At 31.8% G+C, this 72,089-nt stretch overlaps 3 protein-coding genes and 1 long non-coding RNA gene across 4 annotated transcripts; 3 read left to right on the forward strand and 1 right to left on the reverse strand.

Annotated features, from left to right (window-relative positions):
- Positions 1-14,720: 14,720 nt before the first annotated feature.
- On the forward strand, positions 14,721-16,578 carry LOC107934622 (linamarin synthase 2). The gene is made up of 2 exons (XM_016867096.2): positions 14,721-15,316; positions 15,404-16,578. The coding sequence occupies exons 1-2, from the start codon at positions 14,809-14,811 to the stop codon at positions 16,315-16,317; spliced, it is 1,422 nt and encodes a 473-aa protein (XP_016722585.1). The 5' UTR covers positions 14,721-14,808; the 3' UTR covers positions 16,318-16,578.
- Positions 16,579-19,429: 2,851 nt separating this feature from the next.
- Positions 19,430-20,730, forward strand: LOC107934624 (uncharacterized). Its single transcript, XR_001693967.2, has 2 exons — positions 19,430-20,088; positions 20,426-20,730. It is a non-coding gene; the product is annotated as an uncharacterized lncRNA (long non-coding RNA).
- A 2,154-nt stretch (positions 20,731-22,884) lies between these two features.
- On the reverse strand, positions 22,885-27,445 carry LOC107934623 (chaperone protein dnaJ A6, chloroplastic). The gene is made up of 8 exons (XM_016867097.2): positions 27,245-27,445; positions 26,297-26,460; positions 25,791-25,932; positions 25,523-25,580; positions 24,768-24,810; positions 24,317-24,365; positions 24,126-24,206; positions 22,885-24,018 (listed from the first exon to the last, which is right to left on the reverse strand). The coding sequence occupies exons 2-8, from the start codon at positions 26,401-26,403 to the stop codon at positions 23,167-23,169; spliced, it is 1,332 nt and encodes a 443-aa protein (XP_016722586.2). The 5' UTR covers positions 26,404-26,460; positions 27,245-27,445; the 3' UTR covers positions 22,885-23,166.
- A 32,942-nt stretch (positions 27,446-60,387) lies between these two features.
- LOC107937236 (probable LRR receptor-like serine/threonine-protein kinase At5g10290) lies at positions 60,388-68,163 on the forward strand. Its single transcript, XM_016870086.2, has 13 exons — positions 60,388-60,510; positions 61,535-61,605; positions 61,694-61,836; positions 62,540-62,672; positions 62,815-62,886; positions 63,540-63,683; positions 63,791-63,862; positions 63,987-64,052; positions 64,216-64,286; positions 64,968-65,111; positions 65,617-65,958; positions 66,343-66,737; positions 67,555-68,163. The coding sequence occupies exons 2-13, from the start codon at positions 61,583-61,585 to the stop codon at positions 67,867-67,869; spliced, it is 1,920 nt and encodes a 639-aa protein (XP_016725575.2). The 5' UTR covers positions 60,388-60,510; positions 61,535-61,582; the 3' UTR covers positions 67,870-68,163.
- Positions 68,164-72,089: the final 3,926 nt, after the last annotated feature.

Consider the following 72,089-nt stretch of genomic DNA (forward strand, 5'->3'; position numbering starts at 1 on the left):
GGTAGTAAATTGTAAACAAGAATATATTGTGCTAAAATGTCAGAATGGTGAGTTGCTCCGGGTTAAATCTGATCAGACAGAGGGGTTATCTGATATGATTTCAGTAATGGCAGCACAGAGGTATGTCAAAAAGGGGTATGATGCTTACTTGGCTTATGTACTCGACACCAAGGTATCTGAGCCAAAGATACAGGCAGTTCCAGTGGTATGTGAATTTTCCGATGTGTTTCCAGAAGAATTACCAGGATTGCCACCAGAAAGAGAAGTGGAATTTTCTATAGATTTGATTCCGGGAACTACTCTAATCTCCATAACTCCGTACCGGATGGCTCCTATAGAATTAAAAGAGTTAAAGACACAGTTGCAAGAGCTTGTTGACAGGGGTTTTGTCCGACCTAGTCATTCACCTTGGGGTGCTCCGGTTCTGTTTGTGAAAAAGAAAGATGGGTCTTTGAGATTGTGTATCGACTACTGGCAGCTTAATAAAGTAACCATAAAGAATAAGTACCCGTTACCCCGGATTGATGATTTATTTGATCAGCTGAAAGGTGCTACTATGTTTTCAAAGATTGATCTTCGATCAGGTTATTATCAATTACGGGTAAAGGAGTCAGATGTGCCAAAAATAGCCTTTAGAACCAGGTACGGGCATTATGAGTTTCTAGTTATGCCGTTTGGGTTAACTAATGCACCTGCAGTATTCATGGATTTGATGAACCAGATATTCAAACCGTACTTAGACAAATTTGTAGTAGTATTCATTGATGATATTTTGGTTTATTCTCGGGATGAAGAAGAACATGCAGAACATTTGAGAATTGTGTTGCAAATTCTACGAGAGAAGCAGTTGTATGCTAAATTCAGTAAATGTGAATTTTGGCTTCAAGAAGTGGGTTTTCTTGGACACATTGTATCTGCCGAAGGCATCAGGGTAGATTCAAGTAAAATCTCAGCTATTGTCAATTGGAGTCCACCGAAGAATGTATCTGAAGTTAGAAGTTTCTTGAGTTTAGCTGGTTATTATTGGAGATTTGTACAGGGATTCTCTATGATAGCTTATCCAATGACTCGATTATTGTAGAAAGATGTAAAGTTCGAGTGGACTGATGAATGTCAACAAAGTTTCAACCGATTGAAAGACCTATTAACGAAAGCACCTGTATTAGTGCAGCCTGAACCAGGTAAGGAATTTTTTATTTACAGTGATGCCTCATTAAATGGTTTAGGTTGTGTTTTGATGCAAGAAGGTAAAGTAATAGCCTATGCTTCAAGACAACTTAAACCACATGAAAGAAATTACCCAGTACATGATCTTGAATTAGCTGTTATTGTATTTGCGCTGAAGATATGGCGGCATTTGGCGACATTACTTGTACTGTGAGAAATGTCATATTTATACTGATCATAAAAGCTTGAAATATTTGATGACACAGAAAGATTTGAATTTGAGACAGCGCAGGTGGCTTGAACTGATAAAGGACTATGATTTGATTATTGATTACCATCCGGGTAAGGCTAATGTTGTAGCTGATGCTTTGAGCCGGAAATCTCTGTTTGCTTTACGAGCTATGAATACCCGGTTATCATTGACTGATGATGGTTCAATCCTAGCTGAATTGAGAGCTAAACCGACATTTTTATAGCAAATATGTGAAGCTCAGAAGAATGATGAGAAGTTACAGGTTAAACGGGCACAGTGTGAGTCAGGTAATGATTCTGAATTTCAGATTGGTTCTGATGATTGTTTATTATTCAGAGGTAGGGTATGTGTACCTCAGAATTCAGAGCTCATACAGAATATTCTACGCGAGGCCCACAGTAGTACATGTCTGTACACCCGGGGAGTAATAAAATGTATAATGATCTGAAAAAGATGTACTGGTGGTCGGGAATGAAACGTGATATCTCTGAGTTTGTATCAAGGTGTTTAATATGTCAACAAGTTAAAGCTGAACATCAGGTACCTTCGGGGTTACTTCAGCCAATTACTATACTGGAATGGAAATGGGAAAGAATCACTATGGATTTTGTATCGGGGCTACCTTTGTCTCCGAGGAAAAAAGATGCTATTTGGGTGATTATTGATCGATTAACAAAGTCAGCTCACTTTATTCCGGTACGTATGGATTATTCTTTAGATAAACTAGCTGAACTGTACATATCTGAGATTGTCAGGTTACATGAAGTGCCTGTCTCCATTATATCAGATAGAGATCCCCGATTTATGTCTCGTTTCTGGGACAAATTGCAAGAAGCCTTGGGTACTCAGTTGTATTTCAGTACTGCATTTCATCCTCAGACAGATGCTCAATCTGAACGTGTAATTCAAGTATTGGAAGATATGCTCCGATGTTGTATACTAGAGTTTGAAGGTACTTGGGAGAGGTATCTACCTTTGATTGAATTTGCTTACAATAACAGTTATCAATCTAGTATTAAAATGGCTCCGTATGAAGCTTTGTATGGTAGAAAATGTAGAACACCGTTATATTGGACAGAGCTCAGTGAAAGAAAGATACATGGGGTTGATTTGATCCGGGAAACAGAAGAAAAAGTAAAGGTTATTCGAGATAGTCTAAAAGCAGCTTCCGATCGTCAAAAATCATATGCCGACCTTAAGCGAAAAGAGATTGAATTTCAAGTCAGTGACAAGGTATTTCTGAAAGTGTCTCCTTGGAAGAAAGTTCTTCGATTCGGTCGAAAGGGTAAATTGAGTCCAAGATTTATCGGGCCCTATGAAATCATAGAAAGAATTGGACCAGTCGCTTATCGATTGGCATTACCACCGGAACTTGATAGAATCCATAATGTTTTTCATGTATCTATGTTACGACAATATCAATCAGATCCTTCACATGTTATTTCTCCGATAGAAGTAGAGATTCAACCGGATATGACTTACAGTGAAGAACCGGTCAAGATATTGGCACGGGAGACAAAAGAGCTTAGAAATAAAAAGATAAATTTGGTGAAAGTATTGTGGCAAAAGCACGGGATTGAGGAAGAAACATGGGAACCGGAGGAGGCAATGAGGAAACAATACCCAAACCTCTTTACTGGTAAGATTTTCGAGGACGAAAATCATTAAAAGGGGAGGAGAGTTATAATGGCCTAAATTCAAGGTAATCGGAACAATGGTTTCATAACCATAGATCCGATTTAAAGAGAAATTTATTTCAATATTTTTGCTTGAAAATTGATATGATAGGAAAATCGTATGAAAATATTGATAGGAAAATTTTATCGATTTAGTGATTAGTTAGAACAAGAAATTATTGAAGAAATTGGGTAAAATAAGGTATCGGGACCTCTATCTCGTAAAACCCAGTTGAAAATAATTTTATAAATATTTATGAAATGTTATTAATGTGGTATTAAAATTTCGTTAGGAAATTTTAATGTTTGGGTAGTCAATTAAATGAAAAGGACTAAATTGTAATAGGTGTAAAAGTTGCTAGAGTGATTAAATAGCTTAAGAGTCTAATGAGAAAGGATTTAAAAGGAAATTAGACCCAAACGTTATTTGGGCTGGACGGCAAGGGTATGAAATCAGCAGAAAAATTGATAAATTAAGGGTAAAATTGGAATATTGCAAATTAACTAAATAAAACTAGGACTAAATAGGAAATATCTAGATTTCTCTTCATTTCTCTTCAATTCCAGTAGCTAAAAATGCCATAGGAGGGTTCTCTAAGCTGGTATTTCATAATTTTTGCACCAAGTGAGTTAATCCTTGCCTTTTTCTTGTAATTTTTGTGTTTCTAAGACTTTTACAACTAGGTCCTACTATTAAATTCATTAGTTTTTGATTTCATGGATGAAATTGAAAGTCACCATGGTTGATTTTTGTAATTTTATGGTGAAATAGAATGAAATTAAAGCTTTAATTTGTTTATGAGATGATTTTATTAGGCAATTTCAATGGAAATTGATTTTTAGGACCTAATTGTGAAAATGTTTGGAATTAAAGTCTATTGCTGAAATTCTGATTCCTAAAGGTTGTAAACTAGTTTAAGGTGATAGAATAAAATGTTAATTTAGAAAAATCAGCTCAATTGAGAGGCTAATTGAGTAGGGACGAAATTATCATTTATTAAAAGCTTAGGGGAAAAATGGTAATAAACAGCTTGCACTAAAACAGTTTGGACAGCAGCAGTAGACTAACTTTGAAAAATCACAAAAAATTTTAGGAATCGAATTAGAAGATGAACAAAATATGGAATTAAATCTTATTGAGTCTAGTTTCTCATAGAAGAAATATTGTAAGCAATGGATTTGTAAATTTTGAGATATAATGAATTTTGTGAGACAAGGTCAGAATGAATTCGGGTTCCCCTGTTCTGACTTTGAAAAATTATAAAAAAATTGAATAAAAATAATTAGGGACTTAAATTTATATGCATAGAATTTTGAATGAGTCTATTTTTAATAGAAACAAACGAGAACATCATTTGAATTCTGTATAAAGAGATAATTTATTTTTAGTGAAGAAGGGTCAGAACTGTTAGACAACAGAACAGGGGTGACTTTGAAGAATAAACTGTACTGATTGGCTAAACCAAAAATTCTGAAAATTTTATGGGAAAAATATATATGAGTCTAGTTTCAGGGAAAATTAACGGATCTTAATTTGGAGTTCCGTAGCTCAAGTTATAAATAATTTAGTGACTATGACTCAAGTAGAGAGCTTTGAATGAACTATAAATAATAATTGAATTATAGAGAATGTTGCATATGAACATGAAATGTATTAAATTGATAATTAAATTTATTTATTTAGATCTATAAGATTCAAATACGAAGCTAGATCGAGGAAAGGAAAAAGTTCGGGATTAGTAGATTTTTACTGTTTACAAACAAGTATCAAGGTAAATTCGTGTAACTTGAATTATATTCTTAAATGCTTGAAATGCATGTTTTTGATATGAATATGATTTGAATGTTCATTATATGGAAATTTATGAAACATTGATATATTTGATAAAATGGGAAGAAATCCCGTTTGAATGAAAGGAAAATTCGATGGATCTGTGAAAAGGAATTGACGGTAAAAAGCATCTAGCCCGAACGGGCGATCCTATCCTGATATAGCCCTCCCGAAGAATATGTGTAAAATGGATTTAGCCCGGACGGGTAATCCGAATTAGGGTCTGAATTTAGCCTGGACTGGTAATTCAGATCCAAGCTCATTAGAGTAATTGTCGTTGCAGGGGATTTAGCCTGGACTGGTAATCCCGACAATACTCTATGAGTTTATATTGCAGGGGATTTAGCCTGGACTGGTAATCCCGCTGCAAGGTTGAGGTTCGCGGGAGTGTGCTCTCTGAAATGGAAATGTACGCACATGGATATGAATTGACGGACCCGGAATTGTACACTAAATGTTTACCTCTGAAAATCCATCGAAATTCCGATAAATTCAACGGGATAAGTATAAAAAAATAACAAGGAAATGGAAATTATGATATTGATGAGCTCATCAATCATGGTATATATTATTGGTACATGGAAATTATTGTACTAACTTGAATGTTGAGTTTGTGCATATTAGGGTAATAATGCATTGAATGGATATCTGGATGTTTATTGTATTGTATTGAAAATATTAGGTAAGTATAATTCTTGTTACATGAGCTTACTAAGCACAAAGTGCTTACCCCGTTTCCTTTTTCCCTATTTTGTAGTGTTAAGAGCTCGGAGGTCGGATTTGGTCGGAGACACATCACACTGTCAACCTCAGGATTTCGGTATATAAAGAAACTTTATTTTGGAAATCAATGGCATGTATAAGCTAACAAAGTAAATGTTAACGTGAAATGAATGTAAAGTTAGCCATTAGTGTGGTTAACAAACTTGGTTATAGATATGTGATGACGTTATCTTATATAAATGCATGAATCTATCATGAAAATATGTTGAATTGATTTGGTTGATGTGGATTGGTCTCGATTTAATATTACAGGGAAGGTTAGATATTTATAAAAGGGCTATATTGAATATAAAAAAAAATTAATTCGTAAACTCCGATAATGCCTCGTACCCTATTCCGGCAATGAATACGGGTAGGGGTATTACACTACTAGCTACTCGGTGTACGGAGGCTTGCGCATTACTCTTAACCTCATCGAAATCAACTCAGTTGGATGACATTTTATCTATATAAAAACATAACTCAATTTGAGTCAGGAGATATCAGATATCACACTATCATAGGTTATATAATGGCATGTATTTTTAAACTCCATCATGCTACGTTTAGTCTGAGAACCGACTAAACTATAGCTCTGATACCACAAAATATAACACCCCTAACCCGTCTCTATCGTCAGATTAGGGTTATAAAGCATTACCGTATAATCAAAAAACATTTATCAATATAACTTTAAACAAATAAATCACATTCAAAACATATCAAACATAAGCATTTTGTCCTTAAATTGAGCCTCCAAGGCCCTAAAAATAGCTTTGAGCCAATTCGAGACAAATTTGAAACAAAACAGAAGTTTCAAGAAAAATCTGTAAAATTTAGAAAATAAGGGTCACACGGCCGTATGGCCAGGCTGAGTAACATTCAAACAAGGAACACACGACCGTGTCTCAGCTCATTTCCTCACTCTTGTAACTCATTAAGATCGCCCAAACGCCCATGTGCGAGGCCGTGTAACTCTTTAAGTTGCCACAAATGCCCATGTGCCAGGTCATGTAACTATTTAAGTTGCCATACACGCCCGTGTGTCAAGCCATGTGCTAGGCCATATAACTCATTGACTTGGAACACAAAGAAATCTCAAATGACACACAATCATTTCGCTAGACCGTGTGATAGCCCGTGTCCCAGGCCGTGTAAACCCAAAATTTACCTAAAATCAAGCAATTTCAAAACTAATTCATACCTAATCATTCATACCATTTGGGCATACATCCAAGGGACTTAAACATCATCCATACACACATAAACATGCCATTTTAAACACCTTAATCCATCTAATCAATATGTCATTCAAAAGTACCACAATTGTCTTAAAACATCATTTACCAAATCAAGTTAACTTTGCCACATTCCAAGTATAAAACCTACTTCGAATATCTACCAAAACATGTCACACAAGACCATTTTTCTCATCAAAAAAATACCAAAAGACTATGCACTTTAATTACCTAAAGGTGATCAAGAGGACCTAACTTAACAAGCATTACAAGTCCATCAACCATGCATAAACTTCAAAGCACAAACATACCAAATTACCATTTACATATTTACTAAATACCATTCAAAATGACCTATACATACCATTATTAACTTTGGCAAAAACACACAACTACCAAAATTCCTGTTGGATAGTGTGATAGGTCTCTGACGAGCTTCCAACCGATCGAGCTTCTGATAATCTATAAAACAAAAGAAAGAAACTACATAAGCAATTAATGCTTAGTAAGCTCGTATAAACCAAAACATAACTTACCATTTCATTCATACAATTCAAAGATTAAACATAAATCATCACCAATGTCATAACTTAGTAAAAGCCTATACAACATTACCAACTCACAAGTTAGTATACTTTTCCATGATACAAATGAAATCAACCATAAGATATGTAAATTTCCATATGAAATATCATTTAATTCATAAATCATTTCATAAGATAATGATTCAATCCATTTGTGTACTTACCATTTCAATTCCTTTTCTTACCCGTTAAACCATCTAGAATCACATCGGATACTTAATAAAGCTTACACATAGTGTGCCTTTACATATAACCGTGACATTTCTTTTACATCAATGCTCACATGAGCTGTGAAATGAGCCTGCTCACATGAGCTGTGAAATGAGCCTGCTCACACGAGCTGTGGGTCAGAATGTAAGCTACACGATGCTGCTCACACAAGCTATGAAAAATCTGCAACAAATGCAGGACCTCAGCCATCGGTAGGACATTCAAGACCAGCACCTGAAACATGAAATCCCTAATGACGTGTCATTTGTCTTCTAAGAGGCTCGATATCCGTCAATTCATCATAGCATGAATGCATTCATATTTTGATTCATTTATATTAAAACAACTTAGTAAACATTCAATCTGGATAACATTAATACAATCACAATTCTTACGAACTTACCTCGATAACTATGGCGTATAAGTATAGTCGAATTAATTCGAAGCTTTAGCTTTTATTTGATTTAGGTCCGATTGTAATTTATCTTGATCTAAATAAATAATTTCATTCAATTAAGTACTTCTAGAATTCAATTTAATCCATAATTCATATTTATGTAAAATTATGAATTTGCCCCTAACATTTTAACTTTTTACGATTTAGTCCCTAAGCTTATAACTTGAATATAACACATTTTAACCTAAATCCATATTAACCAAGGTTACAAGGGACCTTGATTTATGCTTTTAACAATTTAATCCTTTTTTTCAAAATTCAACAAAAATCACTTAACAAAATATGTTTATTATATAACAAAGATAAATAATCCATCAACTAACATCAAAACCTATTCAAAATCATCCATGAAAAGTCCCTCAATCTTTAAAAAATTTTCAAATTAACCCCGAGGCTAGCTAAATTAAGCTAAAACGAATTCAAAAACATAAAAATTATTAAAAACGAGGCATGAAATCACTTACATGCAAGATTGGAAGCTTGACCAAATGCTCTAGCCTATTTCAATGGTGATTTTTGGTTGAATTTTGAAATGGTGAAGAAGATGAACATTATTTCTTTAGTCATTTTAGCTTTTTTTTACCAAATTACTATTTTAACCTTTAAAAACTATCAAATTTTCAATAAAGCCTTGCCCATGCATATCCACTAGCACTTTAATGGTATATTTACCATTCAAGTCCCTTAGTTTAAAATTTCATAGCCATTGGGCCCCTTTAACTAATAGAACTTAACTTTTACACCTTTTACAATTTAGTCTATTTCACCTAATTAACCATTTAAACATCAAAATTTCTTAACGAAATTTTAATACGACCTTAATATAATACTATAGATATTAAATAAATATTAAAATAATAACTCACTCGTCAGAATTGTGGTCCCAAAACTATTGTTACTGACACCACTAAAAACGGGCTGTTACAAAGTTTCTTCCAAGCAACGGGTCAGTCTTATCAGGCCAAATGACCCCCAATGAACAAGAGGGAACATTAGAGTGTGCCTTGGTCGCTAGCTTATTTGCACGTCCTGTGACACTAGTATCTTGTCAGTTGATGGGTCATGATAACTAATTAATCAAGTTAGATCGTGGAATAGAAATATTATTTTAAAGGATATTAGTTTTCAAAATGGTCTTGCTAAGTCACAACTTTAAAGCTAAATGTATCTAGCAGGTCCCTCTATTATAGGGGTTGTATCGAATTAGTCCCCCTACTATTAAATGGATCAATTTAGTCTTTGTACTATTAAAAAAATCGAATAAGGCCAAATTGGAACATAATTAACATTTATTGTTTAAAAGATGTCATTTGCTATTTAACAAAGTTATATTTTGAAAGCTTTTTATGATTTTATAGATAAATATTTTTGTTTGAAGATGAACTATAAATGAAAAAATTTTATTTTTATGTCAATTTTTAGACAATAAATTATAAATTTGTTCCAATTTGGCCTTATTTGATTCTTTTTAATAGTGCAATAATTGAATTGATCCATTTAATCATAAAAAGGCTTAATTTGATCCATACTCTATAATATAGGGACTTCAAAGGTACTTTCACCCAATTTTAAACATAATATAAAATTATAAATAAAATACATTTAATAAACTTTAAAATATAATAAATAAGACACAATATATTTAAATACGATTATAATATACTAGAACACGTATGTGCATAGAAACTATGTATTTAGAACACGTGTATGTGTTAAAAAAATAATGTATAATAAATAATGAAATGCAATATTTAAACCTAATAGCAACATGTACAAAGTTAAAATAAAAAATAGTTTAAATTGAAAGTAAAAGGAAATTTAAATAGGTAATTACATCATATTAAGAATATTAAACGTAAGTTTTGAAACTAATAATAATACCCCATATGTAATATCTACGAAATTAAAATAAAAAATAGTTTAAATCTTGAGTAAAAAAATTAAATAATTAAATATACTTCAATTGTTTTAGAAGGTTAATACATTTAAGAGTTAATTTTACCATATATTCTCAAACTAGAACCTTTGTTCTAAATTGGTCCCCAAACTTTAAAACATCCAATACATCTTCAAACTATTGTGGTTATATCAATAAGGTCCTTTTACTAAAATTGTTAATTTAACCATTAAATCAATTATCAAATATTATATGGCATAGATTAAATTGAAATTTTTAAAGAAAAATGAATATTGTAAAAATGGATGTTGTAAAAATCTTGATTTTGAGGTTTTTGAAACTTTTATCAAAGCTTTATTGTTCACTATCTCTTTTTTCCGGTTTACTTTGTTTTTAGTTTTAACTTTTAAAAGTTATGTGATAATGTTTTACTTTTCTTTAAAACTTCCATTTTAAATTATGTCACATAAGATTTGATGTGTCATTTAACGATTAAATTAATGATTTTAATAATATAAGGGCGTGGTTGATATAACATTAATAGTTTAAATATGTAATTAGAAGCGTTTTGAAGTTTAGAAACCAATTTAAAATGAGAATATAGTTCGGGGATACTCGATGCAACTACCTCTACATTTAATTATTATTATTTGAAAGAAAAAATTCATTAATTTATTCCATAAAAGGGACCATACAATTTGAGGGAAAAAAATCTATTGTCGACAATGAAGGACAAGCTCCATCAATACGATAGAGGGCTTCAGCCTTAACATTAATAGAACATTACAACACACTAACAGCCGATTTTGTCACAACTCAAGCATGGCATATTTGAAATGATTGCAAGCAACTATCAGGATAAGGAAATCAACCCCCAATAATCCAAAGCGAGGTGCAGAACCAACAAAAAAACCGAGCATCCACCAAATAGGAGAGGACGACGAAAAAATCATTCCTAAAATTACTTGCAAAAGCAAGATTAAAAAGCTTGTACAAGACAAGACAAAAATTTTCAAAAGTAAAGACTTAAAAGATAACAAAGTCTAATTCGATTCGTGAAATTATTTATTATTTTGCAAAACTCTTAAAATAAAAACAGATTAAAAAGTCGATAAAAAACCACTAATTAAGTATCTACTATCAACCCATTTTCAAAAAAAAAAATTACTCAGTGATGACAAATACCATCATTATTTAACCATCATAACTTCTGAATAATTATGATTTATATTCAAATTGATAAATTAAAAAGACATAACATAGTGGTAATGGTCTGATGTAATGGTAAAGAGTCGCAACCTGTTGTTTTCTATCTTCCGTTTACGTACGTATTTCCTAACTGGCACGTGTTATGTTGGAAGCCAACCAAATTGGCAGAAACGTTTTATTTGCTCTAACTCACATGCATATGGATGCCCCTTGCTACCTTATTCACACCAAATTCATTGAGCTTCAATAATTGAGTATGCTTTTTATATCATTTTAAATTTCATAAATGGAAATAAAAATCTTTATGTATATTAATTAGATTTTATATTTATATTATTTATAAAAAATTTATTTAAGTTGGTGTAACTCTTTAATTGTGTCTCAATTCAATTACTAAATTACTAAAAAATCATTATTTTAACAAAATAATAAATAATATTTTAAAGATTTTATCTTTTTCCTATAGAATCTAAGAAAATATATATGATGGGATTTGAACTCAAATTCTCATAAAATTTACTCCAACCAATATTGTATTTTCATATCAATTTTAATAAATTTATTATATAATAGTTTTCACCTGACTTAATTTAGTATAAATAATTGTAAATTCTATAATAAAAAATAGGTACAAAAATTAGCTAAGAAAGAAGATATTATAGCTTTTTCTTTCTTTCTTTTTTTTAATTCCAATTAAAAATAAAATAATTCATCAATTAATTCTTGGAAATATTAAAATTTATTAAACTATTTTTTAAAAATAAAATCTTAAATTTAAACAATAACTTCAAATATATAATGGAGTTGGAATATCAATACATAAATTTATTATATCAACAACAGTTTAATTATAAACTATTATATAATAACAATAATATTTGAATATTCAAAAGTGGGGCCGAATCTCCCACATAATGGAAGAAAAATATTGATAAAAAAATTAAAATGTTTGTTAAAAAGTTGAAAAGTTTGTATAAAAAATAAAAAAATTACATATATTGAATTTAAATTATAAAATTTATTTGATATATTGCTTAAAATTAATTATTAAAAATAAATAGATTGTCTCATATATGTAAATTTTAAATTACAAAAATTTTATGTTTTATATTTTTATTTTTATTTTTATTTTTTCCTTAAACATTTTATGAAAAAAACCCAAAAGTTAAATGATTTTGAGTATAAATATGAAATATTTGAAATAAAATATACTATTTAGTGTAAAATATTATAAATCTAAAATTAAAAAAATTTTATATGGAGAATAATGTGACATTCTAGTTCAAGCTTAATTTAAATATGAAGTCTTTAAAGCAGTGACGGAATTAGAAAATTTTTTTGGGATGGAATTAAATTGTATATTTTTATTATAGTAAAAATGTAATTTCATCATTTTAATAGTCTATATCTTTATAATTTTTAAAAAATTTATCAATTTTTTATCATTTTTAAGGGGGCTAAAGTACAATTTTACCATTACTAATTTAATTTTTTATCAATTATAAAGAGGCTAAATATTTTTTTTTTCCATTTTAAGGACAGAGCCTTTCGGTATAATCTTAAAAGAATAAAATAAAAGTAATTCAATAAATTTTCTATTAATAAGTAACTATTGTGTATTTATCATTTTCAATGGAATGAATATTTCTACCATTTATCAAATGAATCCACGACAGAGATTACATTGAAGGCAAGTCAATGTTATCATTCTCAAATAAAGAAATAACTAAACAAATAATCTTAATACCAAAAAGAAGTTATCTTTTTTTAACATTTTTGCCATAAAAAAAAGAAGAAGAAATAATCTTAGTACCTACTTAAAAGGGTAAAACCTCTGTTTTTCATTAATCCCCTCCCCCCCCCCCCAAAAACCCCAAATTATTTAATTAATACTAACTAATTTGGAATTATATACTATTGTATAAGATAAAAAAATTGTGATAATTATTTATTTATATGTGCTAGTATTTGGTATAATGGTAGTGTTTTTTTTTTTATTCCACAAACAACCTTAAAAATTTGTCATGTTTTTTTTTAATATTTTACGATACTTTTATAAAACACTTGTCGACTCCTTAAGAGTCTAGAAGCTCCATTAATGACAGTATACCAAATATTTTCTCTATTTACATTAATAAAACTTTCTTCCAAGAGAGATGGGTATGAATACTAAATCATTAAGCAAGTTGTACACTTTTTTAAAAACTAATATATGTTAAACTTAGGGAACCACCCATTAGATATATTATTTAAAAATTAAAAAAATTTATCAATTTAGTCTTAATTCAATTGATACTATCATTATTGAAATAATTAATAAAAAACGTGAAATTCAACATATTTTTATTCCTGAATAGAGATTTTGTTTAAAAGTCCACACTTTATCAAAACAATTAAAAGATTATCCTTCTTTTCTTTTTAAAACGGATAGAGGTTGTCCAAAAGATTCAAACTCTAAGACTAATGTACTTTTGACAGTCCATAAATGATAAAATAATAATTTAAATTTTAAAAATATTTATTTTTTTATTATAGCAGTTAGATTACATCTATCATATATATAATATATATAAAAGTAGAGTTTAAAAAAATTGTTGAACTAATGGATATCTTTTATTTTTTTTTATCATATTACTAAATTCATATTTAAAATTAAATAATATTTAATTTAGAATTATTTGTTAAAAATTTGAAATAAAATATAAATTTTAATAATTATACATTTAAAAATAATTATAATTTAATAAAAATGGTTACTTGAAAATAAGTCTAAGCATAAAATATAGCGCAAAAAGTTGAGGTAATTATAAATATGCTAATATTATTTTTTAAAAATTGTGCTAATTTTCTTGATGTAAAATAGAGTTATTATTTGAATAGAATTCTAAACTTATTAATTATCACTTAATCAATAATAGAGTTAATTATATTAATTATCACTTTAAAATACTTTAATTATAATTTGACAATTTTCTATTATAATATATGAATTGATAAGTTAATATATTTTAGCTATATTCAATAATTCATATAAGAAATATTATTTTATGCTAATTGTTGCAATTAAGTACAATATTTAAAAATATTAATTAAACATTAAATGCGTAAAATTATATGCATCGCATGTGACATTAAAAACTAATACCTTAAAAAAAAACTTGAGTAAAACGAGTCTTTTTAAATATCTCATTTAAAAATAAAATATATACAAAAAATAAATAAAATTCTCGAATAGATATATATTGATTTGAGAATAAAATATAAAATTATTTATTAATATATGGTTTAAATTGAAAGTAAAAATCTAAAATTTAAAAATAAAACAAAAAATTTAAGAATAAGGAATTTTTTTTTCCACAATTTCGCTATTGAAAAAGGATACAAATCACTGGGATGAATCTTTCATACAATCCTTTTCCTATATATTGCATGTTGTTACTCGTCAAGCTTTAGAGAAGCTAGAAAGCAAGGAAAGCTTCTCTGCAAACAACTTAATTTTACAACTTTGTTATTGCTTTTCAAAGATGGGTTCACTTGAAACCAATAAACCTCACATTGTAATCGTCCCATTTCCAGCACAAGGTCATGTTAACCCCATGATGCTACTTGCTAAGCTCTTACACTCTAGAGGCTTCTTCATAACCTTTGTTAACACTGAGTTCAACCATAGGCGTTTGATCAGGTCCAAAGGCCCTGACTTCGTTAAAGGTCTGCCTGATTTCCAGTTCAAAACAATTCCGGAAGGGCTGCCATCGTCCGATCGAAATGCAACACAGGATCTTCGAGTTCTGTGTGATTCGATACGAAAGCATTGCTTGGCACCATTTGTAGAGCTACTAGCTAAGTTAAACTCCTCGCCCCAAGTGCCCACTGTTACTTGCATAATTTCTGATGGACTTATGAGCTTTGCTATTAAGGCTGCTGAGCAACTTGGCATACCAGAAGTTCAGTTTTGGACTGCCTCAGCATGTAGTTTCATGGGATATCTTCACTTCAGTGAACTGGTTAAACGAGGCATTATTCCATTCCAAAGTAAGTACTTTCTTATTTCAACTTTATAACTTCATAGCTAATAAAATTATCTAAAAAGAACTCAAGCTTGACTCTTTGTTGTGTCAGGTGAAACATTTCTCAATGAACCTATTGACTGGGTCCCTGGAATGAGTAACATTCGCCTCAGAGACTTTCCAAGCTTCGTCAAAGCCAACGATCCGAATGATATTTTGTTTGATTATTTCGGATCCGAAGCTCAAAATTGCCTAAAAGCTTCAGCAATAATCTTCAACGCATTTGAAGATTTCGAACATGAAGTGTTCGAAGCCATCGCTGCCAAATTTCCTCAAATTTATACAATTGGACCCCTTCATTTGCTTGCCAGGCACCTACATGTCGATCCCTCCAAGTCAATGAACTCAAGCCTATGGAAGGAAGATACAAGCTGCATTGAATGGCTTAACAAAAGGGAACCCAATTCAGTTGTGTATGTGAACTATGGAAGCATTACTGTCATGTCGGAGAAGCATCTCAAAGAATTTGCATGGGGGTTGGCTAACTCTAAGCACCCATTTTTATGGATCGTTAGACCAGATGTCGTGATGGGTGATTCTGCAATTCTGGATCTAGAGTTCCTTAAGGAGATTAAGGAAAGAGGGCTGATAATAAGCTGGTGCAACCAATATGAGGTCCTTTCACATCCTTCAGTCGGTGTTTTTTTGACACACTGTGGGTGGAATTCTACCGTGGAAACCATATCAGGAGGTGTGCCAGTAATTTGTTGGCCATTTTTTGCTGATCAACAAACCAATTGTCGATATGCTTGCACTCATTGGGGCATTGGCATGGAGGTGGATCATGATGTGAAGCGAGAGAACATAGAGTTTTTAGTCAAGGAAATGATGGAAGGTGAGGAAGGAAAGAAAAAGAAAGAGAAGGCATTGGAATGGAAGAAGAAAGCCGAAGAAGCAGTTGAAGTTGGGGGATCATCTTATATTGATTTCGACAGATTTGTTAAGGAAGCTCTCAAACATGGTTAACTGGAAATACTATTGTCAGAGGGGAATTACTTAAATAATGAATGGGGATCATTCAATGTCTCTATTTCTGTTTTTTTTCCTTTATAAGTGAATGCAGTTGTGTGAGGTATGCATGTGAAGCTCATATTAGTATGCTTTTGTATTTTGCTTTGGTGAGTTGGAACAGTTAAAAAGAGAGCTGGTTATTATATATTATTAGACCAATTGCTCTTTACTGATTCTAACACTTGCTTGTATAAATAAGCTTGGTTTTTTATTTCAGAGATTATTAGAGCCATATTAATAGAAACTAGATTATGGTAGTTTGTGAAGAAATGAAGATTTAGTTGAAACGTTAAAATTGGGGTTGGAGATTATAGTGGCCTAAAATAAGTTTAGGGTATTAGTGCTCACAAGTTATTTTAGCTCGATTCAAAAAAAAATACAAACTCGATTTAATAATTATCGAGTCAAGTTCGAGTTTGAACAACTTGAACTATCAGTCGAATCGAATTTAAGCTTAATAATATTTTGGTCTAATAGCCCACAAACCTTGTTGACCTTTTTATTTTTGATAAATTTTAAATATTTGTATATTATTAAATTATATTATTACCCTTAATATATATATTATTAATTCCCCAAAGTCATTGTCAAGTCAAGCTTGAATATGTTTAGTTTAATCGAGTTCAAGTTCAAATAGTTTGATTATATCTTGAACTGCATTCAAATTTAAAAATAAATGTTAATTCGAGCTCATCCTAAGTACCCATTTAATGGGTACCCACATATTGTGGGTCCAAACAATGACTATTGTCGAAACCATCTTTCAAATTTAAAGAAAAACGGGGAATTGACTTTTTGAAAAACGAAAATATGGAGTTGTCACCAATCCTTTTATTTTGGTGTGATCGGATCACCTAAGGATGAGGTTATTTTAATAAAGCATTTTTGGTTTACTAAAACAACGATTTTGGTCTACGAATTTTTGAGAAAACGGGTTCAGGAATCGGTTACGCGTGAGGAAAGATTAGCACCCTCACTACGCCCAAAATTGGTACCAAATCGATTAAATACTGTCCTTATGTCTAAGATTTAAAAATATTTTTGAAATGTGGTTCCCTTTTGATAATATTTGAATAACCCGAGTTGGTTATTAAAGTTCTCTTGCTTAAGAGGAATAGAGTGCCACATCCAGCACGATAGGACATGATCCTTTATGCCCTCGAAAACATGACAAATTTTGACTTCCAAAAATTTATACGTTGAAAACCGCAAAAAGATGCCCAATTTTTTAGTCCAACGAGAAAATCGAAACCCAGCACAGTAGGGCATAACTCCTCGAATTTCTAGATATCAGACATTGCCTTATTTTAGAATTTAGAAAGTATGAGTGAAATTCTAAAGGAATCTTCGATCATTTTGGACAAACAGGAAATCGCAACCCAGCACGATAGGGTACGTTTCCCCGAATTGCCAAACATCGAATATTTCCTTTGTTTCGAAGAGTTTTTAGAAAACATGAGTGAAATTCAAAAGGGACCTTCGATTATTTTGAACAAACGAGAAATTGCAACCCAACATGATAGGGCACGATTCTGCGAATTGCCCAATATCGATCATCGCCTTTGTTTAAAGAATTTTTAAAAGACATGGGTGAAACTCTAAAGGGATCTTCGATTACTTTGAGCAAACGAGAAATTGCAACCCAACACGTTAGGGCACGATTCTGCGAATTGTCAAATATCGAACATCGCCCTCGTTTTAAAGGATTTTTAGAAGACATAAGTGAAATTTTGAAGGGATATTCGATTACTTTGAGCAAACGCGAAATTGCAACCCAACACGTTAGGGCACGATTCCGCGAATTGCCAAATATCAAATCTCGTCTTTGTTTTAAAGAATTTTTAAATGAATAGTTATAAAACTAGCTTAAAACGTATTAATGCATTTTGAAACCAAATAAATTAATCATAAATATTTGAATTTTATAAAAAAAAATTTCGCAAACCAAGTGAAAAATGATGATATGGGATAACGGAGATGTATGAGATACGATCCATTAATAAACTAATAATTAAGCAGGGCTAATCTAAAAAAGTAACTCGATTACAATAACGCTTGGAGAATAATTGATGTGGTAACGTATAAAATGAGCAAGCATGATGTAGCAAATATACAATAAATATCGGGAAGATAATTAACACATGAGATATCAAACGATATAGGATCAACAAGATACAAGAATAATAGACTAAAAAAGATGGACTAATAATCAAATAATATATGCTAGGGTTTGAAATAACTTATAAAAGAAAAATTAAGAGTATATACATACAAAAAATAAAAATTTAATAGGTGTTTCAAAAACATTTGGATCAACCAAAATACTAGATATTTAGCCATAAAAAAATTATTTAAAGTTGGTAATATCCCTACAATAAGAATAATCTATATAATACATAAGATGTGAAAGGATAATGGGTATAAAGCATGTAGCTATATGTACATATACACGTGTGAGTGAATTTTAAAGAAATTATATATAAAAATAAAATGGAATTAAAATATAAAAAAATAGATTGATTTTATCATAAAATATATATATGCATATAAATAAACTAGAAATGATTGCTTTTTAAAAAAAATACCATAGAAACGTACTCAAAATTGAATTGATTTTATTAAAAACTATTATGGACCTAAAAGCGTGCTTATGTACAAAGGAAACTATGTATATAAAATGCAAGTTTAATAATGCATGTAAATCAAAATATGTACGAATATAAATGGATATAAAATAACTCAAATTTTATGTAAAACGTATATGCGAAGCATGTTTGAATAACAAAATATATATTAGAATACATGGGTTTAATAATATATAGATCAAATATAGGTATCGATGAATATATATACATATATAATAATAATTTAAAAGATGTATTTCGTAGGATTATATAATAAAATACAAGAAGAAAATAATTTAAGGAGTCACATGTATAAAAATAATATAAGGTTGATAGTAGTATATACATATATATGAAATAAAACCAACTTTGATATGAAGTAGATATGTACATATATGTATTAATGTATATAAGAAACTTTTATGGAATATACAAAGCGTGAAGATGACATTACCAAAACAAATTTACAATGATATGGTAACAATCACCAAAGTTATTTAAAATGCACGAATAAATAGTCAAGAATAAAAGGGTACAAAAAAAATAAGGAAAACTTAACTGGAATTAAACTAAAACAGCAGGGACAATTCGAAAATAAAACAATAACAATAAGAGGACCAATAATCAATGCACGAAAACAGCTAAGGACTAAAACTGGCAATATACCAGATCCCAAATGCTACGTTTAAGCGCCGATCCATTTGCAAACGAGTGTAAATCACAAAGCTAAATTAATAAAAAAAAACGAAACAAGAATACGGGCTGATTTGAATACTGCGCAAAAGGGAAGAACTGATATGGAAAATAACCCTTCACTGCAAAGGCGCGCGCTGGCCTAGACGGTGTCGTTTAAGACCGTTATCATTGGTCTAAACGGTGTCGTTTCTTACTCCCTTAAAATCCCCAACAAAACACCCCGTTCAGCTGAACCCCCATCCATTTTCTTCTTTTCCAAACCCTAAATCCCCTTTGAAAATGCCGATTCTCCTTCCCCTAGCAGCAGCCAACAGATTTAGACTGGAGAGAACACCTTTCAGCCTTTCAATCTCCTCTTAACTTCGATTTTAACTAAGCAAGAGGAGATCCACGGCGTGCTTTCAAGGTAAACTCCCACTTTTCCCTTTTTTATCCATGCCTTCGAGTAAAAACAACAAATAAACAAAAGATCAAGCCGAAAAAAAAAGAACGCCCCGAGATTTCAGTCGGAAAATCACCTTTAAGAATCGGTTGTTTTTTATTGCTTCTGTTTTTGTATGCGTATTTCTATGTTTATGTGGCGTTCGAGTGTGTAATATGCGTGTGTATATTGCATTCGTAAAGAAGAAGAATTTACAATCGAAAATAAAAGGCTTTATAGCCGAATAACACCAAAAAAAACAACAATTTTTGTTCTCCTATTGGCTGCTATTCTGCTATTCTTTTCTTGTTCTCTTTCGCAGGTACAGGTGCGTTGGCGCTCGGGTACGGGTCTGGGCTGGCGTACGGAGGCGCGTGTGCGTGGCTGCTGGAGGGTACGGAGGCCAGGGCCGAGGCTTGGCTGCGGCGCGAGAGAGAGAGAGAGAACCCTAAGGTTCCATTTGTTCTAAATTTTTTTGGGCCATCGGGCCTGTATTTGGGTCTTGGTTTTAAATTTGGGTCTAGGTTTAGTTATTGGGCTTGGGTTATGTAGCTGGGTTTGGGTCTGTTATAAAACTGGACTGTTGTATTGGTTTGGTTTAATTTAATTTATTTATATTTTATATTTTATCTTGGGTTACTAATGGGCCGAGCAAAATGGGCCTCTTACAGCTATTATGGCTACTTCTTTGTTGTTACCTAAGATTCAGTGATTTCATGACACTGTAAAATTAACGGTAAATTATTCAAATTGTCACTCTAAAATTATTTTATTCCTATTTTGATCACTCTATTTTTTTTTGTCAAATATAACGTTGTCGTTAGTAAGTGATGATAAATGGGGTTTAGGGTTTAATGATTTTGAGATTTAGAATTTGATTTCGAAGTCAGTGATGGTAATAGAGTTCAGAGTTCAATGAATTTGAGGGTTAAGGATTGATTTCAAATTCAGGAATGATAATGGGATTTATAATTAATTTTTGAAATATTTAATTATATACACAATTGGTAGAACAATCAACAATACATGACATCTTAATTAACTTTCGTTGATAAAAAAATTAATAGACAATTTTTTAAAATAAACAAAAAAAATAGAATAGTTTTAGAGTGACTATATGAATAATTTACCTAAAATTAATTTAGGCTCCTTGGGATCACTAGTGAGCTAAGATTAAAAATTTTCATTTGCCCATCCTCCGTCCGATTAAAATTTTCATCTCCATTGCAGCCTCCGTTTTCCAATCACGTCCTTTCAGGTTTTTATCATTTTATCATTTTTATTTTTTTAAGAAATTATTTTAAGACAAAAGATGGGCCGGGCTGGGCTTAACTAAAAATGCAGGCCCATTTTCTATGTTCTGGCCTGGCCCGAAAATAGGTCTAGAATTTTACCCAAACTTGACCAGGGTAAAAATGCTAAAATTCGGGCCCAATTTGGCCCGCCTGTATTAATTTTTATATAATTTTTAAATATATATAATACATCAAAAATATTAAAAACATCAAAATAAATATTTCCCAACAAATTGAAAATAAATTTTAAAAAATATGTAGACTTAAATAACACTAAGATAAATACAACTTAACAAGCAAATACTTCTAAAATAATAACAAAATTAACTAATGCCTTTAAAATAATAACAAAATTAATAATAAAATAAGTTTTATATAATATCCAAATAATAACAATAAAATAGTAGCAACATAATAGTAAAATGGTAGCAAAATAGGGAGAAAACAACAAGAAAATAACATTCAAAAAAAAAAGAGCAGATATTTTTTTGTCTTTTAGCTGCCGGGCCTGAACCAAAAATACCTTACTCGAGGATCGGCCCGTTTTTTAAACAGACCTTATTTTTTGTCTAAGCCCATTTTTCGAGCCTATATTTTTGCCCAAACCCTCCCACATTTTGAGTAGGCCTTCGGGTCGGGCCAAGTGGCCCAACCCATAATTCGGTCTAGTATTTATATATCCTGTAATATTAATTTTTTTTTCATTACTTTATTTTAGTTAATAATTATTTAATAAGTAAATATTTAACAATGCATAAACAAATTTACTTTTATAAGATAGATTAACAAAACTATATTTATTATATAATTAATATAAGTTAATTAAATTAAATAACTATATAAAAATGATGAAAAATATTATTTGAAACAATACCATCCATCTTAATATTTTTTATTCATTAAAATATTTATATAAAAAACTTAATAATTTATAATTATTAACTTTACAAATATCAAATTGTTTCAGAATTTCCATTATATATAAATTTTAATATTATGTCTTTAATAATCATTTTTTCTTCTTATTATATTTTACCCCACTTTCACCATTATGATTAAATCCAAACTTATATATCATCACCATTATAATAACTAATATTACTGTTACAATAGTTAATAACACTACTACTGTTATTTTTAATCTCATCAAAATCAATCTTATAACCCATCCAAATGCACTCTCTAAATTATTAATTTAAAAAATAATTTTTAAGAATAAATATATATATTCATTTCTTTAAATATATAAATATGTGCAATTCAAGTTTCAAAATTCATGAATTCAATTACACATTTGACCAAAATCCATACATAAATTTGATATTCATCCCTATTTTTTATAATAAAAAATTCAATTTCGGAAGAGCTAATCCACAAATGAATTTGAGAAGTTTTAGCATGCAGTTGAATCATCATTCACTCATAATAATAAAAGCAAACACAAAACTAACATTGTTGCCCAAATTATAGTTCAATCTCAAAAGAATGGCTGCAATCAAAGAGGGATTTTATAACATCCATCTCCTCTTCCATCGAAAATTCATTTATATGGGACAAAGCTATCACAATTTAATCTTTACCTTACCTACGACTCCAAATTTTAGCCACTTTCAGATTTCGTAGTTCAACAATTTCAGAACTGCAAAATTTGTTTTCGCATGCAGTGTAGTAGTTCCAACTTCAGAAGCTGCACACACTAGACAGTGAATATAGTTTCTGGGGCTAACAGTGTGCTATATTGGTCCTATACATACAAAAGACCCAAAAACTATCTCCTACTGCTTGCTGTCTTGCCCTTGCTCAAGTCTGCAAGCTCCTCAATAAGCTTCTTCTCTTCACTGCTCAATCTTTTCGGAATTTCAACTTGGACGCGGACCAACTGATCGCCCCTCATGTTGGTTTTATTTAGAACAGGAACACCTTTCTTGGCCATTACTAGGGTGGTGTTTGGCTGGGTTCCGGCTGGAATCTTCAAATCAACCATACCATCAACAGTCGGAACCTTGATTGTTGTTCCCAGAATTGCGTCTATATACGACACCTTGCAGGTGTACAATATGTTGGTATCATCACGTTTGAGGACAGGGTCTGGGATAACTTCAATGACGACAAAGAGATCACCAGCAGACCCACCTCTCCTTCCTGCATTTCCTTCAGACCGGACCCTTAAACGACTACCGGAATCCACACCAGCTGGCACTTTCAAACTAATCCTCTTCGTTCTCCTTACCCGCCCATCACCAGAACAAGTATTGCATGGGGTAGAAATTTCCCCCGTCCCCCCACAAGAAGAACATGTCATTACCTGCTGGAAGACACCCAATGGAGTCCTTGCAGATGAGATAACCTGTCCTTGGCCACCACATGTGGTACATTTGGATGGTGTTGTTCCAGGTTTTGCACCTGAACCATTGCATGTTCCACAGCTTTCTAGTCGGGTTATCTCAATTTCTTTCTCAACTCCAAAAACTGCTTCCTTGAAATTCAATACAAGACTGTAATATTCATCCTGCCCATCAACAGCTCTATTCCTGGAACTTCGTCCACCCATGCCCATGCCGCCCATACCCCCCATGCCCTCGAATAGCGACTCAAACAGATCAAAAGGATTGCTAAAATCCTGGCAAAGCAACCATGCCATCAATGTCAAAATGAAATGTTGAGAAAATATAGGGAAAACAATTTTGAAATGAATGATCTTATTCAGCATCAGTAGAATTAACTTACCCCCACTCCCATACCAGCGCCTTTAAGTCCAGCCTCCCCATATTTGTCATACAGAGATCGCTTCTCATCATCTGACAAGACCTAAGCAACATAAAGCACCTCAAAGATCAGATATAACCATGGGAACTAGGGACTGATGCATTTCAGACATATAAATGAAAACCATAGTAAGCACAATGTAGAACTCTTACCTCATATGCATTGCTAATTTCCTTGAACTTCGTCTCTGCCCCAGGATCTCTGCAGAATAATATATGATCAGAGGGGGCGGGGGAAAAAGGCAATACAATTCAAAGATATGTGGGTTAAAGAAGATATTTTAACTAGCAACATACACTGAAAACATCAAACTTTTCAGAGAAAATATTCAGTGAGAATCAGAAATCTTCAAAATACTGTTCTATATTCTCTCCCTTTAAGCAATTACATTTATAAATACATGAAACATATGAAAAAAACTCAACAAACACCTGACTTGGGAAATCTATGACTACTATTCCATTTTCTCATTCTTTCAGCAACAACATTCTCATTCTAAACATTATTTAAGATCTCATTTTGGACAAAGGTACCACATGAAACTAATTTACTAGAAGACACAACCATAACTAAAAGGCAAGAGGTACAAGGTTATCAACTGACTTGTTCACATCTGGATGATAACTTCGAGCAAGCTTACGATAAGCTGAAAAAAACAACAGATTTAAAATCAGTAAGATAATATTATGAAAGATAAAAGCAGAAAGTAGCCACTAAAGAATAAAATAAAATAAGTTTCCTTTTGTGGAACTCATAACAACAAAAGAATCTAATTTACATAATGATCAATCACTTCTACATGTACATAAGTACAGTTCTGCAATTTTGAATCTCCAAGAAAAGTAGGATAACCATAGACTTTCCTTCAAATAGTTGAAACAACTAAAAGAAACTTCCTTTTCATTGGCAGGGACCTTAAATGTGCATAACACCACACTTTCTTACATTTCTCTCTAAATCTTGCAAGAAGGTACCTTGATTTTGCTATGGAGTGACTTTTTCAACTTTTATACATGCTCACTGTGTCTACCTATTATCCTTGAATGAGTATTAACCTCACTTCAGATTAATCCATCCTCTCTAGATTCTATTTGATTTATGTTATTTCCATCCTCTCTAGATTCTCTTTGATTTATGTTATCAACACCTACCCTCCCTTAAAATTGAAGTTTGTGCATCAGTGTTCTAGAACTTTCCAGATAGAAGCCATTAAAGCTGGGTAAACTTACTGTCAATAAGTTGAAAATTCATAAATAAAAAAGTAGATTAGCAAACTAAATAAGCACATAAATGCAGTAAACAATCATATAAGGAATAAATAGAATAGTTGCCGAACAAGGTTTTGTAAGTCAGCATACCACTTTTAATTTCAGATTTACTTGCATTTCTTGACACCCCAAGGACAGTATAATAATCCTGCCCATTATACAACATCATCAGGTTAGATTCAGATTGGAACAGCGATCCAAATTCCAAAATACAGCAATAAACATATGAAATGCATACTCGAATTTTCAAATTATATGATTAAATGATTAAACAACCATTAAAGCCTCCTTTTTTACCAAAAAAACATAAGACAAAACAAAAGAAAATCAAAAGAAAGTGGAAGTAGTTTATACTCACAGTTTCAGCTCTAACAATGAACCGTGCTCCCCTACGATGATGTGATGTTTGAGATGGCCCCACAAAGGATAATAACGGTAAGGAATCACGTGCAAATAAGCCTGAATTTGAGGCTCTCAAATAACTCATTGTACTTGTGACTCTGCATAATGGCAATAAATACCTAAATTATTCTTCCATAATTACCAATAAATAGACTATCATGATTAGAGGTAATACATAAGACATTTTTCCATCGGTCTCTCTCTTAATCAACCAGAAGAAATATAGCCTTACAAAAGCGTGACTACAAAGGGGAAAATTTTGTGCATCTAATCATTATGTTCACCAATGCGTCAAATTCACAAATGCAATGAATGCTCATGCAGAAACCATAACTAGCAAGTAGCAATGACATTGCAAAATCAGCAATTCTAAATCTATACAAAGCTGTAGAAGAAAATAATTGTTGATAACCAAATTCAACAATACTCTTCCTATATACAAGAGTTAAGTGGAAAACTTACCCCAATCTGGCTGTCATTATTCGGTTTGGGACATAAGATCGTGTAGTCAACTGAGGACGAATATGCCACTGGGCAACAAATGTACTTCCACATGGTATAATGGCCATCCAATATGAGGGTAGAGAACCTGAATTATAACTTTATGCTGAATGGCCTTTAGCACGCTGAAACATATAAAACATAAGTGAAAAATATACACACTCAAAACTGATTGACAACACCATAAAATTAACTAATTTATAAAAGGGAATTCCAAAAAGTAAACAAAAAGAAAAAATTATGACTACCATTTCATACATCAATGATTTAATACAAAAAGTATTCCAATCAAAATAATGCCACCAACTCAAATAATTATCATACATGACTAAATGTGATAAAAGCAAATAAGATAAAATAAACTGGTAACTAGCTTAGGCGAAACTTTACTGGCCATGTTCTGACCCTAGAAACAAAGGTTCGACTACCAACTTTCAAGCCTTCAAGAGTTGATTTTCATTTATGCATAACCTTCCTTTCCTTATGGATTTCAACTACCAACCCTTTCTGAAACACATTTCTTGCCAAGTTATTCCAGTTAGCTAATCCAAAACCCATTTTTCTTCCTTTTGTAGCAAAAAGGAGGGCTCTTTTAAAAAGAAAATGTTTCCAAAAAGAATACTCATCTAAAGCTAAGCCAAAAACTCCAAAATTCTCTATCCACTAGGGTTAACTATCCACCACCCAGAAACCATATTTTTTCAAAAAAAAAAAAAAGAAAAGTAATAATCAATCTAACAAACACACACATATGAAATTACAGTAAGTAGCAACCAGAAACTTGATACAAGATTAAGATTTTCGACATGTATGCCATATTTCTAGAGATAAAGGAAAGCGGCCTATATTTATTTTAATAAAAATGGAGAAATTAAATACAAAATTAGGGCAAAGAAAAGAAGAGCGAACCTTGTTTGGCTCCAAAGCGATTTGCTCTCACTGAGAAGGAACAAAGGATGAGGTTAGCTTAGCGCCTCTAAATAGAGAGTTCTTATTCCCTGATTTTCTTGGTAGGTTGTTCTCAACTTGCAACCTACATTTTCCGCCGTTGGATTGATCTGAAAATTGAAAATTTTCTAAGTCTTGCTACTTCTTTTCGTCCAATTCGATAAAGTAATTATACTTTTGTTTGGATTTATTCACAATTTGGTCCTTAAAGCATATATATTTTCTAACTTTAGTACTCAAATTCTTTTACCTGAATTATTTATTATTATTTTTATTCCATTTTAATCAAAATTACTTACAGCCAATAAGAATATGAAATGTGTCATGTTTTCATTGTCAATTTTTTTTCTTTTAAGTGAACTTGTACTATAATGATAGTCTAGGGATAACAAAATTTTGTATCAAACAATGGTGAAATCAGGGGTTAATAGGGGTCTAGCTCGCAAGGAAAATTTTCTACTTAGACCTTTTTATAATTTATATAATTTTAAATTAATAATGGTAAAAATATATTTTGGTCTTTAAAAATAATAAAAATTTGTTTTTATCCTTTAAAATTATAAAGATATAGGCCATTGAATAGTAAAATTATATTTTTATTATCATAAAAATATAAAATTTAATTTTGACCCCAAAAAAATTTATGACTTAACCTCTAATACTGAAGTTGAAAAGAATATATAATTTAGGGGTTAATCATAAATTAAGTCTGTTTTGACTAAAATAATTTCTCAAACTTTTAGTATCTGTTTTGACTAAAATAATTTCTCAAACTTTTAGTATCATTTTATTAAAATATTGTTATAAAATAAAGAGAGATGGGAAGAATAAAGAATAAAGAAAATATGAAAGCAACAGAGAATGTGCTTTATTAATCAAAAGGGTGATTACAATGCTTCATTAGAGTCTTTATTTATAGGTATAAGAAGTATAAAAGAAGTAGAGATTTAAAGTACATTAAAACTTTATCTTGATCATGATAGACATCCACTTAATAAGATATTCATAATACTCCCCCTTGAATGTCCATTGGTAGATAATGTGCCTCGTTAAAACCTTATTAGGAAAAACCCTGTGGGATAAAAACCTAATGAAGGAAAAAGAGTACACAATCTATAATACGCATAATATATTGCCTCATTAAAAACCTTACCAGGAAAACCCAATCGGACAAAAACTCGGTTAAGGGAAAAAGAGTACAACGCATATTTACTCCCCCTCACGAAAATATTACATACTTTCTCAGATTCTACATATTCAATCTTGAATACTAGTTTTTCAAATGACTATTAGAATGTATTGCTAACCATTTATATCACTATTCTTTTAAAAGTCATGAGTGAGGAAAATTTGGGAAAATGTATTTTGATCTCTTCAAGAGATTCAACAATAATCATAACAAGCTTTAATCATGATTCTTTTATAAAAATACAAATAGGTATTTTGGATCATTTTATAATCCTCCTTCAACTATTATTCACTAAGACAAATTTACCACATATGTTCAATTATTTCAATTCATATAAATAAATAATTTCCCGAGAATTTCAATATGCTTCTAGCATCCTAAATCCTTCAAGGATTTTAATACAAACTTTACTATATAGTGTTTCATAAAAGGTTGTAAAAATAACCATTAGATGCAAGTTAAATATTTTATAAATTGTCAATTTAATAATATATCTAAAGGTTTATTACATCCACAACAAAAGTATATTATATCTTTTCATAATCAATGCCAAGACTTAGCAAAAAACTTCATATTTTTATTCCTCTTTTGCAAAACTACTTCATTTGCACCCTCACTGGTTTTATACCTTTAGATATTTGGACTACTGGTCCAAAAACTCCACAAATTTAATTATACTTGAGTTGCGTCTTTCTATTTTGATTAGTTTATTCCATATCTATATTTCTCAATAGATTTATTCAAGATCCTCCTTTTATTTAACTATTTCAATAATAATAATATTGCATGCAAAATCATTGTCGACCACTTTTATTGTTCGGTTCTATATTTTCTCGAATTGACATAACTTATCGAGATCTCTTAAGTTCACTATTTTAAAATTCAATTTCAGGTAACTGAATCTCTTCTGAATTTTTACTTATTAGTTATGTCTTGGGTCTCTTCTGGAGCACCCGCCTCCACTATATAACCATCTAGAAGAATTTTTTTCATCTTTGGAACCAATCAATCTATGTAACACTTGGTTATTCGCATTAAGTTTGTAAATATATTTAACAATTAACTTGTAATGAGTTATCCTTATTGAACTTCTGGTTCAATTACTCTCCCCCTAACTCATTACAAGTTATTGTTTCTCTCCCCCTAATGTTGGAAAAACTGACAACTCATGTCACAATTAAATCTAAAATTAATTGCTCAAAAATATTACAAGGAGACTCATATAAATATACATTCTCAATCTCTTATTATGACCTGTGTGTTGTGGTGGAGCAGTTGGAACATATATCGTACATCCAAAAATTGTAAGATGGGAAATATTTGGCTCTTAACCAAAAATCAATTGTAATGGGGAGTATTTATAATTTATTGGCTTGATGTGTACAACATGTAAATCAATACAAGCATGAATCTCATGCTAAAATAGAATGTTTTGTTCTCATAAGTAATGGTTTAGTTATTAGTTGGAGGCATTTGATAAACAATTCAGCTAAATCATTTTGTCTGTGAACATGAGCTACATGATGTTCAACTTTTATCCCAATTGACATGAATAATCATTGAAAACTTGGGATGTAAACTCACCAACATTAGCAAGATGAATTGTTTTAATTGCATAATCTAAAATTAATCATTTAAACAAGTAATCTCGCAAGCGACAGGTTGCGAGTTGATAACACATGTGATTATTTTATAGATGCATCTACCAAAATCATATAATATCAAAACCATCCACATGGCGGATAAATGGGCCCATATTCATTTTAGAAATGCAAAACATTAAATCTCAATTTTAACTAGTGAGTTACTAATAATCAATTTTTATTGAGAATAAACAACAAATGAGAATTCTTTAAATTAAAGAATCTTTTGGTTCTTTAATTGAATGTCCATATCAATTCTCAATTAATTTTCACATCATATACGATCCATGATGGTCTAACTGATCACGCCAAATAGTAAACACATTTGTATTAGTAAACTTCTGGCATGTGTTTCAATTGTACTAAATTGTAACAATTGATAATTTTATTATTATTCCTTTTAATTTGTACCCACATATAAGTACTATTGTGACACTTACTGTAACGCCCCCATGCCCGAGACCATCAACGGAGTCGAGCTTGAGGGGTTACCGAACATAATTTATTAATTTAAGAACTTCAAATCATTTGTTTCTACATTCACAGCTTTCTAGCTACTCGCGTCACAGTTATAAGAAAAATCATATCTTGAGTTATGAAACTCGAAATCAAGATCCGTAAATTTTCCCTAAATCTAGAATCATATATCTATTTACTAATTTTTTTCTAGAATTTTTGGTTGGGCCAATTAGTACAGTTTATTAGTTAAAGTCTCCCCTGTTTCAGGGTTCGACTGCTCTGACATATGTGTATTACGAATCAGATATCTCTCTATACAGAATTTCAATGACTATAAGGTTTGTTTTTCTTAAAACTAGACTCAATAAGGAATCTGTAAATATAAACAACAACTTCTAATTATTTTTTTTAAAATTTATTATGAATTTTTAAAGTCAGAATAGGGGATCCAGAAATCACTCTGGCTCTGTTTCACAAAAGTTTAAATATCTCATAAAATATAATTTATATGCCCGTTTTGTTCAATCCACATGAAAATAGACTCATTAAGTTTCAATTTAATAACTTACTCATTATTTAGTTCCATTTATACTATTTTTAGTGATTTTTCAAATTCATGTCATTGCTGCAACAATATTCTGTTTTAAGGCAAGTTTCATCTTTCCATGAATTTTTATGAACTAGATAACCTATTAAACTTCCATAATATCAAACATGATCTAAATTAGCCATCACTATGACTTATCAATATCAAACATTTTCTCAACCAAACATGGCCATATCATAAAATTATTTACACAAAATAGGTATATTGCTATACATGCCATACTTAAGTAGTTGTACAAGCCATTTACCAAGATAAAAGTCCTTTGGATAGTGTGATCGAACTTTCGACCTGTCCCGATTCCTGAGCCGGCTTGTTCAAAACTACAGTGAATGAAAAGGAAGGAGTAAGCATAAATGCTTAGTAAGTTCATATGTAAATAACAAGTAACATAACAATACAAATATACCAAACAACTTTGGCATGGTATCACCAAAACATATATCACATTTCTAAACATCATTCATCATCTTACCACCTTATCGTTGTTGTATCTATTTTCAACCCGAGGGTTAAGAACATACCTGTCCAAAGTGTCCATTTCACAACACTTACCAAAACGTCGCTTGCATCTTAAGTGTTCTTCCATTTCACTAGAAATTTCACCCGTTGAACACATCGGAATACAACTCGGATACACGGATAATTTGCACATAAGTGCCTCATATGTAATCAAGAAATCATGTAACCCGCCCCTAAATGAACTCGGACTCAACTCAACGAGCTCGGGCGTTCGCATCCATAAGTGAACTCGGACTCAACTCAACGAGTTCGGACATTCGCATCCATAGGTGAACTCGGACTCAACTCAACGAGTTCGGATGCTCAACCATCCTAGTGACATGTCACTTGTATCCTAATCTATTCCTAAGGTTCAAACGGGCTTTTTCCCTCGATCTCATATTTTTCGTCTTCCATGGAATATCGGAACCGATACTTGGTAGCAATTCATATTTATCAAGTAGTAAACATAATTTGCATATTACTCAACATTAACCACAAAGCATAATATTTCACGATTAAAAATCAGCGTATCATATAATTAACATCAATAACTTAAAAATAACAATTATGCTACATTATTTACACATGAACTTACCTTGGTACCAAAATATAAAGATTTTGCAATTTAGTCCACAATCTTTTCTTTTCCTCGATCGCGACTTGAATCTCATTTCTCTTGATCTATAATGCCAAATTAATCTTATTTAATACATACATTCATCAAAACAGCATTTAATACGAACTTTGGAAAAATTACACTTTTGCCCCTAAACTTTTGCATAATTACACTTTTGCCCCTAGGCTCGAGAATAAAACTTTATTCCTTATTCTTATGTTTTATAACATGCTGATCACTTTTCCCTTCTATGGCAACATCAAATTCTCTCTCTAACATATACTTGTGACTATTAGGTATTTTTGCCGATTAAGCCCTTTTACTCGTTTTCACTCAAAACCGAGTAGCATAAGTTGTCTAACATAATTTAAAACCTCATATTCTATCATAAAACATCAAAATACACAAATTTCACCTATGGGTATTTTTCCAAATATAAACCCTAGGTTGAATTATTGCTAACATAAGCTTAATCGAGCTACCGAGATTCCAAAAACGTAAAGAACATTAAAAACGGGGCTTGGAATCACTTACTATGGAGCTTGGAAGCTTGAAACAAACCCTAGCTATGGAGAACCCTTGAAATTTCGGCCTAATGAAGAAGATGGACAAAAATTGGCTTTTAATTTTGTTTTTAATTCATTTTAATAACTAAATGACCAAAATACCCTTACTACTAAACTTTCCAAAAATTCCTTCCATGTCCTAATTTTGTCCATGAACTTAAAATTGGTCAAATTTCTATTTAAGACCTCCTCATTAATATTCCAAAACAATTTCATACTAAAAACTTCTAGAATGCAAGTTTTGCAACTTATTCAATTTAGTCCCTACTTTCAATTTAAGCACTTTAGGCATAGAATTTCATCACGAAGTTTTCACACAATCATGCAATCATATCATAATCATCAAAATAATTATAAAATAATTATTTCTACCTTGGATTTGTGGTCACGAAACCACTATTCCGATTAAGCCCTAATTCAGGATATTTCAACTCTCCCCCCTTTTAAGGATTTTCGTCCTCGAAAATCTTACCGGTAAACAGGTGTGGATATTGGTTTCTCATAGTTTCTTCAGGTTCCCATGTAGTCTCTTCTACCCCATGCTTTTGCCACAACACTTTCACAAGTGCAACACTTTTATTTCTTAGTTGTTTGACTTCTCGAGCTAAAATCTTAATCGGTTCTTCTTCATAAGTCATATCCGGTCGCAGTTCAATTTGTCAGTGAAATTATATGTGAAGGATCCGAATGATACTGGCGTAACATAGATACGTGAAACACATCATGAATCTTTTCTAATTCGGGTGGTAACGCTAGCCGATATGCTACCGGTCCAACTTTTTCAATTATTTCATACGGTCTAATAAAACGCGGACTTAACTTGCCCTTTCGTCCAAATCTAAGGACTTTCTTCCATGGAGACACTTTCAAAAATACCTTATCACCAACTTGAAACTCCATTTCTTTTCGTTTCAAATCCGCATAAGATTTCTGTCTATTTGAAGCAGCTTTCAAACAATCTCGAATCACTTTCACCTTTTCTTCGGTTTCTTTTATTAAATCAACTCCATAAATCTGATTTTCCTTGAGTTCAGTCCAATACAATGGCGTCCGACATTTACGACCATATAATGCTTCATAAGGTGCCATCTTCAAACTTGTCCGATAACTATTATTATAAGCAAATTCTACCAATGGTAAGTACCTTTCCCAACTATCTTGAAATTCCAATACGCAACATCTGAGCATGTCTTCAAGAATCTGAATTACTCTCTCTGATTGTCCATCAGTTTGTGGATGAAAGGCAGTGCTGAAATTTAACTTTGTACCTAATGCCTCTTACAACTTTTGCCAAAACCGTGAGGTAAACCTCGGATCTCTATCCGAAATGATTGACAAAGGTATCCCATGAAGTCTAACAATCTCTGGGATATACAATTCAGCCAACTTATTAAGAGAATAATTTATACGTACCGGAATAAAATGAGTCGATTTAGTCAGTCTGTCAACTATTGCCCAGATGGCATTTTTCTTCCCTGGAGTTAACGGCAACCCTGATATAAAATCCATAGTAATCCTATCCCATTTCCATTCAGGAACCATAATAGGCTGAAGTAATCCCGAAGGTACCTGGTGTTCAGCTTTCACTTGTTGACAAACTAAGCACTTTGATACAAACTCGGAAATATCTCTTTTCATTCCACTCCACCAGTACATTTTCTTTAAGTCATTATACATCTTCGTACTGCCCGGATGAACTGCCAAACAACTATTATGTGCTTCATGCAAAATCTTTTGAATAAACTCATCATTTTTCGGTACACAAATCTGATTTTTAAACATCAAACAACCATTAGAACCGATTCTGAAATCTGATCCCGTATCAGCTTCACACTGTTTTCTTTTGGCTAGCAAATCTTGATCATTTTTGTTGAGCTTCAGAAATCTCTTGTAAAAACATCGGTCTTGCTCTTAACTCTGCTAGAATCGAACCGTCATCTGAAATTTTCAACTGAGCATTCATAACTCTCAAAGCAAACAACAACTTTCTGCTTAAAGCATCGGCAACCACATTCGCTTTTCCCGGATGATAATCAATAACAAGCTCGTAATCTTTCAATAACTCTAACCATCTTCGCTGTCTCAAATTCAAGTCTTTTTGTGACATCAAGTATTTAAGACTTTTGTGATCGGTATATACTCGGCACTTTTCACCATACAAATAATGTCGCCAAATCTTCAAAGCAAACACCACTGCAGCCAATTCCAAATCGTGAGTAAGATAATTCCTCTCATGAGGTTTTAACTACCTCGAAGCATAAGCGACCAATTTTCCTTCTTGCATGAGTACACACCCCAAACCATTTAGAGAAGCATCACTATACACCACAAATTCTTTACCTGATTCGGGTTGTATCAACACTGGTGCTTCAGTTAATAACTTTTTCAATTCTTCGAAACTCTGTTGACATTCTTCCGTCCATTCAAATTCTCGGCAATGGATACTTGTTTTTGATTGTCACCTTGTTTAACTGCCGATAATCAACACATAATCTCATAGAACCATCCTTCTTTTTCACAAATAACACGGGAGCACCCCAAGGTGAAAAATTTGGTCTTACAAAGCCTTTATCAGTCAACTCTTGCAACTGCGACTTTAATTCTTTCAACTCTATTGGTGCCATTCTATATGGAGCAATCGAGATCGGAGCTGTTCCCGGTATCAAATCTATACCAAATTCTACTTCCCTGACTGGAGGCAAACCCGGCAATTCTTCTGGAAATACGTCCGCAAATTCACACACAATCGGCACTGATTCAACTTTCTTTTCAACTTCTTTTGTATTAATTACATACGCCAAATAAGCTTCATAACCCTTTCTCAAATATCTCTGAGCCGACATCGAAGAAATCATACTAAATATTGCCTCTGATTTGTCTGGTTCAACCCGCAAGATTTCACCACTTTCACATTTTAATTCTATAACCTTTTCTTTGCAATTTACTATAGCATCATGCAATGTCAACCAATCCAGACCCAAAATAACATCAAATTCAACAAACGGCAACAACATCAAGTCGGCCGGAAAGTAATGACCCCGAATCATTAAAGGGCGTTTCTTGCATACTTTATCAACTATCATGCATTTGCCTAACGGGTTCGACACTCTAATCATAAATTCTGTGTTCTCAACAGGTATATTCATACTAGACACCAGTTTCATGCATACATATGAATGATTAGAACCGGGATCAATCAAAGCAATAACATTAGTATCATAAAGAGAAAATGTACCGGTAATCACATCGGGTAAGGAAGCATCTTCACGCGCTTTAATAGCATAGGTTCTAGTCGGAGCTCTTCCTTCAGATCTAACTGCTGCATCTCTGGCTACATTCTTACTGCTTGTTTCACTTCCAGCTTTTCTCGGATACCTTTCCCTCGAGTCTGCACCACTAGATTTTACATTCTGAAATTTTTCTTTCTCAGCTCTCTCTGGGCAGTCTCTAATAAAATGATCTGGAGAACCACATCGAAAACATTCATTTGCTCTGCACTGACCAAAATGATTTCTACCACACCGCTGGCACTTGGGTTTAACAAATCTCGTATTTCCCACACTAGCCGCAGAAGTAGTCTGAGATTTAGGACCCACATTTCGCTGCTTAAAATTTCCATATGATTGCCCAGCTGAAACTTGGGAACGAGGATTCATATTTCTTGACTTTCCGGTTTGCTGTGAGGGTGCATTACTCATTGGTCTTTTCTTCCAATTTCGTGTTTCAGATTCTACCTTTTTCTTTTCCTTCAGTAATTCTTCAGCCTTGCAAGCTCAATCGACAAGTACCACCATTTCTTTTAGTTCAAGGATCCCAACAAATACCTTAATGTCTTCGTTAAGCCCGTCTTCAAATCGTCGGCACATCTTGGCTTCTGTAGGAACATATTCCCTGGCATACTTACTTAATCGAACAAACTCTCTTTCATATTCTGAGACTGTCATATTACCTTGCTTCAGCTCAAGAAACTCTTTACATTTCTGATCAATAAATCTTTCACTAATATATTTCTTTCGAAACTCTTCTTGAAAGAATTCCCAGGTTACCCTCTCTTTCGGTACCACTGAAATCAAAGTCTTCCACCAATTATAGGCTGAATCTCTCAACAAAGATGTAGCACATTTCAAACATTCTTCAGGTGTACAAGATAATTCATCAAATACCCGGATAGAATTTTTAAGCCAGAACTTTGCTTTCTCTGCATCATCATCAATATTTGCTCTAAATTCTTCAGCCCCTTGTTTACGAATTCTATCAACGGGGGTTCTGTGAAATTTTATCATATCCACTCCTTGAGGCATTGGAGGCATAGGTTGAGGAATTGGGGGAGGTGGGGGAGGTCGTACATTTGGGTTCGTACGAACGAACTCAGTGTACCATGCACTCATAATTTGGAGAAAGGCTTCCCGATCCCTTTCTCCTCCTCCCTGACCAACAGTAGGAGGTGGGTTTTCAGTCGGCGCTGCCCCTTCAGCCGGAGCTGGCGCATTACTCTCTACTTCATCTGCCACAGCTGGATCGGGATCCATTTACTATGTAAAAATTCATTTAAAAAGGTTAGAAGTCGTCACACTATCACAATTCATACATATGGCATGTATAGAAAAATCCGTACATACAACACGTAGTTCGAGAACCGACTAAACCTGTTCTGATACCACCAAATGTAACGCCCCCACGCCCGAGACCATCACTGGAGTCGAGCTTGAGGGGTTACCGAACATAATTTATTAATTTAAGAACTTCAAATCATTTGTTTCTACATTCACAGCTTTCTAGCTACTCGCGTCACAGTTATAAGAAAAATCATATCTCGAGTTATGAAACTCAAAATCAAGATCCATAAATTTTCCCTAAATCTAGACTCATATATCTATTTATTAATTTTTTTCTAGAATTTTTGGTTGGGCCAATTAGTACAGTTTATTAGTTAAAGTCTCCCCTGTTTCAGGGTTCGACTGCTCTGACATATGTGTATTACGAATCAGATATCTCTCTATAAAGAATTTCAATGACTATAAGGTTTGTTTTTCTTAAAACTAGACTCAATAAGGAATCTGTAAATATAAATAACAACTTCTAATTATTTTGTTAAAATTTATTATGAATTTTTAAAGTCAGAACAGGGGATCCAAAAATCACTCTGGCCCTGTTTCACAAAAGTTTAAATATCTCATAAAATATAATTTATATGCCTGTTTTGTTCAATCCACATGAAAATAGACTCATTAAGCTTCAATTTAATAACTTACTCATTATTTAGTTCCATTTATACTATTTTTAGTGATTTTTCAGATTCATGTCATTGCTGCAGCAATATTCTGTTTTAAGGTAAGTTTCATCTTTCCATGAATTTTTATGAACTAGATAACCTATTAAACTTCCATAATATCAAACATGATCTAAATTAGCCATCACTATGACTTATCAATATCAAACATTTTCTCAACCAAACATGGCCATATCATAAAATTATTTACACAAAATAGGTATATTGCTATACATGCCATACTTAAGTAGTTGTACAAGCCATTTACCAAGATAAAAGTCCTTTGGATAGTGTGATCGAACTTTCGACCTGTCCCGATTCCTGAGCCGGCTTGTTCAAAACTACATTGAATGAAAAGGAAGGAGTAAGCATAAATGCTTAGTAATTCATATGTAAATAACAAGTAACATAACAATACAAATATACCAAACAACTTTAGCATGGTATCACCAAAACATATATCACATTTCTAAACATCATTCATCATCTTACCACCTTATCGTTGTTGTATCTATTTTCAACCCGAGGGTTAAGAACATACCTGTCCAAAGTGTCCATTTCACAACACTTACCAAAACGTCGCTTGTATCTTAAGTGTTCTCCCATTTCACTAGAAATTTCACCCGTTGAACACATCGGAATACAACTAGGATACACAGATAATTTGCACATAAGTGCCTCATATGTAATCAAGAAATCATGTAACCCGCCCCTAAGTGAACTCAGACTCAACTCAACGAGCTCGGGCGTTCGCATCCATAAGTGAACTCGGACTCAACTCAACGAGTTCGGATGCCTAGTTACATCTCACGAACTCGGACTCAACTCAACGAGTTCGGACATTCGCATCCATAAGTGAACTCGGACTCAACTCAACGAGTTCGGATGCTCAACCATCCTAGTGACATGTCACTTGTATCCTAATCTATTCCTAAGGTTCAAACGGGCTTTTTCCCTCGATCTCATATTTGTCGTCTTCCATGGAATATCGGAACCGATACTTGGTAGCAATTCATATTTATCAAGTAGTAAACATAATTTGCATATTACTCAACATTAACCACAAAGCATAATATTTCACGATTAAAAATCAGCGTATCATATAATTAACATCAATAACTTAAAAATAACAATTATACTACATTATTTACACATGAACTTACCTTGGTACCAAAATATAAAGATTTTGCAATTTAGTCCACAATCTTTTCTTTTCCTCGATCGCGACTTGAATCTCGTTTCTCTTGATCTATAATGCCAAATTAATCTTATTTAATACATACATTCATCAAAACAGCATTTAATATGAACTTTGGAAAAATTACACTTTTGCCCCTAAACTTTTGCATAATTACACTTTTGCCCCTAGGCTCGGGAATTAAACTTTATTCCTTATTCTTATGTTTTATAACATGCTGATCACTTTTCCCTTCTATGGAAACATCAAATTCTCTCTCTAACATATACTTGTGACTATTAGGTATTTTTGCCGATTAAGCCCTTTTACTCGTTTTCACTCAAAACCGAGTAGCACAAGTTGTCTAACATAATTTAAAACATCATATTCTATCATAAATCTTCAAAATACACAAATTTCACCTATGGTTATTTTTCCAAATATAAACCCTAGGTTGAATTATTGCTAACATAAGCTTAATCGAGCTATCGGGATTCTAAAAACATAAAGAACATTAAAAACGGGGCTTGGAATCACTTACTATGGAGCTTGGAAGCTTGAAACAAACCCTAGCTATGGAGAACCCTTGAAATTTCGGCCTAATGAAGAAGATGGACAAAAATTGGCTTTTAATTTTGTTTTTAATTCATTTTAATAACTAAATGACCAAAAAACCCTTACTACTAAACTTTCCAAAAATTCCTTCCATGTCCTAATTTTGTCCATGAACTTAAAATTGGTCAAATTTCTATTTAAGACCTCCTCATTAATATTCCAAAACAATTTCATACTAAAAACTTCTAGAATGCAAGTTTTGCAACTTATTCGATTTAGTCCATACTTTCAATTTAAGCACTTTAGGCATAGAATTTCATCACGAAATTTTCACACAATCATGCAATCATATCATAATCATCAAAATAATTATAAAATAATTATTTCTATCTCGGATTTGTGGTCACGAAACCACTATTCCGATTAAGCCCTAATTCAGGATATTACACTTACTACTGGAAATGTCTAAATCAATGTGAAGTCTATAATGCCACTAATTCAATAAATATAATTTCCAAATAATTATATGCAATATTCGCTTGAGGGAATATGCCAAAATCTTAAAATGTCCAAAAATCTATTAATAGCAAACTTTGAGAGTGAATCTTATTTTCCATATGTATAACATGTACATAACCAATGACTTTTCATACATAAGTTTTCTCTCTTGCAAGTTCTCATCAGTAATATTTTGCCATGTAATTTTAATTGAGAACCTATTCTGAATACTATAGAGTTATATTCACAGTTTTAAAAAAATACTTGCAACTTTAGATGCATCCAACCATAATAAGCTTTAGATAGTATTACCATATTCTATTACTCATGAGTAGATCTTTCACAGTCAAATATTTTGTTTTCAACCATTTAATAGGGATGATGGCAAAAGAATATCGTAAATATTATAAATTAATAATTCAATCCTCTTTTTTTATTCATATGAAATATAATCTTTTCCTCATTCACAATCTCAATATGAGATCCATTACAAATAGCTTTCAAAAGTAATGCATTAACCATCACAAATTTTGTGCTTTTTAGATAGTGATATATTAGCTCTTCTAGAGCTTTCAACTAATTTTGTATTATCAAATATTGGAATAATATTTATTTGTTTCAGTACCAAATAAGATAAATATTTTCTATCTGTAATAATAAAATTCATTACTACATTCTCATATCATTCCTCAAAAAATATTAACAGAAACAAATATTTGGGCATACGCCACATATGTGGCCAATAATTTTTCGTATCATATTAATAACATAAGTTATCTTTACCCTTTAAAAAGTTATCTTGAGAACTCTCATTGTTCTCTTATTCATTACTATGTTCCCGGTTTTAGTGGTCCATGAGTATATGTTTTACTTTTTAAATGTTTACATTCACTTCGGGGAATGCAACAAATCTAGTAGGACAGACTTATAAGCATCCCAATAGATTCTTTATTTCATTATTATCATTGCAAACATGCGTGAGTTTTCAAATTAAAATCTATCTATGCATGTTGTCATGATTAGTCTCCAATTATAATAAACAATAAATAAAACATAGTAAAATATACTTGAAGATCTTTAACATCATCGTCATAACTAGAAAGTATGAGATAGTTCCAAAATATTCTTGATTTCATATAGATAACGATATCAAATCTTTTGATAAACCGTAATTTATACATATTTTTATCCTATGCTTAGCACATTTATGGATGATTTCTCCTTAGATTTGGTGAATTCGATGCTTCTAATCCTTTAATTTCATGTTTTATACTTAGGTGAACATAGGAGAATGAAAAGAGTGAGAAACAGGCCGAAAACGGAGAAAATGGACCAACATGAGAAATTAACAGGCCTAGGCTTCCTCACACGAGTAGTTCACACGGGCGTGTCCATTTGGCAGAATCAAAGCACGACTTACACGGGTAGACCACACGCTTGTGCCTATTTAACAGCCTTGACCACGGTCTGAAGCAATCACACACGGGCGTGTCACACGTGTATGTCCCTGTCGAGCCCAAGTATAGTCCTATTCGAAAAATGCCACTTTTAAGGGCTCTTATGCATTCTAAAGCCTATTTAAACATCTGATGAGGCACTAGAAGGGGGACACGAAGTAGGAGGCAAGGAATTACTGAAGGAAAGCAGATTGATCCATCTCAGAAGCCGAATTCATCGTCAAGACTGAAGTTCTCCCTTCAATTTCCTTCAGGAGTGTTGGGTTTTCTTTATGTTTTGTTATATTTACTCTTTTGAGATGTTTTATTTCATAATTATGAACTAAACCCCCTAAATACCTAAGGGGAATGAAACTTAAGACGGATCTTGTTATTATTATCTGAATTGTATGATAAATATTTGACTTGTTCTTAATTATATGTTCTTAATTCTTGTTTTAATATTCCAGGATACTGATTCAAGTTAATGCGCTTATTCAGGGAGTAAAAGTCCATGTCTAAAAGTAAATTTTTCATAATTAAGCGGAGTTGATTGCATGCCTAGAGATAGGGTGACAAGATTTTACCGGATTAAGGTAAAACCTAATAAGGGAGTCCATAGATTGAGTTAATGCAACACTAGGGTGTTAATTAGAAAGAGATTTCAATTAATTAACTTAGAGTTAGACGTCATTAGTCTCGCGAGAGATAATAATATAACTTAGGGATTTCTACGGATCAAGTCAAATGAATAAATCGTCTGATTCAGAGTTAAATAACAAGTGAAGTTTAAGTGGATTTTTCCTTGGGTATTGTCTTAATCAATCGAGTTTTCCCAAAAGTTTTCCCAAATCCCACGCTTTGATTAGCTCAATATTCCACCAAATCAACTTAAGGTTGGAGACAAAGTACTACTGGATGCAGCAGATCCTCATATTGCCACTTCTGAATCTAATGGAGAAATTCCTCTCACGGTATTCAATATTTTTCATACGGTACAGTCGAGGTAATTCATCCTAAATTCGGCACTTTCAAGGTAAATAATACTCGTCTAAAACCTTATTTTGATAAAATTGATAGCAAGGATGAGGAGTGTAAACTCCTCGAACCACCATGACAATGCGAGATAGAAGTAAGTCGAGCTTAGACTATAAATAAGCGCTTCTCGAGAGGCAACACGAGCACTAACAGTATTGATTTCTTTAAAATTTTAGTTTTTAACTTCTAATCACTAATTGAGTCATTGAAACACAGGGTGTTCTAATCCACACGGCATAAGGCACACGCCAGGCACACGGGTGTGCCTTATGCCGTGTTCACACCACGGGAGGAGACATGGCCGTGCGATACGGCCGTGTGCAAATAGGGCAAAATTTTTACCCAACACGGGATGCGATAAGTTGCCATGGCCGTGCGATGTTGCCGTGGGTGAGCATGTTAAAACAACACGGGCATGCGACACACCCGTGTCTAGAAACCGTGGTTGAAACTGAGAAAACAGCACTAGCGCGCGACACGTCCGTGCCCACCACCCATGCTCAAGATTGATAAAACAACACGGGCGTACACATTTAAACACGAGCGTGAGAGTAGCGAACGAAGAATGACACGGCCGTGCAACATGGCCGTGTGCACCAATGCGCCCAATTTCGAAAACCATGAAATACAGGGCTAAAATGAAGGTACAAGGGCGTGCCCTACGACCGTGTACCCCAATTTCTTTATAAACACCTATTTTTTATTTTTTTATTTTTATCATTATTTATATGTTGAAATTATTTTTTATTTTCCTTTAATACTATTTTTATTTTATCTTAAGATTTTATAATTTTTATTTGGCTATTTCTTTACGAGTAATTATGTTTCTTTATATTTCCTAAGAGAAGTTCCTGATTCTATCACAGTTATAAAAAGCTCCAAAGCTGGAAAAGGTTCTCCACGACTACCATGTCCTGCCCGACTACCACGATAACTTCATCGCTGGACATTGTGGTTGTGAAACCAACCTCTACCACCACCGGAGTATCCTCCTCCAATCTCATCATTGCCTTGGCCGATTATTCTTCATAACTCCAAATCAATGAGTCCATTTATCATTCAGGAAGTTTCAATTCTCTCCATATCTTATGATCTTATATCTATACCGTCGTAAATCTAACTTTGTACATTTAGGGCAATGTACATCTTAAGTGTGGGGGGTCTTTTATATCATTATCAGAAAAATAAATCCCTAAATTTTGTCTTATTCTCATTTGATCATCTCATATCATTATTAGAATGAATTTTGATTGATTTATGATTTTCTATTAATATGTCTTGAATTAAAACATAGGCATTTATGTATTAACTATTCAAACTTTAAGGAATTAGAGAATCAAGCATGATAAAGTTGATTTTTGAGAATTAAAAATTTTTAGGTTGTTTCCCCAAGTTTTGGTATTATCTTGAGTTAAAATTCACAGGTTTAAACATCAAAAAGCAATAACTTTTGTGAGATCTTGAACCTGTAGAGCATCTATTATTTCTTTCATGCTCACTTTTATTATTGCTTTGAGTGCGTCAATATTGAATTGTCATTCTAGAACTTGTTTGATTATGCATGTCAAGACCACACCATTTGATTTGATATGTCGAGATGATAAAGACACTTAGGTTTAACCCACTCACTCCATAAAAGTCTACCTTCACAATTAACCCTTAGTGAACCCCCTTGAGCCTAACAACCCAATCATTGATTTACCCTCAACATTAACCCTTAACCCATTATTGTTGAAATCCCCTAAATTAATTTGATCCCTATTTTTGTCGAGATTTGATTTGAATAAATTGCTTAGCTATGTTTTATTTTTATAGATTGCCTATGTTATTTGACTTGTCTTAAAAAAATACAATACATACATATATATTAGTAGTTATTCATCGTTTTTTTAGCTTAAGTGTTAATTGAAGCTCACTTGTATTTAATTAATGATTAGTTATTTTTCTAGTTAGGTAATTTTTCAATTCAATCTCGATTCTAACCTTTTCTTTTAGTTTTGGCCACACCCCCTAACCAAAGCCATGTTACAACCCTCTAAAGACCTTTTGATTGACATATCATCTCAATATATAGTGGTAGAGATTTGATTTTCATGCAAGCCTATGGTAATAACGTTTCATATTGACTAATGAGTGCTTCATTTATTGTCCTTAAACACCTTGAGTGATTTGAGTGAATCTTTAGTGAGGATGTTAAACTTTGTGATATTTTGAATCAAAGGTAATCACTTAAATGAGGGGAGACACCTATGCTTTCGTGATAAAATGCTCAACTTGGAATGTTTAAAACTTTGATGTTCTTCTAGTTGAATTCTTAATGTATGACTACTTATGGTTTATTTTGAGATATTATCGATAGGGATTATAAGTTGAGAAAAGTTTATTTTGATTGTGAGTTGAGAATTTTGCATGAGGACAAGCAAACGCTTAAGTGTGGGGGTATTTGATAAACCGTAATTTATAGATATTTTTATCCCATGTTTAGCACATTTATGGATGATTTCTCCTTAGATTTGGTGAATTCAATGCTCCTAATCCTTTAATTTCATTTTTTATACTTAGGTGAGCATAGGAGAATAAAAAGAGTGAGAAACAGGCTGAAAACGGAGAAAATGGACCAACATGAGAAATTAACACGGCCTGGACTTCCTCACACGGGTAGTCCACACGGTCGTGTCCATTTGGCAGAATCGAAGCACGACTTACACGTGTAGACCACACGTCCGTGCCTATTTAACAGCCTTGACCACTGTCTGAAGCAATCACACACGGGCATGTCCCTGTCGAGCCCAAGTATAGTCCTATTTGGAAAAGGCCACTTTTGAGGGCTCTTAGGCATTCTAAAGCCTATTTAAACACCTGATGAGGCATTAGAAGGGGGACACGAAGTAGGAGGCAAGGAATTACTAAATGAAAGTCGATTGATCCATCTCAGAAGCCAGATTCATCGTCAAGACTGAAGATCTCCCTTCAATTTCCTTCAAGAGTTTTGGGTTTTCTTTTTGTTTTGTTATCTTTACTCTTTTGAGATGTTTTCTTTCATAATTATGAACTAAACCCCCTAAATACCTAAGGGGAATGAAACCTGAGACGGATCTTGTTATTATTATCTGAATTGTATGATAAATATTTGACTTGTTCTTAATTATGTGTTCTTAATTCTTGTTTTAATATTCCAGGATATTGATTCAAGTTAATGCGCTTATTCAGAGGAGCAAAAGTCCATGTCTAAGAGTAAATTTGTCGTAATTAAGCGGAGTTGATTGCACGCCTAAAGATAGGGTGACAAGATTTTGCTGGATTAGGGTAAAACCTAATAAGGGAGTCCATAGATCGAGTTAATGCAACACTAGGGTGTTAATTAGAAAGAGATTTCAATTAATTAACCTAGGGTTAGACGTTATTAGTCTTGAGAGAGATAATAATATAACTTAGGGATTTCTACGGATCAAGTCAAATGAATAAATTGTCTGATTCAGAGTTAAATAACAAGTGAAGTCTAGGTGGATTTTTCCTTGGGTATTGTCTTAATCAATCGAGTTTTCCTAAAAGTTTTCCCAATCTTCTCTCTGTGTACCCTTAGTTTAATTAATTAGTTTAGATAAACAAATCCCTTAATTTTTTTATGCTAGATAATAAAAAAAAGTAATTACTAGTACTCTTGGTTCCTTTGGGTTTGACAATCCGGTCTTGCTAAAGCTATACTACTGTTCGATAGGTACACTTGCCTTCATCGTGATAATAGTTAGTTTCAAGAATGATTAATTATAAATTTTTAAAACTTGTCACGAATATCATGTATCATCTTTCACCATCCTTAAGAACAAAAAGTAAAATAAGTTAATCAAAATAATGATAACATATAATGAAAGAAGAATGAAAAATAGTAATCAGATATGAAACATTAAATAAAAGAAACTTCCTGTAAAAACTTTACATCTTGCGGTCAAAGATATTGAAAATCATAAAGGATAAATTTGATCGTTGATAAAGGAACTATCACTTTGATTAAGATCTTGCTGATAACGTGTTATAAAATAAAGAGAGATGGGGAGAATAAATGTAACACCCCTAACCCCGCCCCGTTGCCGGAATAGGACTACGGAATATTACTGGTTATTATAGTACATTTACACATAAAACAGGAATAAATGCAATAATATACGTCTTAATATACCTTTAATGGGCCCTCAGTACTTAATAAGTATATTTAAAACAAACTGGGGCGCGATCGGAAGCTTAGAAATTTTTTTTGTGAAATTTCAAAATTTCTTCCTTTGAATAGTACCACACGCCCGTGTGGCTTATGTGACACGCCCGTGTGTCTGATATGACACGCCCGTGTCATCAACTCGTGGAGCTCTCTGACTTTTGCCTAAAAACAGTTTAATTTCACACGGCCAAGGCACACGCCCGTGTGCTCAGCCCGTGTGGCAATCTGTTTGTAACATTTTAGGTGCAGGGGACACACGGCCTAACAACATGCCCGTGTGCAAGCCGCGTATCTCACACGGTTTGGTCATACGCCCGTGTGACAAGTTGTGTGGACTCAAAATGAACCTTATAATTCAAATTTACCAACCCTGCAAACCTTAAATATCAAGCAATTTAAGATTCAATCTTTTAACCAATCCAAAGTATGATAAAAACATACTTAATACTCATTAAAACCATCACACAATAATCTAGCACATATATTCAATATTCATTAACAAAACAACTTCAAAATTTGCACTTAATTACCATTTAAAGCAATTCATAGTGGATTATATTATAGCACTCACATTACATTTATTAACTATCTATTAACATTCTTCACTAACATCAAAAACAACCTAGGTACATGTCATTTTTTAAGACAAGAAATTTCACCAAGTATTTGAGTTCGGGAGTTGGCTCGAATGCTGAGACACTAGCTACTTTGCACCTAACTTGCGCACGGAAACAAACTGTATACTGAGTATATACTCAGTGGTATTTCTATAAACTAGCACATAAAACGTTAATAAATAATTCATACATTTAAATCCTAAGTCTTTACTTTCATGATCTTAACGGTTTGTTTACTCAACTTTAACTCTTAGCTCTTTAAATGTAGTTAAACAATTTTTTTACATATTTCATATCATTTGACATCTTTCATCAATCGTACATCAGTCATAGTTACATAATCAATAGCAATCAGTCTTTAATACCTCATTTGTAACAATCTGGTTTTGACCCTAGTCAGAATAGTGGTTTTGGGACCACAAATTCAAGTCTGAAAAATATTTTAATATTATTTTCTGTGTCTATGATACGTAAATTGATATGTGTGAAAGTTTCGTGCAAAAATTTAACTGTTTGTGTGCTTAATTTGTAAAAATGACCTAATCGCATAAAATGTAAAAGCTGTGTGCTAGATGTTAAAGTGCCTATTGGAGTTGGCTTTATATTTGAAAGGTCCTTATGTGGTTATTAGACTATTGGAAGTTTGAATGGACATATAAGGGCATGTGTTAGGTGAATTTATAATTGTTTATAAATGGGCAAAACGGGAAAATGTTTATTAAAGTAATTTATATGAAAACAAATTAGAAAATCATGTCATATATGTGTTCATCCACCGAAATTGAAGAACAAAAAGAAAGAATAAAGGCTTTTAGGTTTCAGCACATTGGAAGCTTAATTTGGGTACATTTTTACTTCGGTTTTTGATAATTTTTACGTTTTTGTGATCGTTGCTAAGTGTACTATAAAGCCCATGTCTCAATTTCTGATTTTGTTGATGATTTGAAAATGTGTCATGGATGAATTCATGAGTTTTGTGTTGTTAAATGGTGAAATATGAAAGATTGATGTTGAGTTTACATGTTTTGTCTTTGGATTTTAGTTGAATTTGAGCAAATTTGGGCTAATTTGTGAAAATGTTATTTTGAGGGACTAAAATGTGAAATAAATGAAATGTGTGGACTAGTATGAGTACTAGGAGAATTCGGCCAAGCATAAATATATGCAAATTATGTGTATTTTGTGATTTTGTGAATTAGGGACTAAAGTGTCAAAATGTGAAAACATGAGGGTTAAATTGTAAAATTCCCTAAATATGTGTTTATAGATTGAATTGAATTAATTGGTGAATAAAAGGGTTAATTTTGAAAACCTATAGATCAAGAAAAGAGGAATTCGGACTTAGATCGAGGAAAGTCAAAGGTTATCGAGTAGATAGTCCGAGTTGACAAATTCTGAGTACGAGGTAAGTTCGTACTTAAAATGTGATGTTAAGTATGTTTTGATATCTTTATTATACATGGGTTGTATATAATTGAATTGGATAATATGGTGATGAAACGGAAGTTTTGGCACTAAGTGTGCGATTTAAACTAGCTTTGGCACTGAGTGTGCGATTTAACTAACTTCGGCTACTTGAGGCACTAAGTGTGCAATACCGACTTAGTCTCGGTTATTTGATATGGCACTAAGTGTGCAAAAATATTTAGCTTCGGCAAACCTTATAGCACTAAGTGTGCTGATGTATAAAATACGAATAACTTATGAAAAGTCTTATAACAATCAACTTGAGGTAAGTACAAAAGTGAATAAGTACGGGAAGCTTCAGGTATGTATAATGCCTAAGTGGTAGATGATGTTATGTATATGGATTAAAATTGTGCAAATACTCATAGGTTATCATTTTATGTTCTTATACTATGAATGTTTTGAGTACGAGCTTACTAAGCTTTTGAAAGCTTACTCCGTGTAATTACTGTCTGTTTTACAGTTATCATAGCTACTGAAGGCTCAGGGATAGTCGAAGATCATCACCACACTATCGATCTCATTTTGGTACTTTTGAAAATGTAAATATTTGAAGTATGGCATGTATAGGCTAGTAGTTGTGAAGTATGTTTTGTGATGAATATAGTTAGCCATGAGATTTGGCTAATTTGTGTTTGAACTCATATTTGATAATGGCTTATGATATGTGATGTTAATTTGTAATTATGGCATGTCTTAATTGGATAAAGTAGAAGGTAAGTTTGATGAGTTCATGGTATGAGAATGAATGATGTATGTTTTAGCATAAAGAATGGTTGATTGGGTTGTACACATATGCTTGATTCCTTGTTTATAGGTTGACCCATAATGAGGTGGCAAGTTGGCTTAAACCAAGCCTGCATTGTGCCATACGGTCAGGGGACACGGGCGTGCCTTGTAGCCGTGTAAAAAAAACAGTATTCTATTAAGAATCACACGGCCTTGACACACGGGCGTGTCATATGGCCGTGGGCTAAAGTCAGTAGCTAGCTAAGTATCACATGGCCATAGAACACGGGCGTGCCTATTGGCCGTGGGAGAAAGTCAGTATGGTTACTCTGATTTGGCACGGCTGGTTTACATGGGTGTGTCTGATGCCAGTGTGAGGTACACGGCCCGGACGCACGAGCTTGTGACCTCAATAGAATTGAAAATTTTCTAAGTTCTGAAATTTTACGAGTGTGTTCGGTTTAGTCCCTACCTCATCTTAATGCATGTTTATGGTCTCATTAACCTAAGTAAAGGTTTTTATGCTTATGTTTGACTTTGATTGTAAAGTGATTACGAAATGTTCCAATATGTTCGGTAATGCCTCGCAACCCTAGTCCGGCGATGGATACGGGTTAGGGGTGTTACATCATTTACCCTTATTAACATAACTCAGACCTGGACGAATACACGGATCCAACCCACACACCGGGATATCATACAGTGTTCCATCGGCCGAAGTCGGAATACACCGAAGCCGGAATACACCGTAAGGGTAACAGTAACAGTAACAATCAAGTACAGAGTACTTCTTTGGAACGAATTCGGAACAGTAACAGTAGTTGACACATATTGTGTCTCATCGACACACAGTCAGAATATCCCTAAACACTTCCAATCCTATGGCATGCCAACTATATCCGACTAGCCCGACACTGTTAATAGGGTATTCAAATCATTTCATTTTGATACTGAAACCATAACAATTTCCATCACATCATTTATCATACATACCAACCAATTAAAAATAACAATTACATTTATTAAATTATTAAGCATAGTTTATAGAAATACAAACCGTAATTCTCGAGTTTACTCGATATTCTCGTTCACTTCCTCCTTTCCCTTTTTCGATGACGTTTCATGGTGCTACGTTAGCTACATAAAATTTAACATTTATCATTATTAATGTATGTTATTTAATAACACACTCTTCTATTTTCCATGCAACTTTTGCATAAATTCCAATTTAGTCCTCCCACCATAACCATTCTTTTTCTTCAAATAAATCTCATATTTTCATTTAATATCTACTTTAAACAAGTTTCAACTCTTCATTTTCAATATAAAACATCAATTCTATAATTTAAAAGATTTAGTCCCTACTATAACAAAACTTATATCTCTCTTTACAATTCAATCATTCTCCCACTTCTAACTTGAATTTCTATCACTTAATATCACAATTCATCTATTTATTTAACATCTAAAAATTCACTAATTTTCTAAATTTTAACATAATTCAAGTAGAGCTTAGTTCTAGAATTCCAAAAACATCAAAATTGCAAGAAAATGAACTAAATTAACTTACCAATTAAACTTCAAACTTCAAAACCCTAATTTCTCCTTTTCTTTTTCTTTCCTTTTTCTTTCTTTCCTATTTCGTTTCTTTCTCTGTTCTTATTCTCTATTTTGTTCTTTATTTTCTTTTATTTATTTTACTTATTATATTATATCTTATTATATTATTAAATTATTATAATAATATCTTATATATATTAAATATCTTATACTTAAAATATAAGTAAATACATATATATACATACCTTTGTACCAATTAAAATAATACACATGTTTTTATACTTACCACTCACATAAGGTTTATTTGCTAATTTAGTCCCTTGACTTTTCTATAGTTTATAATTAAACTTTTACACTTTATTCAGTTTAGTCCTTACACTAAATAAACCTTAATTCAAATTAATTCACTTAACTAAAATCTAACTAATCTCTCACTTAACTTCGTAAATATTTCTAATAAATATTTACAAATCAAATTTTAAGAATCGAAGATCGGATAACTCACTTTTCCAGTGACTTTAAAATTTGGATCGTTACAATAAAGAACAAAGAAAATATGAAAGCAACATAGAATGTGCTTTATTAATCAAAGAGGTGATTATAATGCTTCATCAAAGTCTCTATTTATATGCATAAGAAGTATAAAAGAAGTATAAAAGAAGTATAGATCTAATTCTAATAACTATTAGAATTTAAAGTACATTAAAACTTTATCTTGATCAGGATGGACATCCACTTAATAAGATATTCATAATAAATATATTTTTATTGCATTAATATAATTTTTTAGTTTTTGATCTGCAATCATCTAGAAGAAAAAAAATATATAAAATTAAGATATCAAGTCCCTCACCAATCATTTTATTAAAATTTTTTAGTTTCTATTCTTTATTGTACAATTCACTCGAATGCGACGCCCCATTGTCTCTTTTAACACCTCTGGTATGTGGCGAACAACATTGCCTTCATTGTTCATGCCAGCATTCATCAGTCTCCTAGATTACTCGTCTAAAGCCTTTATTCCAAGCAACCATTTGGCCTTCCAGTATTGTCTGCAACTCTGCCCACGTCTCTGATAGTCCTTCTAAATTGATCACGTTTTTAAAAAATAGTTGGTTGGAATATTGAAATTAAAAATTATTGAAAGTCTTAGTGTAAAAATATTTTTTGTAAAAAGGTTAAGGGAATAATGAAAAATAAAAATAATTGGTTTTTGTGAGTTTGAATAGGGAAAAGCATGTAATTAATATAAAAAATAATTGTGACAGTTAGATTAAATATTGTACCATAAATATTCAACCAGTTTTTGCCTCCAAATCCGCCACTTTCTTTAGTGATGGTCTAACTCCCTTTTTGGTCCATTTAAGTTTACCTCTTGTGCGATTTGGTCCCTAATTCAATTTTAATTAATTTAGTTTGATTTTTTTATTATTTTAATTGCATTTAATTTTATCACTGTTATTTTGTTTCTTTATGTAGATTTAAATTTAAATGTTTATTTTATATGGTTTTAATTTTTAATGTTATTATATTTAAATTTATTTATAATTAATAGTTATTTAATATAATTATAAAGTAAATATATAATACATGTAAATTTATTTATAAATTATATAAAAGATGGTTTTTATAGGATGTCTATAAGTCCTCATAGTTTATTTACATCTTTCAAATTATTTTTAGTAATAATAAAAAAAAGTTTATTTTTTACATAATGCTTAGAACTACCCATAACCCCTCCCCAACCCATAAGTAGAAGAATAATGTACTTTACTGCACTCAAACTCATATCCTTCTGCATTGACAACAATACTCGATAAAGTTAATTTTAAAAATAAGATATTATATTCTTTAATTTAATTTGAAAACCTTCTTTTGCAAAAATATATTTAATTTTAATAGTAACTCAGTTTGTACTATTAGAAACAAGTATGATATATTGTTAAAAATTTTAAAAATTTTAATTTATGTAAACTTTTAACAAACATTATTTGATTTATTCTTTTATATTTAATTTAAAAACAAAATGTTTAAAATTTCTAATTATTTTAAAATTACTTTTAATTTCTATATATAGAAACTTATCTTTTGAAATTGAATCAAAAACAGATTTAAAAAATTGTGGCAAACTTTTATAATGGATATTACTTAATAATTGTTTAAAATATTTAATCTTAAATTTTACTTAAAAATACAAATTACAAGTTCAATGAAAAATAATTTTTTTAGAATATTTAATTTAATTTTTTAAAGTTTATTCTAATATCAAATATAATGTTCTACTTACATATTTTTATATTTGAATTTTGTAATCCTTTTATTAACGAAACCTTATAAAATTTTAAAAACTTTTATAAAATAATTAAATATAATTAAACATTTATATTATTTTCTTTTTACTTTTTCAATCATAATATTTCTAAAATATTATAACTTGCATCAAATCGTAAAAAAATAAATATAATAGATTTTAATTAATACATTCAACCAAATCCATGAATAAAACTAATTATATATTATAATAGTATATGTAATTATTATGTTATATTAATCATATTATATCAATCATCTTTATAATATATGTACATATATACTTATAATAAAAACAACTAGACTCAGGATTCGACCTTATATAATAAAAGGCGACAGACATCTTAAAAGGGGGATCTTCTTTTTCTCTACTTCTGGACCAGAATTATCTCCCATTTATTTCTACATCCGTTGATCCAATGTATCAAAAGATTTTATTTGATGAGACAGTGAGTAGCCAAATCTATGATATTAAAGTTGCAAATTGCAAAACTAGTATAGAAGAAAGAGACCAACATGAAAAAAATAGATCAAGATTAATACTAAAAAAGCTCCTAAAAAATGCATTTGAGGTTGAGAGTTGAGGCATAAATAAAATGTAAATGCTAGAAGCATGTTTAATCTATGTCACAAGTGCTTTCGTTTAGTCTTTAAGGTTTTCTTTATGTTGCCATGCCTCGAGTTCTTTATGATCACTATGAAAAAGTTGCATGGATGATTGATGATCCTCTGTTGAGGTGGTGGATTGGAGTCGAACGTTTAGAAGAGAGAAAAAAGAACAAAGTACATGGGCTTTTATCCCTGCTCTTCTGCTTCATTGGTTGCCCAACTTATCTTTTTGATATGTTGCTTTGTCTTTCTATTCTTAGATACAAGCATAAGAAAAAGCCCAAAAGGATAAAACTTATTCAAACATATTTAACTTTATTAATTAATTATATGTATGTTTCATAATTTTTATATTTTTTTGTATGTTATTATTTAATTTTATATATATTTTCATGCATTTGTATATTTGTTGTTGTGTTTACGTTATTTGTTTTAATTATTTTTAATGGCGTATGTTATGCCTTATTCATCCATATTTATCATAACTTTCTCATGTCCATATTTTTTTTAAATGTATATATATAATTTTTACACTATATATAATTTGACACATTGTACATATGTTATGGGGTTAGAATTTTAGTCTCGTGTTACATTAAAAAATAATTTTATATTGAATCTTCAATTGTTGGGAGTTAAGCTAATTTAGACGTTTTTTGAGCAAAGAAACTAGCTAAGGCCACACGATTGCATGAGAAAAGTCTAAGTTTGTGACACATGTATGTTATGTTTAAGTATATAGTTTTTTCTTAATTATTTAATTAAGAGAAATTATATTTTTGTTGCTATTATATATCAGTTTATATCATATTTTACATAATTTATCATACAAATTCAATTAGTAAAAAAAATATGTCGATATTGTATTCATGTTACCTTTTTTTTGTCTTCAAAGTTTTATCAATTTAAATAATTTTTTAATGTTAATGGTTTATTTTATGTAACACATAATATTTGTGTCATGTATGTAATGGGCCAAACCCGTCTAGGTCCAACAACCAAAAATTAAGCCCAAACAAATCTAAACAAAAAACCCTAGCCCCATGACCTTAGTGCCGCCCCTAACCTCTGCCATTAGCTGCCATGGCAGCACCTCCACTTGCCCCACTTGCCTACAACGGAAAAAACAAATAAATTAAAAAAGAACAAGTTGTAAAAGGATATATGAAGCCACAATCTCAATGTAATGAGGGGAACCGATTGTATTTTTGAAAAGGGGGATTGGATTGAATACAAAGAGATCGATTTTAGCATTCAAATAATAAAGAAACAACGAGCAGTTGAAGAGAAAAAGAAAAACAAGTCCCAAACAACTTAAGGTTTATTGTTTTTTTATTTCTTTTCTTCCTTTTTTATTATTTTTCTTTCTTTTCAAAACTAAATATATACCTATATTTCTCTTTTTAAAACTATTTATTTATATAAAAATATATTAAAAAGGGAGAGAAGAAGAAAACTTATCTTTTTTTGCCCGGAAAACGCGACTTTTGGCCTTCCCGCAGTCGCATACGGCGACGCCGACGCAGGTGAACGGCGGTCGACGCGGCGGCCGATGGCCGGAAATCTAGGCCGATGATGCTCTGCTACAGAGAAAAAGGGAGCTCTCCCTTTTGTTTTATTTTGAAGAATGAGGAGGAATGAAAATTTAAAAAAAAAATTAGCTTTTATACCCTTTTTAAACGATTGGGTTTGAGGTTCAGACGTCAAAACGACGTCGTTTTAAGCCTGGGATCCGCGTGTTGACCCGACCCGCTAGGAAGATCCGCGTGTTTTTGTCTTTGGGGGTAATTTCTCTATAAGTCCTTCTGCTTTTCACCATTTTGTAATTAAGTTTTTCATTGTTTTTAATTTCGCCCGGTAATTCGATTCTTGTTTCATTTTGGTCCTGCGTAAAACGTTGTGTTTAGGGGGACGGGGATATTTTCCTTTTTCGTCCCTTCATATCGCGCGTGTGTTACAATTTGGTCCTCCCTTGTCTTTTTTATTTTGAATTCGCCCCAAAATTTTTGCTTTAAATTCAATTTAATCCCTTTTTAATTGTTTAGCTATTTTACTGTTAAATTAGTTAATTTTATTATTCTTGTTATCATTTGTACTATTATCAGTATTTTTCATATATATATATTGTTTATATTGTTGTTATCACTATTATTTCTATTATTTCTATTATCAATATTATTATTATTATTGTTCTTATTATTATTATGATTCTTTTTTGTTAATATTGCTATTATAATTATACTTTATTTTTGTGTTTATTTATTTATTCATTTTATTATTAGTCCATTAATTTATTATTACTAACATATTATTATTATATTTATTAACGTATTATTATTATTATTATTATTTACCATTATCATAGCAATCCATTACTGTTCGTGTACTGTTATTTCTCATTCTTCATATTATTGCTATTATTAGTATATATTATTATAGGTATTTCACTATTATCATTTTTTATTACTGTTATTATTTTTTATTACTTTCTATCTAATTGTTATTCCTTTTTTATTATTACCATCTTATTACCTTACTATTTTTCAAAATTATTGTTACTATTATTATTATTATTAATTTTTATTATTTGACATATTATTGTTATCACTAATTTTTTCTTTCTTACTGTCATTATTATTATTATTTTTCTATTTATTTATTTTCTATTTCTTATTCATACATATTTTCGCTATTATTACGCTTTAGGCATTATGTCTATATTAATATTTAGGTACTAATATTATATTTTACTATCGTTATATTTTTCTTATCATTATCATCACTATTACTACTTTATTAAATAGACTCTCATAATCTTCATTATTTTACGACTAAGTTTTTATTTTCAAACATTTAGCTTATTTATTATTTCCCTTTCTTATTTTTCGTTTGACCCATTTATTTTATTTTTGTTTTTATCGTTATCATTCACATTTGTGTTTATGTTTATCTTGTTATGGTTATCGATTTTTATTTGTTATGCATTCTTTATTATCTCGTTCCATCATGAATTTAGGTTTTATCCAACCCAATGATAATTCTTTCATAAAAGTAAATATCCCGTATTTGGTAATTCGAAACAATCGTGCCCTAACTTACTGGGTTTCGATTTTTCTCATTTAACCTAAATACGGAATACTCTTTTAAATCGCAATACGAGTTTTGCAAAATGCTTATTCCCGGAGATACGAGATGTTGTGCCCTAACTTACGGGTATGACATTTTGTTACCTCGAAATAAGATTTTTCGCAAATAAAGGCAATATTCGGTGTTCAGAAATTCGAAGAAGCGTGCCCTAAGTTACTGGGTTTCGATTTTCCTCGTTCACCCTAACTAACCCAATATCCTTTAAAACACGTTAATTTTAAATAAAAGGCAAGCTCGCTCTTGAAAATTCAAGATGTCGTGTCCTAACTCACTGGATGTGACATTTTATATTTTGAGACGAGAAGGTCTTTAACACTAGAGCATTTTCATAAAGAAGGATCGTATTTCAAAAGTCTTCAAAGTTTTCAATCTTCGATCTTAAGACATTAATTAATCAACTAGGTACCAATTTTGGGCGTATCGATGGTGCTAATCCTTCCTCGTGCGTAACCGACTCCCGAACTCATTTTCTGATTTTCGTAGACCAAAAATTATCATTTTAGTAAATCTTAACTTTTATTAAAATGGTTAATTTAAAGGTGACCCGATCACACCTCATCAAAAAGGATTGGTGGCGACTCCCATTTTTCATTTTCGTTTTCAAATCCAAGTCGATTCCCATTTTTTTCAAAAAAATGGTTACGACAATGTACATATAAATTTTTATAACATTATGAATAGACATGATCATAGGCTGAGTCACTTGTCCGAAATGTGGGAGGATTTGGATAAAATATAAACCCAAAAAATGGGCTTGAACAACTTTGGGTAGGATTTTTTTGCCCGGGCCTGGTTTGGCCCGAATCAGCCTATACTTTATTTTCTGTTGTTATTTTGTTACCGTTTTGTTATTATATTGCTACTATTTTGTCACTATTATTTGGATATTATATAACTTTTGTTTTATTGTTAATTTTGTTACTATTTTAAAGACTTTTTACTTACTAAGTTACAATTGTCTTAGTGTTATTTAAGTATAAATATTTTTAATGTATTTTAATTTGTTGGGAAACATTTATTTTAATGTTTTTAGTGTATTTGATGTATTGCATTTTTAAATTTATTTTTATATAAAAATTATAAAAACGTTTAATACGGACAGGCTGGGTTGAGTTTAGCATTTTACTCTAGTTCGGGCTTGAGAAGAATTTTAGGTCCATTTTTTGAATTGAGTCAGGCCTAAGACTAAAAAATAGGCGTAAAATTCTGCATTAATCTAACTTGAACCCAACCAAGCTCGGCCCATGATCAATTCTAAGCATGAACACATGTTTCCATTATTTTACATTCTTTTATTATGTACTAAACCATATCATATTTCTTATAGTCTTTCATAATAATTTAATTTTAATTTTAAATTCATTTATTTAAAATTTACATCATAACACTTATCATATGTTTTTGATACAATGCTTAAATAAAGCATAAACATTTAAGGGTGCTTGAACTTATATCCTCTAAGTTATAACATTAATAATGCTAATCAAACTAAAATTCAATCGATTTATATTTATTATATATTAATATAAATATTATACTTAAAATTTTAATTTATTTTCTTGATACAATGTGAAAGTATATTCTAATATCAAATAAAAGATACCTCATATTTAATGTTAAATTTCCTCTTTTCTGATATAAATTTGCTCTTTTTCATACAATGTTTAGAATTATTCATAGCCTCTCCCCAATTCTTAAATAGAAGGATAATGCGCGTAAGCGCACTTATACTAACAACAATATATCAATACCAATATTAATATCAATTAAACTAAAACTCAATCGGATTATAAATTTTAAACAATGTTATATATTATTTATAAGAAAAGAAACAATATATAGGTAAATTTTCAAATCAACCTATCGAAATGGAAGCACTTGCAAAAAAAAGTCTATGTTGGCTGGCTGCTCCTACTTTTGAATTTTTTTCCTAAGCCAAACCCATAGTATAAAGTTGATGTAATTATCATTGGACCACCCTAAATTAATTAACGTAGACTTAAAAAGCAGTTGGAAAAGAATAGTTAGTAAAAGGGAAATTAATTTGATAAATACATTTTTTGATTTAACTCTGAAAAGTTGATATTTCATTGAAACTCTTTTTAATCACACTCTCGATTCTAGAATGGAACCTTAACGACTTTTCCGAAGCATATTAGACTGATTTTGGTGGGAAATTAACTTTGATGGAGTTGTATCCACTCCACTAACCTTTTATTAATATATAAAAATATTTACACTTCATTATTTCATCAATCATTTTCTAATTAATTTGCTATATCATACTAATAAAACTATTAACAAATATTTGACAACACGACTAATAACAAATAGACCAAAAATTGACATAGCTAATTCATCACATAGAGCATACAAGGAAGGAGCTAATCCCAAAGCTCTTTAGATTTTAAAATTCAAAGAATCTCACAAACAAACACAATAACTTTGAAACAATATACTCTGATTTCTTATTAATAAATTGAGCAAATAACTTGATACAGAACAATGAATTTATACACAACTAAATACATGATATACTGCTCCTAACAACATAACATAATCCTCAACAATATTACTGATTCTGTTCAACTAACTCTAATAAAGATTGAAGAAATTATCAAGTGAAAAATAATAGTCTATCGTCTCATTTCTTGAGTTTTTTTTTTTTTTGAAAATTCCCTAATAAATGAAGAGGAAGACAGAAGCTTCTCATTAGATTTGTTCTTATGTTTAAAAATCTACGGTAAAATTACTTTTTTTATATCACGTTATAATATTATTATAGTATTTAATTTCATTAATACAGTTAACTATAATTAACCATACTTCCCATCCAAACAAATATGCCGTGTTCCTTCACTAAACAGAGCTCTTTAATTCTTAATAATATACGGATTAAAGGAGAATCAATACGTATTTCCATCAAGTCTTCCGACCCATCTCAAATTATAAAAAAGAAGAAACAAAACACCTATCCTTCTTTTTTTTTTTCCTTCTCTCCAAGTGAATCCTTTTTCAAAGGTAAGCTACTTTCTTCCTAAAACCAAGTCTTAAGTTTTTGTTTTTATGTATTTGTTGAGACTCTATGGTTTGGGTTTTGTTCAGTTAACTCTCTTATTGCTTTACTCTCTGGGGTTTGATTGAATTCATTGTTTTTGGTTTAGGGTTTTGAAAGTTTTAACTTTTCTTTCTTTATCGAAGGAAAATTTTTGGAGAAAATTGATTTGACTTTTTCTTTTCATGTTACTCCTTTTACTTACTGGCTTGAGACTTGTTTCAGTCCTATGAACTGAGTTCACATTTTCCTTTTTAATTCCAAAGCATTAATTTGCCTGGTACTGAATGTTAAAAACTGCACTTACTATTCTGCAACCTGAAAAGGGTCGTTTTGGGAGCTTATTGGGATTTTGTTTGACATTCTTTGTCTCTATATAAAAAAGTAAGATTTGATAGGGCAATTGTTATTTTTTATTGCCTTATTACGTTTATTAATTCTTATAATTCATATTTTAACTGAAGTCACAGTTTTATTTGCTCTGTTTATTTTCCTTTTTTGTGTGCTTCCTCATTTATGCCAAAATAGACACACACACACGCACGCACATGAATAGAAAAGAATGATTTTGCTAAGATGAAGTTTTCTGTGACACTAAGTACCGGGATATCTATATTTATTACATAAATATATATTATAAAGTTTTCATTTACCAACCTAAAACTTACTGGAAATGATGATTGTGAAGTTTTATGGAAATTGTCACTGATATGAAAGTTGTAAAATAAAATGAATTGAATTCCTTGCCGTGTCCTCCTACCCCTAAGTTTTATTGAAGCACTAGTAATGCTGAAAAATTCCTGATGTGGGTCAAGAACCGAAGAGGCAGTGCTTGAGAGTTGCTAGTTTTTATTATTGTTTGATTGATTGTCCTAACTGAAACTTGTGCATATGGGAACTCTTTTTTTTTTTTTTTAATTTTTTTTCTCTTTAGCAAGTATGTTGTTCTGTGACAGTCTTGATCTTACTGTCAATCTCGGTTGGATTCAGATGTGAGGGTGTTTTCTTTTATGTGTTGGACATGTGCCTGCCTTGGCAATGGCTACTACAAAAAAAGAAGGGTTGGAGAAATATAGCTGCCTAGATTCACTAGTTCTCATTCGCAATATGCCTTTATATTTACAATTTGATGACTAGATATTTTTGCAGAGATGGAAGTAACTTTTACACTTGTAAGAGATTTTGTATTTCATTGCATTGGTCATTGGGGTCGACTTTGCTGAAGATGGAATTATTTCTTGGTGTTCTTCTATCAGCTTGCTTGCTCTCATTTGTATCTGCTGATTCACAAGGTTATTCTTGTTCGACTTTTATTCTCCTAACATGTATAAGTGCACCTGTAGGAAAATTTTTCTCAGGATTCCACTTTACTGGTAAATTTGACGAAAGATATAATTCAGAATAGGCATGTGTGGGCTTGTCCTTTATTTTTTTAACTTGAAATCTACTTAAGTTCAAGATCCTCATAGTAATGGTCTTTGAAGTTTCTGGCCTTACATGTGCTGAAGTGGTTAGATGTAAAGGGATGATGTTACTCAGCCAATAGGCTTAAATGGAACCAGAATAAGATGCCTGGAGCTTTTCTTCATGCTCATGAGATTTAGCTTCCTGCGGGCTATCAATTATTATCAATCTGATGAATTACTGAGGCCTCTAGAGTTGGTTGCCTTTGTTGTTGTTGTTGTTGTCATCATCATCATCAAACTGTATGGCTCTTCATTTCCTTTACTTAAATATTCTGAGTTGAGTTTTTGAGAAACTTGGGATGATTTGTGCCTGATATTCTAAATAATAGCGAGATAAGATATCGTACTCTGTAGAGAGGCATGTAGAGTTGCATGCACGAGTGCATATACATGTCGTACTGTGAGATGATGTTCATCATTTCCTTTTCTCCCCTTTGTTGGTTTTAGATACTGATTCTTTAGGCTTTGGCTGGCCAGAGGGGTTATTTGTTTGCTTGATTGTATTATGAATATCTATTATCTGTTCCAGGAGAGGCTTTAGTTGCATTAAAGAATTCACTCCATGCTTCAGCCGATCAGTTGAGAGATTGGAGTCAAAATCTGATTAGCCCATGCACTTGGTCAAATGTTAGGTGTGATCCTAATAATAATGTCATTTCCGTGTAAGTAATTGGCTTACTTTATTTCTTTTTAACCTTGACTATGATGCATAGTTGCAAACGTATGCATACATAATTTCATTGTTCATGAAATTTTCTGAAACATAAATTAATATTTATCCCTATTTTGTGAATTTGCTTTCAGGACTTTGTCATCCATGAACTTTTCTGGCACATTGTCCCCTAAAATAGGAGTTCTGAGCAATCTTACATCACTGTACGTATAGAATGTATATTTGAGCAATCAATGTATTTTGTATTGTTTCTCGATGTGTTGACTTTTGCTGAGACCATTTGGCCTGACTTCCAAATAATGATCTTATCTATAGTGATGAGAGATCCTCAAGCTGCCTATGTAGATAGGATTCAGATCATAAACCTTCAAGATGCCTACGCAGATTGAAACTATGATTATTGTATTGGAATTGGAAAAAATCTCAGAGATTTCTGCTGAACTCCACATTAAAATCCCTTTTTCTGCTAAGGCTGCAAAAGCACTCAGCTGAAGTTAACTTTAAAGCCCTTTTATATCATATTCTTGGGGTTGACCAAAAAAATCTCCTTGCTATCAAACAGTGCATGAACCTTTCCTGTTTACAATTATCATTATCTCTTGTTTCATACTGTATAGAGTTATGTCATTAGGTATTACCAGGCTCGACGTTCTTACATAGGGCTGAAAAATCTCTTTCCCTCATGAAATAAGCATAGACTGAAAATACGAGTTTCTTCTATTTCCAGTTTCATGTTTGGTTTGCTGTTAGTGTGAACAACTTTATTGAACTGGTTATTTCTGTGTTTGTTTGTTCTAGCTGCGGGATGGATCTTTTGTGATTATACATTTATATACTTTTTGTGTTCTGCGTGCAGTACATTGAAAGGAAATGGTATAACTGGTGAGATACCAAAAGAGTTTGGAAACTTGTCAAGCTTGACTAGCTTGGATTTGGAAAGTAATCGTTTAACTGGAGAAATACCTTCTTCCCTCGGTAACCTTAAAAATCTGCAGTTCTTGTAAGTACTATTCTGTATATTATATTGAGAGTTTTATTTGTTTTTATGTATTGTGCATTATCCTGTAACTCATTCATGGGATGACGTTCTTTCTTTCATTCAAGCAGGACGCTTAGTAAGAACAACCTTAGTGGATCTGTTCCTCAGTCGATTTCAGGTCTTCCAAAGTTGATCAATCTGTAAGTTTGAATGAGTCAGTCCATTCTTTCCTAGTTTGTAAAGTTTGAACATAAATGCATGATGAATTATTTCTTTTTATACTTTTTTAAATTTACTGATGAAATGGTTGAATTGTTTTTGCAGTTTTCTTGATTCGAATGATCTTAGTGGTGAAGTTCCAGATCTTTTGTTTAACATTCCAATTTATAAGTATGATTATTTTTTATTAGTTTGTTTAGTTTCCTATTTGTATTGAAGTAATACTTTTTATATGATTAAATTATTTTTGGTATCTGTGTTTTTACTACATCCTTTACACACCAGACACATATTCATCAGCTGGGAACTTAATCACTTAACTTTGTTTATTCAGTTTTGCAGGAAACAGGTTAAATTGTGGTGAAAATTTTCCTTACCCATGTGTGTCAAATGGAAATGATTCAGGTGATTTCAGTAACTATTTTGACTGAATAACATTTTTTTTTAAGAAGTTCAAAGCAGTGTTGCCAAGGAGTGTGCCTTCACAAAAGCACCTTAAATCCTTTTGGATGAGGTGCATTGGAGCAAAGCACAAGCTAGGTGTGCTTAGGTGCTCGCTTTTCCTTGGTGCAAAAAAAGCCCTTTTGATTGAAGTTCTTTTTAATTTGTTTTATTTTAACCATTTTGCATTGTTTGTACCTTTTCTAGTAGGAAAGGTGATAATATCAAACTCTGCATCTTAATATTTGGGTATCCAACAACATGCATTTTGATGGCCAAAAAATTAAAAAACAACATACCTGGTACCACAAAGAAAGCCATACGTATTGACCAAGAAAAAAGAAAAAAAATATTTTGCATGTTTTGTAGATAGAATGACTATTCTTTAGAGTATATTATCATAATCATATATCCTAAGCGTATTAGATATTATATATTCATACACATATATATATATACATATTGCGCCTTCATTTAGGCAAGTGGTTATTTTTGCGCTTTGTTCCTCAGGGAATGTAGATGTTCTATGCGTAGTGTGTGTTTTTTGCGCCCTTGACAAAACTGGTTCAAAGGTTTCAAAGATACTCCTGTTAAATATGCACCATAATTTGACCAGCTATCTCTGAGATTTCTCTTTGCTTGCAGGAACTACGAAGAAGTCAAAGGTTGGTATTATTGTTGGAGTTGTTGGGGGAATTTTAGTAGTTCTTCTTTTTGGTGGCTTGCTGCTTTTCCTGTACAAACGTAGACAGAAAGGCTACAAGGGCGATGTCTTTGTAGACGTTGAAGGTTACTACTACCTTTTAATTACGATCATTTGTGAATGAAAAGCAATGACTAATTATTTCTTGTCTAGTTTAAAGTTTTTCACATGTTTATTTAATTTCTTGGTCTTTCTCCTCGCTAGGCAACCAAATAGTTTCTCCATCTATAAGGTGATTAGTCCACAGATCAAGGTTTCCTTAATCTGCTATTATGGTTTCAGGCCAGTAAAATTTTATCACAAAGGGTTGATTTCTAACTGAACAATGATACTCTTAGCTATCTAGTTGGCGGAATTTTGTGTTTCCTTTGGAAAATTTCTTTCCATTAAAACTAATAATATACCGGTTGGCTTTCACAAATCTTAATCTGAATAAGGTTTGCTATTTTTGAGGACGTTACATTTTGTTGACAGATATTACATTGCTAAGAATACTGTGCTTATGGATCGAATTTCATTGTAATTAAAGGATAAATTGAGCATAATATGTTCATATATTTGTTTTCAAACTCTTTAAATTTGCATGGTCAGGTGAAGTTGACCAAAGAATTGCTTTTGGTCAATTGACAAGGTTTGCATGGAGGGAATTACAGTTGGCTACGGATAGCTTCAGTGAAAAGAATGTCCTTGGACAGGGAGGTTTTGGAAAGGTGTATAAAGGTGTGCTTCTCGATAACACAAAAGTTGCAGTTAAGAGATTAATTGATTTCGAAAGTCCTGGAGGAGATGCAGCTTTTCAACGTGAAGTCGAGATGATAAGTGTAGCCGTTCACAGGAATCTCTTACGGCTCATTGGCTTTTGCACAACACCAACTGAACGCCTTTTGGTCTATCCCTACATGCCGAATTTAAGTGTGGCATATCGTCTTCGGGGTACTACTTTGAGAATTTTGTTCAGCATGGATTTTGTTACATATTTTAAATCTTTATCTTGAGTTTCAAAAGAAACATGCCGTATATTTACTGCATGTGGTGGTTGCAAAAATGAGCTCATCTATGTTGAGCATATTTGGATTCACTCAAAATGTTTTCTTGCTGTATCAGCTGCTTTTGTGGCAGGACGCTATTAGGTGGTGTTGGAACTTTAGTACGAATCAATGATGGAATATGTCAATCTGCTTAACATGTCTAAATGTCATTCTTGGAAATTTATACAATCTATTGGACTACTTGTATTGATTTTATTATTATTTTTGAAGTATCCTGTTTTCCAGGGACCTTCATATAATGTTTGACTAACATCTGGAACTGCTGCAGAAGTCAAACCTGGTGAACCTGTTTTAGATTGGCCTCAAAGAAAAAGAATAGCCCTAGGTGCAGCACGTGGGCTGGAGTACCTTCATGGACATTGCAATCCAAAGATCATTCATCGAGATGTGAAGGCTGCAAATGTATTATTGGATGAAGATTTTGAAGCAGTTGTCGGTGACTTTGGCCTTGCGAAGTTGGTGGATGTGAGGCGGACAGATGTGACAACTCAAGTTCGTGGGACAATGGGACACATAGCACCCGAGTACTTGTCCACTGGGAAGTCATCAGAAAGAACGGATGTCTTTGGTTATGGGATTATGCTTCTAGAGCTTGTGACAGGTCAACGTGCAATTGATTTCTCACGCTTGGAAGATGAAGATGATGTTCTGCTTCTTGATTATGTAAGATGGCTCCTATCGCATACTATGTTGGCTTTTGCATGTATGTCTTTTGCCTTTCCTCCTAGTTCTTTGGCTGCTTGTGCAAGGGTGTGCATTCGAAAATGTAGTTAATCAACCAAGCCAATGCAAAAAAGAAAATAAAAATCAATTGACTAACAAACTTCTCAAGGCCAAAGTCACCCAAAAACCATACATATAGGCACTTGAGAGCTCTCTCTAAAAGGGTCTTTCAACTCTCTAAAAGAACACGTACATATAAGGCACCCAAAAAACCGTTTTCCAAGGGAAAAATTAAATTACCAAGTATTTTAAACAGCATAATTACAAACATATCTAAAATTTGAATAACATATTGCCCCATATGTTTATTTGTTGTCAATATAAACATATTGCCCCATATGTTTATTTGTTGTCAATGTTAAACCTATATAAGTTATGCATCATTTTACCTATATTGGTGCTGAATGTTGGGTTCTCTTAATTTCCTCCAGTGAGCATCTTTGTATTGTTTATCTGGAGCTGTAGATGCCTTATTTTTCCATATGATCATCTTTACTCGAAATTCTTATGAGAATGGAACTTTAATTTTATCTTTTACTTCTGTTAATGGTCATATGTGCTTGGTGCAATGTCGGAGAAGGGCATGTATTGCCTGTCACATCGATCTTTGAACAATGAAGGAAATATCTTTACCCAATGTTTTACCGTTGAAAATCCTGCATTTGATCTGTGACGATGGAATGATAATATTCAAGTTTCAAACCATTTTGGCCTTTTGCTCACTTTCTGGGGTACTCCTTGTTTGTTGTTTGTGAAGGTCAAGAAGCTGGAAAGGGAGAAAAACCTGGATGCTATCGTAGATCATAATCTTAATAAAAATTACAACATGGAGGACGTAGAGGCAATGATCCAAGTTGCATTGCTTTGCACCCAAGCCTCACCAGAGGACCGTCCGGCAATGTTGGAGGTGGTGAGGATGCTGGAAGGAGAGGGGCTAGCAGAGAGGTGGGAAGAATGGCAGCACATTGAAGTTACACGTAGGCAAGAGTATGAAAGACTGCAAAGGAGATTTGACTGGGGGGAAGACTCACTACACAACCAGGTCGCTATCGAGTTATCTGGTGGAAGATGAGGTAAAGAATCCCCCGCTTGTTAGAAAAGCATGTAACATCTTAGTTTCTTTTAGTTAGGTTAGCTGATTGTGCAATTGATATAGGGACAGTGGAAAGAAAATGCCGTCGTATGGTTTTATATACGATTGCATTTGTTTGTCATAGCTCTCCCTTTTTTACATGTTTTATACAGGAGATGTTGTATGTGTTTATAGCATCGAACAACGCAAACTCGAAAATGAAAAGCATGATCTTGTATATTTCCACATGAATATTTGAAGATTTTCTGGAATTCTACCAATCCTGTTGAAAGACCTTTTTTGTGTTAAGATGAAGGTGAAAGGACTGTTTAATGATATTAGTAGACTTGTCAATCTTGACCCGAATTTGAAAACTCAAGTCCATTAATTCGAGTTCAAGCTCGATACATTTTGATTTTACCATAAAATAACATTACAAAATTGCTCAACTCAAAGCTTGAAATATGATTCAACTCAAATGGCTTCAACTCTGTTAAACTAACAAGGTTGGCCACTAACATTTACATATTTTTTCAACATAACTCTAATTGTATTATTTTGATTATCAATTTTTTATTTTTTTCAAATTGTTTTTTCTAACAGATTTAATAAATAAATTTAAGGTTTCAATTGTTTTTTTCAAAAAGTTTCATGTGTTTTCTGATTTAACTTTTTTAAATAATTATGTTTATTTTTTTTAAAAAAATTAAGAGTTATTTTTTAAATTTAATATATTATTTATTTATTTTATTATTTTTCACATGTAATTATTTTATTGGGTTACTTAAGTAATGAATTACATCTAAACATGTAAACATTAGTGACCAAATTTGTCACTAAATCTTCAAAATAAAAAAAAAATCTCAGTTAAATTATATTTCAAAAGCTAGATGTGAGTGATTAAAAAAAGTTCAGTTGAATTATATTTCAAGATGGAGTCACATTGGTTTGAATTATATTTAATCAATAAATGATTAATTTTATATAAATTAATTATTAATTAAAGATATTTTTATTATTATTTTAGATCATAGCATTAATTTTTGAGATTAACTCAATTCAGATAAATTCTGATCATATAAGTTTTTTTTTTAGGACAATGTCTAAAACTACTCATGACCTCTCCTCAACTCATAAATAGGAGGATAATGTGTTTCAGTACACTCGAACTCACGTTCTTCTGTATTGACAACAATACTTATGTCGATCAAACTAAGACTCAATCGGCTAATTCATTAGATAATTTCAATAATAAACATATATGTCTAATGTGTGCTTACGTAAGTGAACTGAATTGAGACGATTTTCATAAATTATGATATGTTATTATCTAGTTACTTGTTAACCATGTCATAATCTTCATTCTTCAAATTAACACTTGAATAGATTGACTCATTTTGTAGATACGGAAACCATGTAAATATAGTATTATTATTCTTAGATAGAATCAAGTCGAGTCGAACATGTGTAGTAATAAGTTTGAGTTTGATTTGAAAATCGAGGTTCAATATTTAACTTGAACTTTATTGAGCATTAAGTTTTAAGTTTGAGTTTATTTGTACTTAAGATCGTTTTGACAATTTATGAAAATTAATTATTTTTAAATTTATGGTTGTTCCTCTTAATAATATAATCTTCTAAATATGAACTTAAAATTTTTTTCAAAAGTACAACGTGTCGTACATTTATACCCAATATTTATGGATCCAAAGAGGCTCAATATTTATGGATCCAAAGAGGCTGAGTTTTAAAATAAAATTTTTATAAATTCAAATATTTGGTAGATATTGAAGACTTCTAAAGGTTGAATTGAAATATGTAGGCATATCATGTCAATCAATGTTAATTACGATACATTGCAAAGGAGAACAAATATCTGTTACAGATCTTGTCCTAATGAAATATCCATACTTCACATACTATCTCTAAAAATATAATATTAAAGCTTGGTAACTAAGAAACCGGGATGATCCCAATTCCTTCATTCAAGCAATTGTTAGTACTTTTAAAAGCTATCTGATTCACTGGAACCGATTCAACCATTTTAGCTTTCACCAATAGTTCATCAACCCAAAACTTGCTGCTTCCGCTCGATGTTTTCTCGACGTCACGGCCGGTGTTCAGCTCTGCTAATAAATATGGTGGGGGTTGCTCCAGTTCTTCATGCTCCCACACTTGGAATTCGATACCGCAAACTTCATAATCCACCCCAGCCATTGCCAAAGCTTCAATTGACATATTGTTTCTCTCAGAATTTAAACTAGTGTTTGCTCAAGATGTATCTGTATCTGCACTGTTTAAGTCCTGTTTATTGCCCCTTTCAGTCTATTGAAGCATCGATTTATATAGGAGAGGCAGTCTCACTTTTTGTTGATCGTTGATAGTGATTGCATGTAAGTGTATGGCAATTTAATCCGTGAATGAGTGCCATTTAATCCGTGAATCATAAACTGGCCCATGGTTTTATGATGGCGGAAGCTACTACAATTAATTTGTTTTGCTTCCTGCCCATTGTATTTGTGTTCTACACATGCTTCTTTGGTTGTTTAGTGTTTTTTTAAATATTTTTCATACATATTTTACATTAAAATTGATGATTATCTTTATTAATAATATTATCTCTCTAACATTTTTAATAATCTAGTAAAGAAAATATATCAACGTAAATATACATTTATCCCTAAACTTATTAATATTGTCTTAAAATAAATATATTCTTTTTAACTAAATTAATTATATCATGTGACTCACATGTTTTATGTAAATATTTTTAATAATTTTACTATAAGTTTTGATTATATTTTTTTTGATAGAGTGTTTAGAACTACTCATGGCCCCCTCTCAACCCATAAATAAGAGGATAATGTGCTTCACCACACTCGAACTTACGTCTTCCTGCATTGACAACAATGCCTGTACCAATTGAGCTGAGACTCAATCGGCTATCTAAATTTTTTTAAAGCAATTAGACTTACTTTATTTATGAATTTTTTTGTGATAGACTGAATTGAGAAATACTGTTCAAAAAAGATGAAATGAATTCGAATACTCTCAAATTTTTGTAAGAAACTTTGTTAGCTTGGGGTTCGATGTTTAAGTCAACAAAGGATGTATTTTCATGAAGAAAGCAAAGAGCTTAATTTAATAGAGAAGATATAAGATTTCAAGGAGACCACAAAAGTAGGGGCGAATCTAACGAGTAAGCAGTGACCTTGCTCTAAATTGCTATTTAAGTAATTTGAAAAATTAATATAATGGTAAAAATTTTCTTTTTAACCCTTTTAAAAATTTATAATTTAATTTTGGCTCTTAATTTTTTTTTTGTCATTGGCCCTGCGTCTAAGGGAGTATTATTTGGTTCTAAGGCTACCCCACCATTTATTATTGATTAGTATGTATCTCATGCTTCACATTTAGCTAATTATCTATTTGTATCAAATTATAGAGTAAAAAATTAAAAGTTAAAATATGTTTTAAGTTTTTATACACTTCGTATATGTTAGGTTGTCGAGACTTACAAAAATAAAACTTACTTGAAAAAGAGTAATTAATAGAAACAAGTAGGGTTGTATCCACAAAGATTGGTAATAACTTTATTTCTTCAAGTAAAAAAAAATAAAAGTAAATTAGAAGGGGGTTTTATAAAATTGAAAGCTAAAATTAAATTTAAATTGAAAACTTAAAATCGAAGAAAGCAATAATTAAAAGTTCTAGAAAAATTGACGGGAAAAAGTTCTAGCTAAAGGAAAAAGTTCCGTTTGATTTATGAATTCGATTATCGACACAAATATAATTTCTATGCCTTTAATAAATTAGTTCTATTTGTTGACTCAGAGCCAGTCAACCAATCTCTCTTTACTTGTTCGGTAACCAAGACATAACTCATTTGAAATACTTCTCTAACCACTAAATAACCTTGTAACTCAACATACAAGATTTAACTTATTGGAACATTAGGAGCAAGAAAGACTTAATTCTAACCAACAAACTCACCTCAGCGGGGTTCATTTAAGTTAGATCACACGTCCACACCACATAAACGTAAACTATGACATAAACGAGTTATGCAATTTCCCACTAATATTGGAATGAATTAAACAATTACAGATTCAACTATTCTAATTGACTTAGCAACCATTCTAAGCTATCAAATACGGTAGGACATTCAATAAATCTAAGCAGTTGTAATTAAAATAGAAGATGTATGAATACTAAAGAAC

Source organism: Gossypium hirsutum, chromosome A02 (assembly GCF_007990345.1).
Source record: "Gossypium hirsutum isolate 1008001.06 chromosome A02, Gossypium_hirsutum_v2.1, whole genome shotgun sequence".
Taxonomy (NCBI): domain Eukaryota; kingdom Viridiplantae; phylum Streptophyta; class Magnoliopsida; order Malvales; family Malvaceae; genus Gossypium; species Gossypium hirsutum.

Excerpts from the sequence above, each read along its gene's own strand:
- LOC107934622 (XM_016867096.2), top strand. The coding sequence starts at position 14,809 with ATGGGTTCACTTGAAACCAATAAACCTCACATTGTAATCGTCCCATTT. Across the intron at positions 15,317-15,403 it reads AGGCATTATTCCATTCCAAA|GTGAAACATTTCTCAATGAA; the intron begins GTAAGTACTTTC and ends TTGTTGTGTCAG.
- LOC107934623 (XM_016867097.2), bottom strand. The coding sequence starts at position 26,403 with ATGGCCATTATACCATGTGGAAGTACATTTGTTGCCCAGTGGCATATT. Across the intron at positions 24,366-24,767 it reads TATCATCCAGATGTGAACAA|AGATCCTGGGGCAGAGACGA; the intron begins GTCAGTTGATAA and ends ATTATTCTGCAG. Across the intron at positions 24,019-24,125 it reads GCGCTGGTATGGGAGTGGGG|GATTTTAGCAATCCTTTTGA; the intron begins GTAAGTTAATTC and ends TTGCTTTGCCAG.
- LOC107937236 (XM_016870086.2), top strand. The coding sequence starts at position 61,583 with ATGGCTACTACAAAAAAAGAAGG. Across the intron at positions 62,887-63,539 it reads CTGAGCAATCTTACATCACT|TACATTGAAAGGAAATGGTA; the intron begins GTACGTATAGAA and ends TTCTGCGTGCAG. Across the intron at positions 65,112-65,616 it reads TGTCTTTGTAGACGTTGAAG|GTGAAGTTGACCAAAGAATT; the intron begins GTTACTACTACC and ends TTGCATGGTCAG.